This window comes from Triticum urartu, chromosome 2, assembly GCF_003073215.2.
Source record: "Triticum urartu cultivar G1812 chromosome 2, Tu2.1, whole genome shotgun sequence".
Classification (NCBI taxonomy): domain Eukaryota; kingdom Viridiplantae; phylum Streptophyta; class Magnoliopsida; order Poales; family Poaceae; genus Triticum; species Triticum urartu.
This window is the reverse complement of record NC_053023.1, coordinates 172,513,931-172,586,019: the sequence shown is the minus strand read 5'-3', so window position 1 is coordinate 172,586,019 and position 72,089 is coordinate 172,513,931. Positions and strand designations below refer to the sequence as shown.

The 72,089-nt window shown below is 43.9% G+C and overlaps 2 protein-coding genes across 3 annotated transcripts; both read right to left on the bottom strand.

The window, feature by feature from the left end:
- Window positions 1-32,760: 32,760 nt before the first annotated feature.
- On the bottom strand, window positions 32,761-34,033 carry LOC125541356. 2 transcript variants are annotated; one of them, XM_048704791.1, is made up of 3 exons: window positions 33,891-34,033; window positions 33,184-33,514; window positions 32,761-33,096 (listed from the first exon to the last, which is right to left on the bottom strand). In XM_048704791.1, exons 1-3 carry the CDS (start codon window positions 34,024-34,026, stop codon window positions 33,069-33,071), a joined length of 495 nt encoding a protein of 164 aa, XP_048560748.1. In that variant the 5' UTR covers window positions 34,027-34,033; the 3' UTR covers window positions 32,761-33,068. The 2 variants fall into 2 exon arrangements, with proteins under 2 accessions (XP_048560748.1, XP_048560749.1); XM_048704792.1 differs by having other exon boundaries at window positions 33,184-33,490; window positions 33,891-33,981.
- Window positions 34,034-38,214: 4,181 nt separating this feature from the next.
- LOC125536579 (probable arabinosyltransferase ARAD1) lies at window positions 38,215-43,778 on the bottom strand. Its single transcript, XM_048699818.1, has 3 exons — window positions 42,702-43,778; window positions 40,997-41,362; window positions 38,215-38,792 (listed from the first exon to the last, which is right to left on the bottom strand). Exons 1-3 carry the CDS (start codon window positions 43,641-43,643, stop codon window positions 38,604-38,606), a joined length of 1,497 nt encoding a protein of 498 aa, XP_048555775.1. The 5' UTR covers window positions 43,644-43,778; the 3' UTR covers window positions 38,215-38,603.
- Window positions 43,779-72,089: the final 28,311 nt, after the last annotated feature.

The following is a 72,089-nucleotide window of genomic DNA, read 5'->3' as shown; positions in this document are numbered from 1 at the left end:
GCTCCGCGAGTGAAACGAACACACAAAAGAGAAGTTTATTTTGAAAATTAGAGATGACACATACAAATTTGCTTAGAAGGGAAAAATAATACTGCATATAGGTAGGTATAGTGGACTCATGTGGCAAAACTGGTTTAAAGGTTTTTGGATGCACAAGTAGTGATCATATTTAGTGCAAAATGAAGGCTAGCAAAAGATTGGGAAGTGACCAACCAATAAACTAATAATCTCATAAGCGAGCATTAAGCATAATTAACAGCGAATAATGCACCACAAGTAGGATATAATTTCATTGCATAATTATTGACTTTCGTGCTTGCATACGGAATCACAAACCTTAACACCAATATTCTTACTAAAGCATAATTACTCATCAACATAACTCACATATCACATCATCATATCTCAAAACTACTACTAAGAATCAAGTTTATTTTGTCCAATGATCTTCATGAAAGTTTTTATTATATCCTTCTTGGATATCTATCACTTTGGGACTAATTTTCATATGTTGCTTTTGATAAGCTCAAACAAATATAAGTGAAGATCATGAGCATAATTTTTTTTCTCAAATTAGTGAAGTAAGAGAGAATTTCTTTAAAATTTACTAACTCCCAAATAAATCTAAGTGAAGAAAGAGAGCATTTCTTGAAAAATACTAAAGCACACCGTGCTCAAAAAGATATAAGTGAAGCACTGGAGCAAGTCCATAGCTCACAAAAATTTAAGTGAAGCATAGAGAGCAATTCTAACAAGTCATGACATAATCTTGGCATTCTCAAATAGGTGTGTCCAGCAAGGAATCAAGACTTAAAACACAAAATAAAACAAGCAAAGACTCATATCATACAAGACGCTCCAAGCAAAACACATAGTATGCGACGAATAAAAATATAGCTTCGAGTAAAATACCGATGGTCATTATAAGAAAGAGGGGATGCCACTCGGGGCATCCCCAAGCTTAGTTTCTTGCTCTATTTTGGATAATAGCTTGGGATGTCAGGGCATCCCCAATCTTAGGCTCTTCTTACTCCTTATTCCTTCATCCATCGTAAGCTAACCCAAAAGTTGAAAACTTCAATCACACAAAACTCAACAAAAGTTTTCGTGAGATCCGTTAGTATAAGAAAACAAATCACTACTATAAGTGTTGTAGTAAACCAATTCATATTTTGTTCTTGCGGTATATCTACTGTGTTCCAACTTTTCTATGGCAAAAACTCATCAAAGAAAACCATAGAGCCATCAAAATAAGCACACAACGCAAAGAAAACAGAATCTGTCAAAAACAAAACAGTCTGTAGCAATCTGGGTATTTCAAATACTTCTATAACTCCAAAAACTCTAAAAAAATAGGACGGCCTGAGAAATTTGTATATTGATCTACTGCAAAAGGAATGGGTATTTTATCACTCCCTGGTTAAAAAATAGAATTATTTTCACGAGCGTAAAAGTTTCTGTTTTTTCAGCAAGATCAAATAACTATCACCCAAGATGATCCTAAAGGCTTTACTTGGCACAAACACTTATTAAAACATAAAAACACAATCATAATAGTAGCATAATTGTGCAAACACTCAAAAACAGGAAGAAAAATGCAAAAATAAATTTTTTTCGTTGGGTTGCCTCCCAACAAGCGCTATAGTTTTATGCACTTAGTTAGGCATAAAGCAAGGATCTAAGTTTTTTCATCTTTCTTCTTAATTCCCTTAGAGGTATTTTCATCATGGGGTTTTGTAAAAACAACATAAAACATATTATCCATAGATACCTTAGCATTATTAAGTTGCCCATTGTCATAACCACGTTGATTTCCGGCAACAATCCAAGAACAATGTTGATTAACATTATTAAAAATGTGTTGAATTACATCTAGAATTGGGACTTCCTTTTTAAGATTCTCATCAAAGATTTTATTATCCCCAAGCAAATGTCTTAACGCATAATCACTATTGTAAAGAATTTCATCTATCACGGGCTTTTCACGATTCATACCATAAAAATCAAAGATTTCCCTAGCTTCCCGTATATTATGTAGTCAAATTCATTCATAAGAACGAGAGTGGCTAACTTTTTAGATTTTGGATTCTTTATAACAGGAATCTCAAAAAACAATCTTTGCAAAGTAGGATGAGTACAAATAAATTTACTTTCGAGTTTCAGAACTAGTGCTGAAATAGCATCCGCATAAGATCTAGTAGTTCTAAGTATAGGACCATCATCAAGACTTAGATTTCCCACACAATTAAAAATTCTTCGATATGTTCCTTTCCCATAACATTCCCTTGCCCCAAGATAAAAGTTTTAGCATCCAGATTGCCCGTACGTCCAATCTTAGGAGTTAGGCCATCATCTGTTGGTGCCATACCAAAATCACTCATGGTTGCAAGCAAAGGATAGATCTGACGAGAAAACGGCGAACGGAAAAGAGGGGCGAATAAAACGGAAAATTTTTGTGAAGTGGGGGAGAGGAAAACGAGAGGCAAATGGAAAATAATGTAAACTGCGAGGAGATGATATTTGTTATTAGGAACCTGGTATACGTTGAAGATCCTCCCCGGCAACGGCGCCAGAAATTCCTTTTGATGTCGCTTGAAGCTACGTCGGTATTTCCCCAAAGAGGAAGGGATGATGCAGCACAGCGGCGGTAGATATTTCCCTCAGATATGAAACCAGGGTTATCGAACCAGTCGGAGAACCAAGCGACACAACGTAAACGGCACATGCACACAAATAACAAATACTCGCAACCCGACGTGTAAAAGGGGTTGTCAATCCCTTTCGGGTAACGGTGCCAGAAATTGGCAAACGGAAGTGAGAGAGTTGTAAATTTTGATAGATCGAACGCCAAATAAAATAAATTTCAGCAAGGTATTTTTTGTATTTTTGGTTTAGTAGATCTGAAAATAAAAGGCAAATAAAATAGATCGCGAAGGCAAATAATATGAGAAAGAGACCCGGGGGCCGTAGGTTTCACTAGTGGCTTCCCTCGAGAAAAATAGCAAATGGTGGGTAAACAAATTACTGTTGGGCAATTGATAGAACTTCAAATACTCATGACGAAATCTAGGCAATGATCATTATATAGGCATCACGTCCAAGATTAGTAGACCGACTCATGTCTGCATCTACTACTATTACTCCACACATCGACCGCTATCCAGCATGCATCTAGTGTATTAAGTTCATGGAGAAACGGAGTAATGCGATAAGAACGATGACATGATGTAGACAAGACCTATCTATGTAGAGATAGACCCCATCGTTTTATCCTTAGTAGCAACGATACATACGTGTCGGTTCCTCTTCTATCACTGGGATCAAGCACCATAAGATCGAACCCACTACAAAGCACCTCTTCTCATTGCAAGATAAATAGATCAAGTTGGCCAAAAAAAACCCAAATATCGAAGAAGAAATACAAGGCTATAAGAAATCATGCATATAAGAGATCAAATAAACTCAAATAACTTTCATGGATACAAAAAGATAGATCTGATCATAAACTCAAAGTTCATCCGATCCTAACAAACACACCGCAAAAGGAGTTACATCATATGGATCTCCAAGAGACCATTGTGTTGAGAATCAAACGAGAGAGAGGAAGCCATCTAGCTACTAACTACGGACCCGAAGGTCTACAAAGAACTACTCATGCATCATCAGAGAGGCACCAATGGAAGTGGTGAACCCCTTCGTGATGGTGTCTAGATTGGATTTGGTGGTTCTGGACTCTATGGTGGCTAGAATTGATTTTCGTTGCCTCCCCTAGGGTTTTTGGAATATTGAGGTATTTATAGAGCAAAGAGGCGGTTCGGGGGCACCCGAGGTGGGCACAACCCACCAGGGCGCACCTGGGCCTCTTGGCACACCCTGGTGGGTCGTGCTCTCCTCGGAGCACCCCCAGGCGCAGCCTTGGACCATTAGGTGTCTTCTGGTCTTTCGTTGCATTTGGACTCCGTTTGGTATTGATTTTCTACGATGTAAAAAACATGCAAAAAACAGCAACTGGTACTTGGCACTATGTCAATAGGTTAGTACCAAAACATGATATAAAATAACTATAAAATGATTATAAAACATCCAAGATTGATAATATAATAGCATGGAACAATCAAAAATTATAGATATGTTGGAGACGTATCAACCGCTGGGGCAATCATCGTGTGACGACGATCTACTCCAACAACTATGTCATCTTCACCAACATCTTCATCACCTTCCGCCATCTATATTCAGCGGTCCACTCTCCCGCAACCCGTCGTTCACTCTACTTGAACATGGTGCTTTATGCTTCATATTATTATCCAATGATATGTTGCCATCCTATGATGCTTGAGTAGATTTTTGTTGTCCTACCCCGGTAATTGGTGAATTGCTATGATTGGTTTAATTTGCTTGTGGTTATGTTGTTGTCCTTTGGTGCCCATCATATGAGCGTGTGTGTGGATCACACCATAAGGTTAGTTGTATGTTCATAGGACTATGCATTGGAGGGTAAGGGTGACAGAAGCTTCTTCCTACCATAGAAATTGATGCATACGGGATTGAAGGGGGACCAATATATATCTTAATGCTATGGTTTTTACCTTATTGAAAGTTAGTAGTTGCGGATGCTTGCTAGTAGTTCCAATCATAAGTGTATAGAGTTCCAAGTAAGGGATGACATGCTAGCAGTGGCCTCTCCCACATAAAAACTGCTACCAGTCTAGTAACGTAGTCAATTGTTAAGGGAACCCTCCACAAAACCTACCACTACTAATCTACACTTGCTATATTAATTTAATTGTACTTTAGTTAGAACACCACCTAATTTTTATTTTTCACGTTCTTTATTATCTTGCAAACCTATCCTACCACACCAACAAAATACTTCTAGTTCTATTCCTGTTCTAGGTAAAGCAAACCCTAAGCATGCGTAGAGTTGTATCGGTGGTCAATAGAACTTGAGGGAATATTTGTTCTACCTTTAGCTCCTCGATGGGTTCGGCACTCTTATTTATCGAAAATGGTTACAAACGATCCCCTATACTTGTGGGTTATCATACATGTGGGCGAGGGGGCACATATTTAGGCATGCCCGGCCGTGAGCGGTTGTGCTCGTCGGCAGCTTACCCACTCCTGTCTCTTCCCCTTGCCTCTCCACTTTCTCTCTCTCTCTCTCTCTCTCTCTCTCTCTCCTCTACCCTCGCCTCCATGGCCGAACCGACCTCCCTGCCATAATCGTCGTCCTATGCTCACGCGGCTAACCTCGTCCCTTCTCCTATCCTCCATGTCCTGAGACCCCTTCGTGTTGCTCTCTTCCTTTCTACCAAAATAATCTGGCTGGGGGAGCACCACTCGCGACACCACAGTCCATCGTGTCTGCGGCAGGTCGCCGCTCGCCGTTGCCAGATTCGCTGCCATATGATGATCCCCGGTGCTCCCTGACAGTCACATAGATCCATATGGTTTCTCGGATCTCCCAGACACGTCTCTGATGAGCTTCTCTTCGTCCAGCCCCCTCCCCATGATGCCTCGCTCTCGCGGCTGCCGCGGAGGTCCGAGCTGACACTTCGGTGCCTCCTCGCTGTACCCGACCACCCCAGGCCAGTGCAGCTTCGCGCTAGCATCCTTTGAAGACTCCTCTCATGGCCCCATGACCACTTGGCCATCTTCTCGTACGTCGTCGGCGTACTTCGCGCGCAGGCGCCGACGTTCGACCATGTGGCTTCTGTGATTAACAAGCTGTTAGGCTAAATAAATGCCTAGTTAGGCTGACTAATGGTTAATTGTGCCATTGCTAATAAAAACTGTTAATTGTGCCACTCACATGTGGATCCCAAGGCTTAACAATTCTTTTAATTGTTTCAAGTTTTATTTTTGGTCAGGGTCCACGTGTAAGTGTGTGAAAGTTTTATTCCTTCTATTTTTAGGGTGGGGCCCCACATGTAAGTGATAGTAAATGTGAGAGTGAGAGAATTTTTTAATTTTTTTAGGGATAATGGGTCCCTCATGTTAGTGTCACATGCAGAGGGGGGTAAAACCCTCCAAAAAATTGCCATAGACGGTCAAAGCCCTTTGATCGGATGGAAACGGCAATAAATGGCATTTTTATAAGGGCATCTAACGGTAGAGGGGTAAATTTGAGCACACTTCAAAATTAGTGGTAAATTTGAATAGTGGGTTTGATTTAAGAACGCAAATGTAAAATTCCCTTGTTTTAATGCACCAAAGTGTCCAATGCAAGGTCCCAAATCTGAACCATTGGAGCCTATGACCCTCGTCTGAGCAAACCAAGATCATTTTGAAGATCCCAATTAGGTGGCACCCATGGCCCCCAAGCTCCCATCACAAAACTCCACAAGAACCAAACCGAAGTGTTGGAAAAATATGATTGATATCCTAGAGGGCAACAACCATCTCCATGGCCATTGCCCTTGAGGACCTGGTCACCTGCCGGTAGTTGCCCCCTGACCAGCTGCCAAAGGAAGATCTTGATGTGCGGGGAAGGCACACCTTCCATAGCTCCGTGATCTCCTACGGACCATAACCCGCAACAATCTATATCATACAGATTTTGTGGAGAACTTTCGGATGGCTCAAGAGCCCATGAGTTGTGCCCTGGCCATCACACAAGGTCACCCCCACCAACTCGGCAACCAAAGACTCCCTTTCTCTAACTCAGGTGGCCCAAAAGAGTGGCCGAATGAGAGGTTCCCGCCAAATTCCTATGACCTCCGCAACCGACATCCCGGGTTGGTTAGATATAGCAAACAAAGCCAGCAAATGGTCCCGAAGCGGCTGATTACCCAACCACCAGTCAAGCCAAAATAATGTGGCCATTCTAGAGCCAACCTTAATGGACACCCCAAAGGCGGAAGCACAACTTGAGGGCCTAGATAGCCTACCATAACTATTAATACTTGACCCAGAGGGAAGGTGACGAAGGAATGCCCATGGAGACATGTCACCTTGATAAGACCAAGCCAAAGCCTGGCCTCCTCAGGAAAAAATCCCCCAAATCTGTTTGGTCATAAAGAAAGGATTCATACATCTAGTTGAAATGATGCCTAGACCGTCTGGTCTTTCGGCATACATGTTCGCACATTTGACCATATGGTATATCTCCTCGTCTACCTCCCCTTGCCAAAAAAATCTCCATTAGAATTTAACAATGGTCGCATGAGATCCTTTTGGAAATAGATAGAATCCCATAACAAACATGGGGATGCTGGCTATGAAGGAATTGATGAACACCGACTTATCCGCCTTGGATGTGAGACAACCCTACCATGGATCATCTTGATGTTGAGCCTGGTCTATTACCGGGTTCAGATCCCGCATCGGAATCTTCCAAATGCTGTTGGGAAGACCAAAGTAGGATATCAGAAAGGTTCCCAGGCGATAATTGAGAAGGTTGGCGATGATGGCCTCCCCTGGTCATAGTAGCTCATCACTAACACCTCTTTGTAAAATTAATTGCTAGATGAGAGTTAGAGGTATCTTTTTACATTTCTTGCTCTTCATGCTAATCTAGGGCGCGTGTTTGGTAGCCCGCATAGAGGCCAACCAAGCTGGCACGCGACGAAAATGGCTGTTTGGTTGCCTGCGTTCACTATTTGGCCCGCATCGCACGAACACTAAAGCACCTCCCAGCCAGGCCTGCAGAGAACGCTCAAATCAGCAGTTTCCGGTGAGCCAGGCTGAGGTGAGCCACATCAAGCGCACTTGGTGGGCCCCCTTGTTGGAAATATGCCCAAAAGGTAATAATATTGTATTATTATATTTTTGTTTTCATAATTAAAATTTATATTCTATGCTATAATTGCTAGATCCTGAAATATGTGATTCAGTGGAAAACTCATATGCACGTGTGAAATGATAAATAGATTAGGTTCCCGGTCTTGTCTTTAAGACTAGCTCAAGTGTCGTTGGTGATCATTTTTTTGGATCTTAGGATATCGTTAAGCGTAACGATAGTCCTAAAACATCATTGAGAGTATGATGTTAGAAGAACGGTTATATTGAATCGACCCAAACTTGTTTGTTATACTTTGAGATAATATCGTCTGAAATCAATTGTTAAACACGAAGTGTTAACATGTGGTTTAGTTCGTTAGACCATGAGAGTATCATAGTCACTTCTTACCATACAGTGGACTTTGGGGTTGCTCTAACATCATCAGTAACACGGTGATCATAACGACAACTTACAGGTTGATAAGAAAGTCTGAGAAGGGACTAAATAGCTCAAGAATGAATTGCTCCTCCGACGATGCAGATATATTTTTAGGGCCCTCTCGGTGTGTTCTTAAGTAAAAGCAATAACTGAGAAGAAAAAAAGGAAAAATAGAAAAGGGACTATTGTTATAGCCAACCTTATAGCTAACCCTACTATATGGGTAATTAATAATGTCGGCTCTTGATGTCGATCGTAACAATTTTATATGGCCAGCTGCCGTAAAAACCCACTTTGGTGCACATGTTTCATTGTGCAATATACTTTGAATAGTGCCAAAATGGCATTTCGAAGTGTCAAAATATTCCCAAACAAATTTCTACATGTAATATGGGTGTTCACTACACACATGCAAATTTGCGCGATAAAATAAACAACCATGTGAGCTACATAAAAAAGACAAAAAAGTGATTTTGAAACAATAAAGAGTGCATGTACTATTCACTATTCAGAAATCACCATGTTGTCATTTTTGTATAGCTCACATATTTAGTCATTTCATCATCAAATTTTACATGCATAATACGAATCCATATGAACATATACAATTTTTCTTAAATAGACTGTGATTTTTAAGATGTTCAAAATAAAATGCTTCCATGCACCTCGGCTCCAAAAGCTCACTCTGTAGTTGTCGACTATTAGCCTTGATTAAAAAAAATAAGACCAACCAGGATGATCCATGTGGGCTGGATGCTAACTCATGCGTCAAGCCAACGGAGTGACGCCCCGTTCTCCTATTAGCCTTGATCTAATCATGCAGGACCGAGAAGCACAAAATCCCGACACATTGCTATCCATGGATCATGTACCCTTAATAATCTCGATAGTGATCTCCATTAACCGATACCACAAGACAAGAAATCATATGATTACACATCGTAGGTATATCTTCGCGCCTGGAAAACTTCCACGCTTCCTCCAAACGGAACACACGAACGGGAACGCCCTTTATATTACCTCGTTTTGCGCGTTGCTAAATACGGAGTATATTGCTTCGCACAGTTGCGAGCTGGCCCAATTAATACAGTCGACCAGGGTGCTTGTACCGCACGAATCACTGTCTACCCAAGAATTACGCACCATCGGCATCCAAATATTTGGCGTTGAGATGCCTGGAATCTGAGATTTAAAGCTGTCCCTTTTTCTCTTCAATAGTACATGTTCAGACGTTCGTGTAACGTTCGTATACACACAACACAAGATGTCTAAACCTTCTTCTTAATGAATGCAAATAGCAAGTTTTTTGCCTTGTTTTAAAAAGAAAACGTAGAGTGGGTAGTTGGCTCTTGTGCCCCCAGGTGTTGCCCCTAACCTTTTTTTAAACGAAAATTAATAATGCCCACAAACAGGCATAGCAGAGGTTTAAGGTAGGAACAGAATTGATCTGTATAGCAGTGCTCAGGTAGGAATTACACGGACAAGCTCAACAGAGGGCATAATTGATACTCCCTCCGTCCAATTATATAAAAGCGCTTTTGACACTACATTATTGTTAAAAACGTTCTTTATATTATAGGACGGGAAGAGTGACAAAAAACATGGCCGAGGCCAAACAGGAAGAGCACGCAGGCTCAACAGCAAAAAGTAGTTAGGGACTAGACCTCCATATGAGAAGAGACTGGACTTTCAGCTCCCGGGTGCAGGGGCACCCTCATGAACAGTAAATGCAAAACAATATGAAAAACAAATCAAAAAAATCTGAAACTTTGGGGGATCAAATATGATCAAACATTCAACGTTCATGCAAAGTTTTAGCATCAAAAAACATTCGCGGAGCCCTCATAAAAAAACAAAATCAGTGTTTAAAGTTATGTGTAGTTTTGAGCAGTAGTTTTGTTTTTTTTGGTGAGGGCTCCTCGAGTGTTATTTCTGGCTGAAAATTTGCAAGAACATCAAAAATTTTATCATATTTGATCCCCCAAAATTCCAGATTTTTTTGATTTTTTTTCATATCGTTTGAAGTTACTGTTCATGAGGGTGCCCCTGCACCCGGGAGCTGTCACACCTTTCCCATATGAGAATGACGTGCAATACTTTGGATGTTCATATCTTGTCCATTCTCGTCAGCATAACTTCAGCGTCGTGCCGTTTCGCCGACGAAGTCCATTGCTGCAAGTAAACATGGCATTTAAAAAGGCAATCAGCTGGGCGCGAGGGGAAGATCACTTTGACGATGATTTTGTCCCTAATCATCCAAAGTGCCCAAAGCAATACCCCTACGCAGCGCCACATGATCCGGGCATGGATGATGTTAAGCAGGTCAGCCGCAGTCGGGTTCCATTATTGTCCCGTAACCTCGCACACCACACTCCACGCGGAGTGAGCAAGATGGCAGCAGAAGAAAACATGGTCCACGTCTTCCTCCGCACCGCACACAAAATACAAACTATCATAGGACCCTTGCCACTTTGCCATGTTGAACGACGTGGGTAGACGGTTACAAAATATTTGCCACAAAAAGATTTTGATTTTTATAGACAAGCTAGCTTTCCATAGCCCCTAGCTATGTTCAAACCGGCACATGCGTTAGCCTAGCATACAGGGATTTTACTGTGAATTGACGCTAAGACTAGCCATAATGAAAATAACTTCAGCAGTAACTTCAAGTCCAACTCAGCAAATTTGTCTATGTGGCAATGAGTTAACGAAGAGAGAGGTAGTTCTAGTAACTTAGCTTACAGGGACGAATCCAAGGGGGGACGAGGGGGGCGAGACCCCCTAACAAATCCTTCCCCCGATGATAGCGATCAGTCAGATCCTAATTACGCGGACGTTTGTACTTGATTCGCTCCCCTATGTGTGTTACACAACGTGAAGCCAGCCCATGTATTTTTCTCTTTTTGAGAAATTGAAGCCAGCCCATGTATACCAGAATAAAACAACGAGCAAAGGAAAAAGCCCAACAAATATGAAGCCCAGCAGCAGCGCACGGTCAGCCCCTTTTATTTCTTGTCGACAAGATCTTATCGCTGCACTCAATTAACAAAACAAATTAGCTATCAATGTTTTTGTCACTTGGCGGTGGCAATTACGTTTCCCCTTGGGTTTTCTAGGGTTCCACCTTCTCCTCTGGTGTTCAAGCCAGAGTCCACGACAAACCTCGTCGGTGTCCGCTCGTCTCGATCGGACTAACGAGGACTACCACGTGAGGCTGTGCGGGGCGATCTGCATGGCCGATCTGAAGCTGAAGGAGGCGGGGGGGGGGGGGGGGGGGGGGGATGGAAGAGACGGGGCTAGGGTTAGGTGGCGATCAGGGGGGTGAGATGGGATCTGGAAGAGATGACAGGGCGATCGGGGGTGAGGCGGAAAGTGCAGTTAAGGGCGGGAGGATGGAGGACAGGAGCAGGCCGGGTGGTGTCTTGGAGGGAGGAGGCAGATCGGATCAGGACGAAGATGCTTTTGGCGAGGATTTGGGACCGCAACCTGAGTTGGAAGATCAATTCGCTGGTATGCGGCTCCATGGAGAGGAGGAACAAGACCTTGATTTCTCGGAGGAGGTTGATGATCTGGTGAAAGATGTACGTTGGCTGGCTCTTTTTCGAGTCCACACAACAAAGCCGTTCAGCCATGCGGCTCTCCTGTCTTGTCTCAGATGAGGAACGCGTGGATGGCGGCTCAAAGTGTCACTTTCAACATCAAAGGACCAAATCTTTTTTGGTTCAGTGCCATTGCTTAGGAGATTGGAAGAAGATCATGGAAGGCGGGCCATGGTTGTTCAGAAAGGCTCCAGTGGTGTTGCAGGAGTATGACGGCTTTTCGGATGTTACGAAGTACAGGTTGAATAAATATCCGGTATGGGCTCGAGTAAAAGGACTACCTGATGGACTCACTAGGCGGAAGGAGCTTGCAGAGAGAGTCGCAGCGAAGACTGGGGAGCCGCCGTTTAATGTCATTGTCAATGAGGGGAAGAAATCCTGCAAGTACTTTGCGGGCAAGGGTGTTTCTGGATGTTAACACACCCCTGGTGTGACGCCCCAAGACCGGAGCTTCAGATGCCTTCCAGGGTTTCCGGGTTTCCTCGTGTGATTTGTTTGGTTCATTGCATTCATCATTGCATCATGTGCATTGCATCATGTCATCATGCCATCACCTCATAAATCTTCTGCATCTCAACTAAATAAATTGTGTGGATCTTCGATCCATTTAAATCAAGGGAAGAGTGACTTCTCTTTATAACATATCCTCCTAATATTTAGGGAGTTATTATAAATATTCCATTAATTTGGAATCACCAAAACACACTTGCAAGTAATTCCCCAGGCCTTTGTTACCACACATCTTGACCTCAAACTTTGTCCATAAATTCATTCATCATATTTCGGAGCTCCACCAAAAATCCGAACATTTTGGACCTTCCCAACCCTCACTTCCTATTCAAATCATTTGAATTTAAATCAAATGAGTTTGAATTTAAATATCTCAATCTTGGCCTTTTCTATTTTTCTCGGAACTAGCACATTTTTGCGACCTCAAGAAAATTATCCTCATGCCCAGATTCCATCCCTAACTTCTCTTTCTTTTCTTTCTCTTTTTCTGTTTTGTTTTTAAATGGAAAAAAGAGAATTTAGAGAAAGGGAGAGAGAGGAGGGAAGTCAGCCCACCTGGGCCTCTGCATCCCCACCGGCCTGTTAGACCTCCTCCCAACTGGGCCTCCCGTGCCGGCCCATCTAATCCTAACCCTAGCCCAGAACACCCCCTCCCGACCCCCTGGTCTCTCCCCCTCGCTTTCCCCTTGCGCCGCCAGGGAGGACCGAGCCCGATCCCACTTCTCTCCTCGTTTCCCTCCTCCTCACATGCACGCACCAGGGAGAGGGATCCCGATCCCCATGGCCACGCCTCCTCGCGCCTTCCCTTGCCTCTGCCATGTCGGCCTGCACCGCCACCATCGTGCAACCCTCCACCGCCGCCACCATTCACGCACGCACAGCACCCGCAGCGGCGCTGCTTCCCTGGAGGCCGCGCCCCAGCAAACTCCTCCGTCGCCCCTCCGTCGCCTCCCCGCCATGGCGCCCGCGCCTCCAGCAGAGCTGCACTAACAGCGCCACCAGCGACCCCTTTTCCTCTGCCGTGGTGCGCCGTTCTGGCCAGTGAGCCCATTTCCTCGAGCTGCTTCGTCGCCCGCGACCTCCTCCTCCTGGCTCTGCTCCGGCCCGCCTAGTCCCATCGCCTCCAGTGCCTCAAGTCCCGCGCCCGAGCCCTCTGCTCGAGCAGGAGCTCCGCCCCCTCGTTCCGCGCCAAGGCCAATGTCGTCCACCTTCATCTTCTGCTGCTGCTTCACCGGTGAGCACAGGCCGCCGCCGCGTTGCCTTGCCTTCGCCTCCCGGTTTCGTCCGCGAGAACGTTTACCGTCACTTGGATTCGACAAGATGCCGAGTATTCCTACGTTTGCCATGTACATCTACACCAAGACCGGACCGTCAAGTACCGCGGGAACGTTTGTACCTCTACCATCGCCGTGGATCCGACAAGTACCCCTACAACAAGTGTACCTCTACTATCGTCTTCGGAATTGCTAAGGACGTCAAGTACCCCTTCGAGATGACGGGACCGGCAATGTTGAATGACCCCAAGTACCTCTTCGAAATGAACGAGTACCATTACCGTCGGACGCTCGAACGACTACCGACGAAACGTCAAGTTCCTCGATGAACCATGTACGACTACCATTTCTCGTGGATTCACCTAAGTACCACGTAATGGACGACCCTCCAAGTTACCGTTGCCGTGTACGGCTACGGTCGCCTTGGAGATGTTGGGTTCATCAAGTTCCTCTTCGGAAAAGTACCACTACTTCCCTCAACGTCCCAAGAACGTCTACTTCCTCTACACCACATCGAACTTGAACCCCTCCGATAACGCACGCTTCGAAGGTATAACTGCCGAGACGATGACCCGTGGACCGAATGCATATGTTGTATGAAATGCTCGTGTTTGCTCCGTGTCGGAGTTGTTCGGTGCACGTTGCCCCTCTTTTGCCTTGCCACCGACATGTGGGAACCCCGTAATCGGGAGCACCCCACCATCCTTGCATGACACGCTCCCGTCACTTCCTTTTGCACTGGTATCCCCGTGGGCTACCGGATAACCGATATGTTGCCGTGGCATCATTTTCGGATTCGTCGCCGTGGCACCCCTTTCCTTTCCACCACGGTGACAAATGCTTCATATTGCTCTTGTCAACTTTTAATAAAATTGCATAAACTTTATCATGTCATCCGCATCATGTTAACAACATTAAGATGGTTTAAATTGTTGTTTGCGTTAATTTACTAATGCATATGGGGATTTACCGGATTTGTTGTTTGCTATATCCGGCCCCATTTAAATTGTTTAGATAGATAATCCATTTATGTTTCACCTCTTGACATGCTTAACAATATTTAATATTGTTGGGTACATAAACGAGATCGAACTAAATAACTTGAATGTGGTGTTTCGTCAATATGCAACGGAGTTGCATATTGAGCTCCACTTAATTTGTAGGGTTGTTTGTGCACTTTGCCATGTCATGCATATTTAAACCGGACATGCATCATAATTGTTTGCGCATCATGCCATGTTATGTGTTGGTTGTTCACTATGTTGTTTGCTTCTTTCCGGTGTTGCTTCTTCGGGTTAGTTTCGATAACGTCGCATTTGTGAGGATTCGTTCATCTTCGTCCGTTTGTTTTCTTCATAGACTCGTTCTTCTTCCTTGCGGGATTTCAGGCAAGATGACCATACCCTCGAAATCACTTCTATCTTTGCTTGCTAGTTGCTCGCTCTTTTGCTATGCCTAAGCTGCGATACCTACCACTTGCTTATCATGCCTCCTATATTGTTGAACCAAGCCTCTAACCCACCTTGTCCTAGCAAACCGTTCTTTGGCTATGTTACCGCTTTGCTCAGCCCCTCTTATAGCATTGTTAGTTGCAGGTGAAGATTGAAGTTTGTTCCTTGTTGAAACATGGAGATGTTGTTCCTTGCTGGAACATGTTTATTTGGTTGGGATATCACAATATCTCTTATTTAATTAATGCATCTATATACTTGGTAAATGGTGGAAGGCCCGGCCTTATGCCTGGTGTTTTGTTCCACTCTTGCCGCCCTAGTTTCCGTCATATCGGTGTTATGTTCCCGGATTTTGCGTTCCTTACGCGGTTGGGTTATAATGGGAACCCCTTGATAGTTCGCCTTGAATAAAACTCCTCCAGCAAGGCCCAACCTTGGTTTTACCATTTGCACTAACAACCTATAACCTTCCCTTGGGTTTTCGCGAGCCCAAGGGTCATCTTTATTTTAACCCCCCCCCCCGGGCCAGTGCTCCTCTGAGTGTTGGTCCGAAACGGGCAGCCTGCGGGGCCACCTCGGGGCAAATCGAGGGTTGGTTTTACTCGTAGCTTGACCTATCCGGTGTGCCCTGAGAACGAGATATGTGCAGCTCCTATCGGGATTTGTCGGCGCATCGGGCGGCTTTGCTGGTCTTGTTTTACCATTGTCGAAATGTCTTGTAACCGGGATTCCGAGCCTGATCGGGTCTTCCCGCTAGAAGGAATATCCTTCGTTGACCGTGAGATCTTGTGATGGGCTAAGTTGGGACACCCCTGCAGGGATTTGAACTTTCGAAAGCCGTGCCCACGGTTATGGGCAGATGGGAATTTGTTAACGTCCGGTTGTAGAAAACCTGAAGTTGATCTTAATTAAAATACATCAACCGCGTGTGTAACCGTGATGGTCTCTTTCCGGCGGAGTCCGGGAAGTGAACACGGTGTTGGAGTTATGCTTGGCGTAGGTTGTTCTAGGATCACTTCTTGATCATAGTTGTTCGACCGTGCTTTTGCCTTCTCTTCTCGCTCTCAATTGCGTATGTTAGCCACCATAAATGCTAGTCGCTTGCTGCAGCTCCACCTCATATCTTTACCCTACCTATAAGCTTAAATAGTCTTAATCGCAAGGGTGTGAGATTGCTGAGTCCCCATGACTCACAGATACTTCCAAAACCAGTTTGCAGGTGCCGATGTTGCCGAGCAGGTGACGCAACCAAGCTCAAGAAGAGCTCGATGAAGATCTCGTCCTTTGTGTTGTTTCTTTCTAGTTGATCAGCAGTGGAGCCCAGCTGGGGTCGATCGGGGATCTGTGTAGCTTTTGGGGTAGTCTTCTTTTATTTTGATTCCGTAGTCGGACCTTGATTGTATCTGATTGATGTAATGCTTTATTCATGTATTGTGTGAAGTGGCGATTGTAAGCCAACTATGTATCTCTTTCCCTTATGTAATACATGGGTTGTGTGAAGATTACCTCACTTGCGACATTGCTTTCAATGCGGTTATGCCTCTAAGTCGTGCTTCGACACGCGGGAGATATAGCCGCATCGAGGGCGTAACAAGTTGGTAATCAGAGCCTTCCCCGACCTTAGGAGCCCCCCTGCTTGATCGAATAGCTGGCGTTGTTGAGTCTAGAAAAATGTTTTGAGTCATTTAGGAATTATATATATCGGAGAGTTAGGAATTCTTTTTACTCCTCAGTCCCTTCGTCGCTCTGGTGAGGCATCCTGGCGTAGAGTTTTGACTCTTCTCTTCTCAAATTCCACTAAAAAAATTTAGGATCACGCGGGTATCTTAGAATCGTTCCGATGGTTTTGTGACGAGAACATTGTTCTTGGTGCCTCCTGACATTTAGGGGTTGTGGCAGTGTCCCGGGGAGTTGAGCTCCAAGGTGTTGTCGTCACAATTTTATCGTTGCAGTTCTGGAATACCTGAATTAGTTTCGCCGACATCAAAAATCTCTTTTATGCAGTTGTTGGTGAGATAACCTCGACGCCACCCAGTACTGTGGCGGGAGTTCGGGAGTATTGCCATAACTCGTATAACGGATGCTTTTCGAAGGTTGAGGTAGATGATTTCCGAAGGTTTCTTGGTTATGTGTTGAAGGATGGATACAGCTGGATGTAGAATTTGCTAGTTTGGGTGAGATATTATGCTTCCCCTGTATCCCCAACACTTGATTTCATAACCGAAAAGGTTCAGGAGTTTCATAGGTGGGAATTCAAGTGGATCCTAGGATTTCTTTCCAACAGATGTATGATACGAAATTGGGGTTTGACGTCTAGTGGTCCGCCTATTCACGGTCGGTCTTACAGTGGTCTCGTTGTGTCTTAAAGAGTCCTTGGCTATGCCGACTCGGGGACGCTTTGTATGTCATGTGCACTGCCTTGTACATGATGGTGCTGTACGATCGAGCCCATGTAGGCCCCACCACGAAAACTTCAGACGAAATCTCTATCATATGTTTGTTCTGGCTTATTCTGCGAGCCAATCCTTTGTTCGTTTTGAGTTGTGGTATTCGAGTTGCTTCGAAGTCAAATGTTGATTCCATACCTTTTCCTAAGCGGTGTTCTCATACTCCGATGTGAATACAAATGCTTCATGATAATCGAGAGTGTCATGTCAATCCTTTTCAACCGGCGTGTTTCTCTTCAAGTGGATCCGATCATTTCAACAACCGCAAGATCAAGTATCAGTTCTTCTCAACGGTGTTTGTTTCATCCGTCTCCAAGTTGCCTTTGTTTTCCCTCCCTCCCCCCCTTTTTCTTCAATGACTCAGATGTCTTATTCAAGTATCTTTTTATTGACGGGAAGTCTCTCCATTCTTTTCTATCTATGTTCTTACCCTGTGGTTCTCATGAAGATGCTCTACAAGTTCAACATTCTCCGTTCTCTTTTTTTCTCCGGCGGGTTCAATTCAAGTTTTCGGCGTTGATCATGTTCTTTTTTTCCTCTCTTCAAATGCTTTCTTATGCCGGTGCACTTCTTAATTATTCACCTCTCGCTATCTATTTGTTCCGGAGTACTGAAGATGTCTCAGAAGATTACCGTTTCCATTCTTAGTTCGCTCAAGTTCTTTTGAGGATGTTATCTCATTCTAGCCATTTAATTCAACCGATGCATTCTCTCTTTTAAATTGTTCTACGATGTATCTTTTGAGTGGGCCCTAACCCACAGGTTTTTTTCCAGGATCTTACCTGACTCTTCTTATTTTCCTGGAGCTATCCTAAATTATTTTTGAAGTTTGACGTAAGAATGAGTTATCATCAGTCGAATGCCTTCTCCAAGATCGTTTTCAAATTCTTTTCATTGTTGGCTCTACCTCTTCGCTTTTCATTCTCCTGGAGTATCTCAACAATTCTTGGTGGTGTTTCTCCTCGTCATTCTCGGATTTTGAAGACCGAAGAAGAGTTTTTCCTCCATATCTTATCTATTCTCTCAAAGATTCATGGTTTTAGAGTGATGCCATCCTCTCATAATTGTTTTGATCGTGAGAATTCTTTTCACCCATCCGGAGCAATTCAAGATTCTTTTCAGCTTGTTTCTCCGGAGCCCATCATCTCAGAATTTATTCATTCTCATCTTTCAGCTATGGTTCTCCAAATCTTATCGGTGCTTCGTTTAAGTGATCTCTAATCAGTTCGTGATCCCTTCGTTCTCATGTATCTAGATTCTCTCGAGCATCTTCGTTCATTTGCAAATTCTTCCCGGTGATTCGTTATCTTTTATTCGTTCTTTTTCAATTCTTATGGTGGTTCGTTCAAGATTCTTCTTACCTTGTTATCATATCAATTCATTTGTTGTTTTCAATTCTACCGGTGGTTCATTGAAGATTTTCCCAAGTTTGTGCTATATCTATCTTAATCCTTTCTACGAGAATAAGTAGTGTGCAAAATCCGTTGCTTGTCATCAATCTAAATTGGTGAAGGATACGCATAACGTAATCCTTATTATTGTTTCATCCAAGGGATTAATTCTTTATTCCGGAGTGGTTCATCATACCACATTCTTGGTTTGAGATGCTTTGTCTTTCCTTCCGGAGTTCCAAGTTTCCACTTTATCTCGTTGCAAAGCTTCATCTAATCATTGCAAGGCCTTTCTTTTCGATTGATCATTCCTTTTGTTTACTGGAGTTCTTCATGAAGGTTCTACATGATGGTTCATCAAGGATTAATTCCTTCTCGAAGTGTTCATCAAGATTCTTTTCTGAGGAGCTCAAGTTTTCTTCATCTTGCTATCCGAAGTGCAATTCTTTCAACCGTATCATTGGAGCTGGTATTATGTCGTTCTTGATAATTTGAGTTCATGTTTCATGATTCACATGTTGTTAAGAATGAGGTATTTCAAATCCACCAACCTCTTCGTTGGAGTTATCTGGTGTCATGTTTCACCTAAAGATTTCCCTAAGGATTGTTGCTATTTATGGTGCTTATAAATGACCCAAGTTCTTCTTCTATCCTTCCGGTGAATAAGCTTTCTCGTCTCCTTGTTCATATCAATCCAATTCTTCTTCCCGTGAGTGGAGGTTGTCACCTCATAATTTGAGATGTATGCCATAAGACCATATCAAGATTATTCTTTTCGTTGTTGGTGTTCCAACAACTCCGTTCGACCCTTCTCCTAAGGATACCTTCTCAAACTCTTTTGTGACAGAAGTTGGCATTTGCTTCTCCATTCTTTTATTTCAATTATCTATATTCTATTCTTTCATTCCGGAGGCATTGTGATGTTGCTCTTTTCAACCCATCATCTCGTTTTTCAAAGATCATGTTCTTTTCGTGCTTATCCATTTAACCGGAGTGTTGTGTCCTCTGCTCAAGTTCTTTCATTTTATCAAGCCTTGCATATCTTTCCAACCGGAGTGTTGTTTGAATTTGTTCTTCCTTGTTCTTTTTTCCTAACGGAGTGCTTTCAACTTCGCTCTTTCTCGTTGCATTCTTTCTTTCAATTTGTTCAACCTCTCAAGGCTCGTGGTTTCACTCGGTTGTCAAAGAAGCAACTTAGTTTTACCTCTTCTCTTCCTCTTCTTTTTCCTCAGGTGCCATCCTAGATCTCGGGACGAGATCCTCTCGTAGTGGTGGAGTGTTGTGACGCCCCAAGACCGGAGCTTCAGATGCCTTCCAGGGTTTCCGGGTTTCGTCGTGTGATTTGTTTGGTTCATTCCATTCATCATTGCATCATGTCATCATGCCATCATCTCATAAATCTTCTGCATTTCAACTAAATAAATTGTGTGGATCTTCGATCCATTTAAATCGAGGGAAGAGTGACTTCTCTTTATAACATATCCTCCTAATATTTAGGGAGTTATTATAAATATTCCATTAATTTGGAATCACCAAAACACACTTGCAAGTAATTCCCCAGGCCTTTGTTACCACACATCTTGACCTCAAACTTTGTCCATAAATTCATTCATCATATTTCGGAGCTCCACAAAAAATCCGAACATTTTGGACCTTCCCAACCCTCACTTCCTATTCAAATCATTTGAATTTAAATCAAATGAGTTTGAATTTAAATATCTCAATCTTGGCCTTTTCTATTTTTCTCGGAACTAGCACATTTTTGCGACCTCAAGAAAATTATCCTCATGCCCAGATTCCATCCCTAATTTCTCTTTCTTTTCTTTCTCTTTTTCTGTTTTGTTTCTAAATGGAAATAAGAGAATTTAGAGAAAGGGAGAGAGAGGAGGGAAGTCAGCCCACCTGGGCCTCTCCATCCCCACCGGCCTGTTAGACCTCCTCCCAACTGGGCCTCCCGCGTCGGCCCATCTAATCCTAACCCTAGCCCAGAACACCCCCTCCCGACCCCCTGGTCTCTCCCCTCGTTTTCCCCTTGCGCCGCCAGGGAGGACCGAGCCCGATCCCACTTCTCTCCTCGTTTCCCTCCTCCTCACACGCACGCACCAGGGAGAGGGATCCCGATCCCCATGGCCACGCCTCCTCGCGCCTTCCCTTGCCTCTGCCATGTCGGCCTGCACCGCCACCATCATGCAACCCTCCACCGCCGCCACCATTCACGCACGCACAGCACCCGCAGCGGCGCTGCTTCCCTGGAGGCCGCGCCCCAGCAAACTCCTTCGTCGCCCCTCCGTCGCCTCCCCGCCATGGCGCCTGCGCCTCCAGCAGAGCTGCACTAACAGCGCCACCGGCGACCCCTTTTCCTCTGCCGTGGTGCGCCGTTCTGGCCACTGAGCCCATTTCCTCGAGCTGCTTCGTCGCCCGCGACATCCTCCTCCTAGCTCTGCTCTGGCCCGCCTAGTCCCATCGCCTCCAGTGCCTCAAGTCCCGCGCCCGAGCCCTCTGCTTGAGCAGGAGCTCCGCCCCCCCCCTCGTTCCGCGCCAAGGCCGATGCCGTCCACCTTCGTCTTCTGCTGCTGCTTCACCGGTGAGCACAGGCTGCCGCCGCGTTGCCTTGCCTTCGCCTCCCGGTTTCGTCCGCGAGAACGTTTACCGTCACTTGGGTTCGACAAGATGCCGAGTATTCCTATGTTTGCCATGTACATCTACACCAAGACCGGACCATCAAGTACCGCGGGAACGTTTGTACCTCTACCGTCGCCGTGGATCCGACAAGTACCCCTACAACAAGTGTGCCTCTACCGTTGTCTTCGGAATCGCTAAGGACATCAAGTACCCCTTCGAGATGACGGGACCGGCAATGTCGAATGACCCCAAGTACCTCTTCAAAACGACCGAGTACCATTACCGTCGGACGCTCGAGCGACTACAGACGAAACGTCAAGTTCCTCGATGAACCATGTACGACTACTATTTCTCATGGATTCACCTAAGTACCACGTAATGGACGACCCTCCAAGTTACCGTTGCCGTGTACAGCTACGGTCGCCTTGGAGATGTTGGGTTCATCAAGTTCCTCTTCGGAAAAGTACCACTACTTCCCTCAACGTCCCGAGAACGTCTACTTCCTCTACACCGCATCAAACTTGAACCCCTCCGATAACGCACGCTTCGAAGGTATAACCGCCGAGATGATGACCCGTGGACCGAATGCATATGTTGTATGAAATGCTCGTGTTTGCTCCGTGTCGGAGTTGTTCGGTGCATGTTGCCCCTCTTTTGCCTTGCCACCGACATGTGGGAACCCCGTAATCGGGAGCACCCCACCATCCTTGCATGACACGCTCCCATCACTTCCTTTTGCACTGGTATCCCCGTGGACTACCGGATAACCGATATGTTGCCGTGGCATCATTTTCGGATTCGTCGCCGTGGCACCACTTTCCTTTCCACCACGGTGACAAATGCTTCATATTGCTCTTGTCAACTTTTAATAAAATTGCATAAACTAGATCATGTCATCCGCATCATGTTAACAACATTAAGATGGTTTAAATTATTGTTTGCGTTAATTTACTAATGCATATGGGGATTTACCGGATTTGTTGTTTGCTATATCCGGCCCCATTTAAATTGTTTAGATAGATAATCCCTTTAGGTTTCACTTCTTGACATGCTTAAAAACATTTAATATTGTTGGGTACATAAACGAGATCGAACTAAATAACTTGAATGTGGTGTTTCGTCAATATGCAATGGAGTTGCATATTGAGCTCCACTTAATTTGTATGGTTGTTTGTGCACTTTGCCATGTCATGCATATTTAAACCGGACATGCATCATAATTGTTTGCGCATCATGCCATGTTATGTGTTGGTTGTTCACTATGTTGTTTGCTTCTTTTCGGTGTTGCTTCTTCGGGTTAGTTTTGATAACGTCGCGTTTGTGAGGATTCGTTCGACTTCGTCCGTTTGTCTTCTTCATGGACTCGTTCTTCTTCCTGCGGGATTTCAGGCAAGATGACCATACCCTCGAAATCACTTCTATCTTTTCTTGCTAGTTGCTCGCTCTTTTTCTATGCCTAAGTTGCGATACCTACCACTTGCTTATCATGCCTCCTATATTGTTGAACCAAGCCTCTAATCCACCTTGTCCTAGCAAACCGTTGTTTGGATATGTTACCGCTTTGCTCAGCCCCTCTTATAGCATTGTTAGTTGCAAGTGAAGATTGAAGTTTGTTCCTTGTTGAAACATGGAGATGTTGTTCCTTGCTGGAACATGTTTATTTGGTTGGGATATCACAATATCTCTTATTTAATTAATGCATCTATATACTTGGTAAAGGGTGGAAGTCTCGGCCTTATGCCTGGTGTTTTGTTCCACTCTTGCCGCCCTAGTTTCCGTCATATCGGTGTTATGTTCCCGGATTTTGCGTTCCTTACGCGGTTGGGTTATAATGGGAACCCCTTGACAGTTCGCCTTGAATAAAACTCCTCCAGCAAGGCCCAACCTTAGTTTTACCATTTGCACTAACAACCTATAACCTTCCCTTGGGTTTTCACGAGCCCGAGGGTCATCTTTATTTTAACCCCCCCCCCGGGGCTAGTGCTCCTCTGAGTGTTGGTCCGAAACGGGCAGCCTGCGGGGCCACCTCGGGGCAACTCGAGGGTTGGTTTTACTCGTAGCTTGACCTATCCAGTGTGCCCTGAGAACGAGATATGTGCAGCTCCTATCGGGATTTGTCGGCGCATCGAGCGGCTTTGCTGGTCTTGTTTTACCATTGTCGAAATGTCTTGTAACCGGGATTCCGAGCCTGATCAGGTCTTCCCGCTAGAAGGAATATCCTTCGTTGACCGTGAGAGCTTGTGATGGGCTAAGTTGGGACACCCTGCAGGGATTTGAACTTTCGAAAGCCGTGCCCGCGGTTATGGGCAGATGGGAATTTGTTAACGTCCGGTTGTAGAAAACCTGAAGTTGTTCTTAATTAAAATACATCAACCGCGTGTGTAACCGTGATGGTCTCTTTCCGGCGGAGTCCGGGAAGTGAACACGGTGTTGGAGTTATGCTTGAAGTAGGTTGTTCTAGGATCACTTCTTGATCATAGTTGTTCGACCGTGCTTTTGCCTTCTCTTCTCGCTCTCATTTGCGTATGTTAGCCACCATAAATGCTAGTCGCTTGCTGCAGCTCCACCTCATATCTTTACCCTGCCTATAAGCTTAAATAGTCTTGATCGCGAGGGTGTGAGATTGCTGAGTCCCCGTGACTCACAGATACTTCCAAAACCAGTTTGCAGGTGCCGATGTTGCCAAGCAGGTGACGCAACCAAGCTCAGGAGGAGCTCGATGAAGATCTCGTCCTTTGTGTTGTTTCTTTCTAGTTGATCAGCAGTGGAGCCCAGTTGGGGTCGATCGGGGATCTGTGTAGCTTTTGGGGTAGTCTTCTTTTATTTTGGTTTCGTAGTCGGACCTTGATTGTATCTGATTGATGTAATGCTTTATTCATGTATTGTGTGAAGTGGCGATTGTAAGCCAACTATGTATCTCTTTCCCTTATGTAATACATGGGTTGTGTGAAGATTACCTCACTTGCGACATTGCTTTCAATGCGGTTATGCCTCTAAGTCGTGCTTCGACACGTGGGAGATATAGCCGCATCGAGGGCGTAACACCTGGTCTGTTTTGTTCCCATTACGCTGAAAGAACACAAGAAATCCAGCGTCTATTATGAGAAACTACCCGACTTCTGCTACGCTTGTGGTCGGGTGGGTCACTTGGCAGAAGAGTGTGGTGATGGGGTTCATGACCCGAGGACTTTTGAGTGGGGTGATTGGTTGCTGTGGGATTCTGAGAACCCAGTAGATCGGCCTTGGAACGGTCGGGCTGGTGATGAGGGGGGAGGGCGTGGTAGGATGGGAGGAAGAGGTGATAAAGGAGGCAGAGGTTGGAGAGGTGCAGGAGTAGAAGGAGGTAGTGGAGGACCGAAAGAAGCAGGCCAGGAGGAGGGGGTGCCCAATAAAGCGGGTATGGAGATGAGGCAGCAGAATATGAATGAGGGAGAGGAGAAGGGAGCGCGCAAGCGCCTTGTGGCAGCGGATGGCACGCTTGTGATCAGGGGACAGCCGGTGCCCAATCTTGCTGGTAGGGTTGCGGGGAAAGTGCTCTTGATTGAGGGGTCTTCTTCAGAAGCAAACAAAGAGGGAGTGGTATCTACATCGGAGAAGACTCAAGTGATCAAAAGGAGGAAGCAGGATGGGGGGAGGAGATGGACGACATGGACGTAACAGTGGCGGCCTCCCGCGAGGAGGACCGTCGAGCTCAATGAAGACCTTATGCTGGAACTGTCGCGGGATTGGCGATCCCATGATGGTTCGTGAGCTCCACGATCTAGTGGAGGTGTCTGCGCCGAGGGTGCTATGTATTGTGGAGACGCAAATTGCAAAGTACCGGGTGGAAGGTTTGGCGGGTAGACTAGGTTTTGATAGTAGTTTTGGAGTAGGTAGTAGTGGGAGAAGTGGAGGTTTATGCATGTACTGGAAGAATAATGTTAATGTTGAAATAAAAACTTTCTCGCAGTACCACATCGACTCAGTGGTGACGGAGCCAGGAAAGGACCCTTGGCGGCTCTCATGCTTCTATGCGGCTGCCAATAGGAGCTTAAGATATAAAACATGGGACACTATGAAATTCCTGTGTGGTGAGAACTCACTGCCCTGGGTTTGCATTGGCGACTTCAATGAGATCTTGAGGCCGGAGGAGCAATTTGGACAAAACGAGCGAGACGCTGCTTAGATTGGTGGGTTTAGGGAGGCGGTGGATGTGTGCGAGCTGGCAGACTTGGGATACAAGGGGCTAGACTAGACCTTTGAAAAACGGATTGTGGGCGGTGATTACTGCCGTGTTCGGCTGGACCGTGCTTTGGCGAGCCCGACATGGTCATCTATGTTTCCGTTTGCCACGTTGAAGCACTTGACGGCGGCAAAATCAGATCATAGCCCTATCCTGTTGAGCAACGAACTGGATACAAGCGAGGTGCGGCTGGCTATGCAAAAACCGTTCAGGTATGAGTGTATGTGGGAGAGGGAGCCGAGTTTTAAAACACATATTGAGCAATTGTGGATGGAACAGCAGCCAGCTACTACGACTACAATGTTGTCGGCCAAGCTGAGTACAGTAGCTACACGCTTGAAAACCTGGGGACGGAGGACCTTTGGGTCTGTCCGCCAAGAGTTAAGGGAGCTCCGGATGAAACTAGCAGCCCTAAGAGCTGCCCCGGATTGTGTTGGTCCGAGTCTTGAGGAGAAGGAGGTCCAAGACAGGATGGTGGAGTTGTCTTACAGAGAAGAAATCATGATGAGACAGCGTTCACGAATCAAATGGCTTTCGGAAGGAGACAAAAATACACAATATTTTTAGAAGAAAGCAAGTGCAAGGAGGGCAAAGAACAGAATAGTTCAGCTTCAACGACTAGATGGCTCTATGAGTTCGGATTTGGACGAGATGGCAGGGATGGCAACGGAATTCTATAAGAACCTATACACATCAGAGGGTACCATTGGGATAGAGGAGGTGCTATCTCACATTCCTGTGAGGGTTAACGGGGACATGAACACTAAGCTTAATGCGCCTTATACGAATGTGGAGATAAAGGAGGCACTTTTTCAGATGTTCCCGACCAAGGCTCCTGGTCCTGATGGTTTTCCAGCACATTTTTTCCAAAGGCACTGAGAGCTTTGTGGAGATGAGGTTACGGGCATGATCAAGAGGGTGCTGAGAGGAGAGGACTCACCGGAGGATATTAACAATACGTTCATCATTTTAATTCCCAAGATTGCAAGTACGAAAATTCTAGGACAGTTTCGGCCTATAAGTCTTTGTAACGTTATCTATAAGATCATGTCAAAGGTCTTAGCCAATAGGCTGAAAGTAATCCTCCCCGAGGTGATCTCCGAAGAGCAATCTGCTTTCGTTCCTGGCTGGCTTATAACTGATAATTTTATAACGGCGTGTGAGTGTCTCCATTACATGAAATCAAGAAAGATCAAGTCTAACAGGTTTTGTGCTTTGAAGCTCGACATGATGAAGGCGTATGATCGGCTGGAATGGCCTTATCTTAAAGCTGTCATGCTCAAATTGGGGATCAGTCCCGTGTTCACGGAAGCGGTGATGAGGTATGTTTCATCAGTTTCATTTTCTGTATTGTTTAACGGTGGAAGATTAGATGATTTCAGGCCATCCTGAGGTGTGCGACAGGGGGATCCAATATCCCCATATCTTTTTCTCTTGGCAGCAGAAGGGCTCTCTTGTTTACTCAAAGCACAGGGAGTGGGCGTGAGGGGCATCTCTGTAGCGGCATACGCACCTGCAGTGAACCATTTGTTGTTCGCCGATGATAGCTTCTTATTTTTTGAAGCAACGACTGAGTGTGCAGCTCAAGTGAACGAGTTACTAAAACTATATTGTGATGCTTCAGGACAACGCATAAATATGGACAAATCTTCTATTTATTTCAGCAAGGGAGTTGCTGAGGCAATCCGGCTGGAAGTTAAAAACATACTGGATGTGCATAATGAGGCGTTGTCTAAGAAATATTTGGGTTTACCAAGTGATGTTGGTAGAGCCAAGGAAAGATGTTTTAAATATCTCAAGGACAGGATTTGGAAGCATGTTCAAGGATGGATGGAGAAGTGCTTGTCTGTGGGAGGGAAAGAAGTCCTTATTAAATATGTCGCTCAAGCAATACCTACGTATTCCATGGCGTGTTTCAAGTTGTCGCGGGGCCTATGTGAGCATATAAATAGCCTTATGAGGAAGTTCTGGTGGGGCAGCAAGCAAGGGCAGAGGAAGCCGGCTTGGGTATCTTGGGAAACTATGTGCAAACCAAAATTTATGGGAGGAATGGGTTTTCGCGACATTGAATTGTTTAATCTTGCATTACTAGCACGTCAGGTGTGGAGGATCCTGCAAGAACCAAATTCTCTAAGTGCTAGAGTGCTGAAGGCGAGATACTTCCCGGATGGAACCATTCTTGATGCGACCTTGGGAGCTCATCCATCCCAGGTCTGGCGATCATTGATAGAGGGACGAGATGTACTGGCTTTGGGCCTAATAAAGAGGATTGGATCGGGAGAGAACACGAGTATATGGCACGAGAACTGGCTGCCAAGGGATTACAAAATTAAACCTTTGTGTTCGATCGCCCCTGATCCGCCACAAGTTGTCTCGGAGCTTATTGATCCGACTTCACGGACTTGGAACAGAACATCCCTCATGCAGTTTTTTGTGAAGCCGGATGTAGATGTGATCATGAATATCCCTCTTAGCTTTCGAGTGCAGCAAGACTTTTAGGCTTGGCACTATGATAAGAGAGGGTTTTTTTCTATACGGTCTGCGTACAAGATGATCTCAGGTATCAAACATCAGCGAGAGGAGTGGCTTGAACACCGTGCGAGCAACTCCAACAAGGAGGCGGAGAAGAAAGCATGGTCGCAGATATGGAAAGTTAAAATCCCATCGAAAGTTAAAGTTTTTGTCTGGAGGTTGGCTCATATGTCATTGCCAACGAGGACAGTACGCCATAGGCGGAAGATGGCGACCTCACCGGCATGTTCTATATGTAACGAAGAAGTGGACTCATGGCAGCATTCTCTGTTTGATTGTCGTATGGCCAGGTGTGTTTGGGCCTTGAGTGATGAAGATATCCTTGAGCACATGCTTTCCAACAGGATTGATGATGCGAGGCTATGGATATTTTGGCTTTTTGAGTCCACAAATCAACATGATCTTGCCAAGATCCTTGTCATGATGTGGGCTATATGGTGGGCTCGGCGGGGAGCGATTCACGACAATGAGTTTCAAAGTCCACTATCAACTTTCAGTTTTGTTAATCGATATCTTCAAGAACTTGGAGTGGCAAATGCTGAAAGAATGACGACCCCGAGTCCTGCTATCCAGCAGCAGCCAGCGAGATGGCAGCCACCTGATGATGATGCGTGTGTCAAGATAAATGTGGACGGCGCTATTTCTCGCCGAGGAACCACAGGGGCGGCAACAGCAGTGTGTAGGGACAGTTCTGGAAATTATTTGGGAGCGTCGGCAATTGTCTTTTACGGACTAGTTGATGCTCCGAGTCTTGAAGCCCATGCATGCAATGAAGCCCTTGTTCTGGCTAGGGATCTGAATACTACACATGCGATAATAGCCACCGATTGCATGCAAGTCGTCACAAATATCAAGAGAGGTGCTAGTGCGCTTTTCTGCTTAGTGAGATCAAAGAGAGGGTGAATGATTTTGTAAAGATTAGTTTCTATTTTGAGAGAAGGGAGTCGAACTTTGAGGCGCATGCTTTGGCTAAGGCAGCGTCATCGCTCCCGGCGGGTCACCACATGTGGCTAGGGATCCTCCCAGATATCATTTGTATTCCTTCCGTGTTGAACTTTGAATGAAATCCCTAGTTCCACCTCAAAAAAAAAGATCTTATCACTGCATCACGCAGATTGCGGTTTCTTGCGATCTTTCTACCCATTGTCTGCTCCGCCGTCCGCCGCCACGATAGTTTCTCCGGCGTCCAAGCCAAGTTCAGAAGTGGACTGCTTTCCCCCACCCCACGGCTTCATAGGTGCACAGTTAATCCTGCTTACTCTTTTACTTCATCTCCTTAATTTTATTTTGTTCAAATCTGTGCGGTTGTGCCATTAAAAAACTGCAATCATTAAATGTTAATCATCGGCATCAGCCAACACAAAGGGATCGGGGAAATCACCACCACCATGAGTGACCACAAAGCTGATGACATATGACATCCTATTTACCTATATGGTAAGTCCACTCTCCCAATTAGCCTCAATTTGAAATCTCATATTTTTATTGTCTAATATGAAGTATTGATGATTGATTGACTGGAAAAACAAATTGGGAATCAACTGGTTGTACTGTACATCAAAGATTTCTGTACAACTAATTTTTCCTCTAAAAAATTAATATTGTAGTGCTATTTTTGTAGTGTTTACAGCAGTGAAAACATGAGTTCCGGCTTATGCTTTCTGCATGCTTTAAACTACTTTTGGCTTGGCAAATGCTCATTAATCTATAAAAGCTCAAGTGTAAAACTCGACCCCCTCCCCCCCCTCTAAATTTCTGGCTCCATCCCTGCTTAACTAGTTACTGTAACATCGCATGTCCCAATGCAGTATGAGTCTATAACTTTATAAATGGAGCTTTGCATGACACCACACCTATGTTACTACCCACTATGAAGGTAGTAATATAGTCTAGGAATATGTGTATGTTACTCTCCATTGTGGCTAGTCTAAGACTAGTCACAGTGGGTAGTAACTTAGAGTAGTAACATGCATATGTTACTAGTCTATGTTACTACCTCCACAATGGGTAGTAACATATGTGTTGTATCATGCATCACTTCATTTATTAGGTTGTAAACTCATCTTTTTTTGATATGTGTAATGTTACAGTAACTAGTTATGTTACTACATGTCTCTCTTTCTTCATTAATTACATGTCACATCATCTATTTTGTCTAGATAAATGTGATGTTACCATCTATGTTACTCCCATTGTGGGTAGTCTAAGACTTGAGCTCCTAGGAAACTGTGTCCTAGTCTTCAAACAGTGTATAGTTGCTAAGGCTAGCACACAACTCTGTCCAGCAAATCCCTTCTGCCGGCGATAGAGCGTTTACAGCAAATGGCCGGAGGCGAGGAGTGTATCGCCGCTGCCACCAAGATATCAGTGTCGGTGGCCAACGCGAACAGAGATTGATAGTGCATCCACGGGGGGTCACTGCTCGTTCACGTATCCAACCAGAAACAGGTTGATCTACCATTCTTAACGTGAAATTGGACACCTAAAGTAAACTCAGGCTTGACGACCTGGATCTCATTCCAGAAGGCCGAGCCACGACACATTGCCTCAAAGAACATGCCGTTAGGGAAGTACTTTCCTTTCGACAGGTCTACCCACAGACCAGACACGTTTTGGGAAAGCTTCCAAATCCACTTAGTGAGAAGGGCCATATTCATCAACTTAAGAGTTCGTCGAGCCCAGGCCTCCTTGCTTTTTCCGACGGCATACAACATCCCATTTCAGCAAATGGTACTTGTGTTTGATCCGTGCTTCTTCCCAGAAGAACTTGGATTGGGTCGTGTATAGCTTGGCATGGACACCGTCGGCAAAAAGAAATAATACCCATAGTAAACAAGGGGAGAGAGGACATGCTCGAATTAGTGACAATTAGTCTTGCCCCAGAAGGCATGAAACGACCTCGCCACGGACAAACACTACCCTCCAACTTGGAGTACAACTGCTCACATTCATTCTAAACTATTTCTTTTTATCTAGATTTCTAAGTTTTAAATTATTCCAATTGAAACAAAAAAAATCATTCATTTGTCCAAAAGAATGTACGTTCGTTCATTCAAACCTATTTTTCATCTAGATTTTAAATTGAAAATTATTTGAATTTTTTAAAAAAATATTTGATTTGTCCGAAAGAATGTAATATATTTCTATCTAGATTTTTTAATTTTCATTTATTCGAATTCAAACCAAAAATTCGTTGATTTGTCCGAAAGAATTTACATACATTCATTCAAACCTATTTATTTTTATCTAGATTTATAAATTGAAAATTATTTGAATTCAAACCCATTTTTTGGTTGATGTCTGAAAGACTTTATGCACATTCATTCTGTACTGGTTATTTTTATCTAGATTTTATAATTTAAATTATTTGAATTCAAACAAAAAATTCCGTGATTTGTCCGGAAGAATTTATGTACATTAACTCAAAACTATTTATTTTTATCTAGATTCTAAATTTAAATTTATTCAAATGCAAACGAAATTTTTGTTGATTTGTCTGAAGAATTTACGAATTTTTGACCATTTTGTGGGTGAGCGAGATTTTTAACATCATCTTTAACACGCAGGTCATGGACATTTTTTTAACAGGGATGTCACGCGCTCATTCTAGAGGATATTTGAATTGAATTGTGTCGTGTCGATTTCTAACTCACTCTCGGGTTGGAGCAAATGAATTTCGTGGCTGCAGGAACAAAACCAAGATGTCTTCGTTGGACGCCAATCGGAGTTGTTGCCAAAGTAAATACTCCCTTCGTTCCGAATTACTCGTCACAGAAATGGATGTATTTAGAACTAAAATACATCTAGATACATCCATACCTGCGACAAGTAATTCGGAACGGAGGGAGTAGTTCGGTTTGTCTGCATGCTGGAACATGCATGTGATGTGGTGGTAAGATCATGCGTGTTACTGCTCGAGCATCAGAGTTAGAATCCGCAAGTCACTCGTTTTTCTTTCTCAATTTCTCCCTTCCCAGCGCGTGCTTACAAGTGGGACCCAACACAGGCTTTTACGTAATTAAATAAAAAATGAGGGGTGTTTCTGCCAAAAAAATAACATGTGCCATCACACGGGCCTGTTCTACTCACTGCCAGTGGGCCATAGCCACGCTGGTATGCCACACAAGCATGGGATACATCTGCATACGGAATTTATGACCATATTTGCATGCCCGGTAAAGTTAAATGGCTTAAAACATGGTTTTTACAAGTTTGTGCATAAAATGACCATCCGATGCAAGTTTTATGACCGTCAGTGTATTTATCTCTTTCTGAAGTGTCTCTTTTTCTCTCTTCATTTCTGAATCATGAGTAACCCGAAATGGCTAACTTTGTTGCATTCGAATCTTATTGCAGTTTTGTTATGGAAGCAGGATTATCATGTCGTTCGGAATCAAAACCAACTGCAGTTTATTTTCACTCTGTGTGTCTCAGCTTTGGTATCACTCCAGGGCTAGAAGCAGAATTGTAGCCCAAACCTGCTGCAGCAAACTGTAGACTGTCCTAAACCCAGTGAAACAGAGTCCCAACTAAACAGAGTCACTCAGTTGGTTCAGATAATCAAAGTTCTCAGTCACATGCATCCAAACGTTCAAAGCTTCAGCTAAACAAATTTAAGCCCTTCTGAATGGAAGATTCTAGGGATCCCAATTAAAACAGCAGATGCAAACAGACAGTCTAAAACCCAGATGAAGAAAACAGACAGACGACAACAACAACAAAAGATAAGACAGAGATGTCCCCAATACTAGCATAAAACACCATCTAGGAGCAGTAGTAACTCAAACGGCGCATCTCCGAGCTCCAAAATGATCCATCTTCGATCCTTCAGCAGGCACATCAACAAGCGCGCAGCGAACCTAAGCAGCATCGCCGACATCCGGGAGGCTGACGAAAACAACGAGCCAAGTTAATCACAGCCCAAACTTGAGAAGAAGTGAAGAATTAACAGACTAGCACACCAAAGAAACTCACTTGGACAAGGCTGAGTGCAGATTGACGGCAAGAAGCACGAAGGACGCGACGGTGGACTCCGCGTACGAGCGCCGGGCAGCCTGCGTCGGCGCCGTGACGGCCATCCACGCCAGGGCACAGCCGGAGGTGGTGTTCACGAGCACGCAGAACATCAGGAACATGTGGCTGCGGAAGAAGGCGCGGAGGCAGGCCCGGTCGTCGGCCGTCATGGAGACTGCCGCCGCCGTGAGCAGCAGCAGCAGCATGGCCAGCACGGGCACCGCCATCCTGACGATCTTGGCATTGTTCTGGTTCGCTCTCGCAGCTCCTGCGGCACCCAGCAGATGGCGGCCTTCAGAGTTCAGACAAGAAACAAGAAGATCAAATCTTTGGTAGCATGACATTAAAATAGCAGAACAAGAAGATCATAAGGTGGAACTTGGCGAGCTGCCACTGCTCCTCCAACAAGCAGCGAAAAGAAACCCCAAATTAAGCCTTTGTCATGGAAAATCGGAGGGAATGCGACTCGTTTCAACCTGACGAGAACGCAAAAGATCTCCAAAAGGAAACCGCATCGCTCTACCGTGAAGAAGACGGAGAAAAAGAAACAAAGCAAGAACATTCATGCGGAGATCTTAAGCCCAAATTTCCACCCGAATAGCTAGCAGAAAAACTAGCAGCAGGAAAAGCCAACAACGATCAACCAAGAGTGATAGATTCAAGCATACCATCCATCTCTCTAGCACTACGCTTTTCCCTGACCACGGGGAGTTTTGGAGGTGTTGGCGGGGCTCTGTAGGAAATGGCGATGGAGCTTTTGGAACAGAAATTGCCAGGGGGTTGGCGTCCAGTTATATGGGGCATACGGGGCCGGGGGAGGGAGGTACATTGGTCAAGATGATACATGGACAGATGACAAAATTTCCAGTCTGGAGGCAACAGCAGGCGCAGCTTTTTCAGATTTCAGTTTCTTCTTTTCAGAGCTCGATCGCCACCCTTTTCTTTTCTGTTTTCTTGCATTGAGTAACTCAAGGTGATGCCTCAAGGTGATGCCTCGCATGCCATGTAAAATCAAATATAACGTAAAATAGGTTTGGATAGGGAAGCAGGATCCTCTCCAAGAGGCAGGTGATTGAAGAGAAAAAGTATGGTCCGGTGACAAAAGCTGAAAAGGTTTAAGTGAAAGTAGAGATGCATGTGTACTAGAATCTTTATTTTCTATTTCTTAATGAAGCCTATTAAGGACATGTACAATGGAGGCATCACCTCAGCTCTTAAATTAATCAAAAAGTAATGAAGCCACCATTTAAAAAAAAATCTGTCCATCGAAGGCCACAGTATGTAGTGGACCCACTGTCCTTCACATGCATAGCATTGTTTTTCTGCTCTCTCTATCCCTCTCTTGCATGCATCAGCGCAGCATGCCTTTTCTTCCTTTCTTCACTTTTCACGTCTGAAGAAGTTGGCTCTTCTGCAGGATGTAGCTTTTAGTCTGCAAGCAGCACGTTGCGTCAATTTGGGACCATCCGAACCTAGGTGGCAGTTGGAGCACCCGTCCACCGTGTAGTGTTGTACAAGCCCTAATAGTAGCTTGCATTGAGGAGAAAAAATAAATGTAGATGTCTCAAATTACTTTTTGTCATGAGGCATATGTATCCATATGCCACCATTATACATGCCCTTACTGGAATACTTTCTTTTCGGGACAGTAAAAATCGACTGCTTTTGCTTTTTCAAAACGCACATGACGATCCACAGTTCCTCACAAGCGACGAATGGTGGTAGTCCAAATGGATTGAAGCAACATGATGCCATCGGTCCACTTTAACGCACCATGAAACTGGCACACTGATTTGAAATAGTTTGAACAGAATGATATGAAGGGCATCGTCAGTTTGGCAAGCAGTCAGCCATGGGCTGGTCCTCCTAGAAAAAGGTCTAGTTTGGAGGGTTGGCAATGGCAAGATGTTCGCATTTGTCGTTACGATGATCGCTCGCGAGCCTACAGGAGGTTTGATTTCGAGCAAAGGAAGGTGCAGATTCAAATGGGTCTTCTTCGCAAAATAAAAAAGATTCAAATGGGACTATAGTTAAACTTCAGCAATATTACTTACAGGTTGGCAAATGGGTCTTGGAGGGAGTATCGTTGGATTTACAGTGGAGTAACCTTCCAGTAAATTGAGATATGCGCTTTTTTTATCAGATAAGATAGTATAGAGGAATCTAGTTCTTGTAGTATTATTCATATCCGTCCTAGTAAAAAATGTGCTAGTCATTTCATGGCAAACTTTGGTAGAAGGCCGAGCCGTTGTCTGGCTTGGATCGGGTCTAGAGGAGGTCTTGGGGCGTTGTCAGACGTGGTTGTAATCCCTAGGTTCTGAGTAACACAAAAAATATTTCGCAACAAAGAAAACACCGCGGATTCCAAAGTATGGTATCAACATGAACTCAAATTAGTAAAAATTGCAAATGTTCATCATAGATAATAGGGCCATGATTATGAATAGTTCACTTAGAAGACCCGTGCTAATTGACAATGAACCCATGATAGCTTGCATTCCAAATTGAAACAACAAATGGAAAAGGCAATAGCTCTGAACAATGTAGAAAAACAGTAGAATCAGGCTATTTTTTTCTGGATATGTCTAACTATGATCCTTCCAAAATAGATGTGCCAATCTACATCCTCTGAGAATTGGGTGTAGAAGGTACTTCAGTGTACGACACAATTACCAATACTTTTTTTTTTGAAAGGAACACCAGCGCATTCCATTAATTCAAGAGAGCTGGAGAAACCCCAGCAACCAAGTCTTGTACATAATCAGGAAGCGGGTCAAGCCAAATTTGATAGCTTGCCTGCTCCAGACTCACACCATACGCAGCTAACACATGTGCTGATACATTACAGGCCCTTGGGCATACATCTATCTTACAACATTGAAAAGAGTATTGAATAATACGTTTCATTTCTTTAAATAGAGCGCCCAGTGTCGAGTCATCATAATCATTGCTTGTGATCGCCTGCTTTAATACAACTGAGTCTGTCTCCAAGACGACCTTGCAGCAGCCCATTCTGGTTGCTTCCTGAATTGCACGTAGCATTGCAGTAGCTTGTGCATGGAGAGGATCAGCAATGAACTGAAGATTACCTGCTCCCGCCACCAGCGTCTCACCCTGTTCATTCTTGATGGTAAAACCCCATCCTCCCAAGTGAGTTGACTGTCTAAAAGCCCCATCAGAATTTATCTTCAGGAAATCAGTAGGGGGGGGGGGGGACCAAATCTGCTGCTTTATTTGCTTTGACGCGCTCTGCTTCGTTTCAAGTTCTCCTGACAATCAATACATGAAGCTGATAAGAGTGATATATCTCCTCTAGGCTTCGCATCTTGTTTCCCTGATTTGCTTTGTTTCTCTCACCCCACCAGGTCCATAGCAAAACACATGTCCTTATGCAAGTATCTTCATCCTGTTTGAGTATTTCCTGCATCACAGAATTAGCATTTGGACAGTTAACTAGTAATTCACGTGTCTTCCAGTTGAGCTGCTCTCCATAGAGCCTTAACTGATTTGCACTTTAGAAAGCAATGGCCCCCATCTTCATCCATTCTAAGACATACCGGGCATCTTGTATCTAGTTCTATGCCTCTTCTCTTGATCTTCATTCTGAGCGGGAGGCTATTGTTTGCTAGTCGCCATAAAAAGTGTAAAATTTTCCCTGCCAGTGGTAGGGCCCATAGGTTCTTCCACATGCCTAATGTGCTCCTCTCAGGGCAGTAAGAAGTAGAAGGGATGCTTTTATCTGATTCCCTTGCTTGACTCTCAAGCACTACTTGATATGCTGATTTTACTGAGAACTTCCCTTTTTTGTCAAAATGCCACGCCACATAGTCCTCTTGCCCTTCATGTATTGGGATTTGAAGAATTGCCCGGGCATCTTCTTCATTAAAGGTTTGTCGTACAAGTTCCTCATCCCAAGTGTAGGAGGATGGGTCAATCAACTCTGCGACTTTTGTTATGATTTGATTTCCCCTCCTTGAACTGACCAGCCTTAATTTTCCCTTTGGGAGCCAATGATCAGTCCAAATATTTATACTTTCTCCATCTCCTACTCTCCACACCACCCCGCTCTTTAGCACCTGTACCCCTTTTAAGATGCTCCTCCAACAGTAGGATATTCCATTTCTTGCCTCGTCATCCAGCAAGTTTCGATCTCGAAAGTATTTTGCCGCTAGGACTTGTGCACATAGTGATGTGGGATTCTTTAGAATTCTCCAAGCTTGCCTCGCCAGCATGGCAAGGTTAAAACAGTATAGATCTCTAAATCCCAATCCACCATCCTTTTTAGGCTTTGTCATTTTTTCCCAGCTAACCCAATGAATTTTATTTTCTTTATCCATATGGCTCCACCAATACCGAGCTATCATTGCATTGATGTCGTCACACAATGATTTTGTGAGGTCGAAGCATGCCATTGCATAGACTGGTATTGCTTGCGCAGCCGCCTTGATCAAAATCTCCTTTCCAGCTTTTGAGAGCATTTTTTCTTTCCAACCTTGCAATTTGCTCCATATCTTTTCTTTCAGGTAGTGGAAAGCCTTGGTCTTGGATTTGCCAATGTATACCGGTAGTCCCAAGTATTTACCTGAAAAGCCCTCTTTAGTGATACACAATTTGTTCATCACCTCGCTTTTGTCTTCCAGCTTCGTGTTCTTGCTGAAAAGGATTGCAGATTTCTCTTTATTTATGGCTTGACCTGAGCAAGCTTCATACGTACTGAGGATCCTGTTCATTTCATGTACACTATTGGTGTTTGCTTCAATGAGGAGTAGAGAGTCATCTGCAAATGGTAAGTGGCTTATACTTGGGGCAGTATTACATATTTTAATACCTTTAAGTCTACCATTTATTTCAGCATCATGGAGCATAGCAGAGAAGCCCTCGGCACATAATAGAAAGAGATAAGGAGAGAGGGGATCACCTTGGCGAAGCCCTCGCTCTGGAATGATAGTATTTGTTGTATCACCATTCACTACTTGATTCTTCAGAGTAGGGTTCAGAAAAAACAAACTACATTGCTCCGATTTCAGGTACGATAATCAATATCTCACAAGATTGCTTCCCTTAGATAATTCCTATTACAACTATGTCTCCCTAAGAAACGCTGTAATCAATGTTGTGAATAAGACATTCTGATTCGACATGACATCCTGACAAGCTAACAGCATAAAACAAACAGATACAGAACACAAAACAAAACAGAGTTCTTCAATGTTGACTCCAGTGTATCTACTCAAGAACTGAAGGGCGTTAGCAGGATATATACAATCAGGAACTGAAAAGGGGTCCTTGCTGTCCATATATATGTATAGCACTGCAACATCCAAAATTCAGGCAATGCAGGCACAAAAGTTTGATTCAGGCCACAGAAACAATCCTACTGCCTAGCCAGCAGTAGATATATCGCTCGGTGTTGAACAGATGCACGAGCAATCAGTTTCATTAGTGCCTCTTTCAACTAGGCGTTTGTTCCGGTTAATCAACAGCTTGATCAGTGGTGCTTTCATGGAAACTTGGCGCCATATTTGATTCACTGGTCCATTCGGATCTTCATACTCAAAGTAATGTTTTACCTGCAACAAATATCCAAGGTTCAGCAAATAAACTACTAGCTAACGGACAAATGTGTATGGACATGCATTACACTCCTCTGAAACTGAATTGTCATACAATTCCTTGAGTTTCTTGCAAATAAGAATGACATTCCACATGTCATTGCATACCGTACCAGATTGAACTCTTCCGACGACAGCAGTTGATCTTACGTAACATAGCAGTTCGGCAGTTTTGTCACCAAAACTATATGCTCCCATCAATTAAGAGCATAAAATATTCCATACACAATGACCAGAAAATATCTTGTGAATAAAGCGACTTAGTTTGCCAAGTAATTCCAAATAGCTGCCCATCCATGGAGTAGTTTCTACTAAATGACAGAAAGAAATAAATGGTGATCTTTCCTTGCAAAAATGCAACAAACAGCCAAGTGTCCCATGCTAGTAAATGTAAACAGTATAACCAGTTTCTCAACAATAAAATATCTAAATCAAACAACTGCAGTTACGTTATTCAGCTTCTAATACATTTAATATGGTAATTATAGTACTTCACACTGGTTTTCGGTTAAGTTGGCTTGTCCAGATGAAGAAGTGACTATTCTGACAGACCCGTTATCAAGTCCTCAAAGGTCTACCGATATGGAGGGTTCCTTGCATCTCATTCTCATCTTGGTCATCTGAAACTAACTGATCTTGCATGCCAGCATGCTGCTATCCATAGTTTTTATGGCGTCGAAATCTCATCGTTATGGTGACTATATAATGGTGTGGCGGCCTCCGAGCCAAGGGTGCCGGCCCTCGCAACAGAAGTTACATGTGGCATCCTGTTGGCGCCCAAATGGTGAGGTTGGCGTCCCCATGCTCAATTTCGGATGCCACAGGCAGGGAGACGTGGGAAGGAAATGCAGAGGCAGGAGGGAAATATCAGTAGGCATGGGAGATAGCCAGGAGATGGAGGGGAATCGAGCTGAGAGAGGCATCCTGTTGGCGCCCAAATGGTGAGGTTGGCATCCCCATGCTAAATTCTGGACGCCACAGGCAGAGAGGCGTGGGAAGGAAATGCAGAGGCAGGAAGGAAATATCAGGGAGGGAGGGAGGGAGGGAGGGAGCGCGAGCGCGCGCGCGAGAGAGAGAGAGAGAGAGAGAGAGAGAGAGAGAGAGAGAGAGAGAGAGAGAGAGAGAGAGAGAGAGAGAGAGAGAGTTCTCTCTGACCTTGGTGCGGCAACCAGCGAGCCTCTTCCAGTCATCCCCCATCCAGCCCCAATAAACTCCAGGTCGGATCCGCGCAGCTCCAGGTAGATGGTGAGCTTCAGCGCCACATCCCGCCGCTGCCATCCACAGATCGCCGCTGCCATCCACAGATCGACGAAGGTGTGGCACACCTCCTCTCCGGCCAGCTTCAGCACCACCTTCGGCGAGGCAAGTTACCCTCCCTCCAGGTAGATGGTGAGCTTCAGCGCCACATCCCGCCGCTGCCATCCACAGATCGACGAAGGTGTGGCACACCTCCTCTCCGGCCAGCTTCAGCACCACCTTCGGCGAGGCAAGTTACCCTCCCCCCCCCCCCCCCCCCCCCCCCCCCCCCCCACCCCCTCCCCCCCCCCCCCCCCTCCCTTCTCCCTGCTTCTCCCTCACCATCTGTCTTCTTGCCCAATGCTGTGATGTGCTCTGTTTCTTTGTCTGCAAAGCTCCTCTGTTCTGTTCTGTACATGTTATGCACTAGTGCGGTGCATATCTCAAACTTGCAGTCCACATGTAGGCTAGTATATTTGTTGGCAGTGGCTAGTCAAGTGTGTCTCCTCTATTTAGTGACTTAATTTGTTGTCAACATGTCATACAAAGTTATGTTTTTTCTATGAAGTGGTGATCTAATTTGCTATCACACAAAGTTAGGTTGTCTATGAAGTCGCCTCACCATACGCCATAATAAGTGCTATAAAGTAATGAAGGGGGTCGGTCGCCACAAAATTCATTACACCATAAAAACTATGTTGCTATCTCACTATGCTATTCTGGGTGTATATACAGAATGTACTCTGTATAAAAGATCACTGCGTAGGGATACTACAACAGTAAGAAAATCTATATAATTCCTGGATTAAACACATTTTGTTTCAGATATATGTATAAAATTGATTCCTATTAACTGAAAGTACGTACAGCATAAGATGTACTAAGATGCATATGGCAGCATGAACTAAGAAAGATGGAGCACTGACCCTTTGTATTTCTCTCTGGTACTCCAGAATTCGCTCTGAACTGACTCTCCGAAGCATCGAAGTTAAGAACCCAGGCTGTACGGCCTTGCTTGTGTCAACGAAAATTGAGATATTACTGTAGTCTATAACATCTTCGAATGGTAACTCGATGTGATCACTAACTATAACAGGAACACATAAGCTGACAAGTGCATCAAACAATCTGCAGGCCGAGGGAGTATCTCCAGCAGGATGCAGGCAAAATTTGGATGAGTGCATTCCTTGTGTGGCCATACGCCGACTCACCCTTGATTGGGCTCCATGTTTTATGATTACATCGCCCTCATTTTCAAGAACTTGAAAAAGTGTATCACGGACCTTCCCGCCCTACATTATTAAGAATGATCAACTGTAACGTAAGTAATGCTATTGCATAAACTAAGATAATTAACGAAAGAAAGATGGCGTTGACTATAAACTCCATGGCTAAAAAGCAACAAAGAGGATGCACTGCTAGTAACAAAATCTGACAAAAGGAAGAAGGATGAGTGCACACAATCCCATACCTTAAGTAGGATCTGGGAAGTATATAACTTAAAAGGAAGATAAATGTGAAAAAATATATAACTTAATCAAGACTTGAGGAGCAACATTTTGAGATTACAATAGGGACCCGCAAAAGTGTTAAAAGCATTAACAGAGGGATGCTTAAAAAATTATGCTGTTAATTGCATGATTTTTGAAACTGTACTTTCTAGAGATCTTCTGAAAACCAGAAGATTATATTATGGTCGCTTATGGCATAGCGTGGAATCTCAAGAATGGATTCTGCTGCCTATCTCCACTGTATTGTTTCCTATGCTCAGATGGTGCATTTGTTACCTTCAGTCTTGTCCTATCCAAATTATGTATTATGCAAAATTAAGTATCGGACATTAGATGTAACCGTTGCAACTGGAAACAAGTAAAACTGAATGCAGCTTAAAATCTCGCTGGATGTGGACAGTAGACAAACAGTAGATGAATGAAAGAGAAGGGGATAGATAAGGTAGAGGAAGGGTTTGCAAAAATTGTGGAAGCATTTGTCTCGGCAATAAATTATTAAGTAGGTAGATTAAGAAGTATACAAGTTTGTGATTTTGAAAAGATTGTGCTTTGAAGAATAGTACAAGACTACTACTGAATAATACATCAATTCTCAGCAACTTCTGTATCCAATAAGCCCTTAAATGCGTAACAAATTGGCCAATATCAATGTTCACTTCAGTAGATTGTAGTGTTGCCCTTCAATACAAAAGGTGTCCTGGACTCCTGGTTAAATTACCCGATGATATCGGTTCCTAGACTGCCTCGTATAATCCTTCCCCAGACCCTACCTTGCGTGGGAGCTTCTAGCACTGGGTCTGTCCTTTATCGATTCCTGGACTGTCATTCCTTATTTACACAAAAAGTAATCCCAGTGGTGTAAAATCTAAGGTAATCATATATGTCCTAACTTTCTTTTCACCTTAATCCATCTTTCTATGATACTCCCTCTGTCCCATAATATAAGAGCATTTTTGAAACGCTCTTGTATTATGGGACGGAGGGAGTAATTCTTATACAAGAATTTAACATTGAGTGCTCTGAAAGAGATCTAAACACAGCTTATCAAGTGTCATCATGAGTTTATGACACGTCAATCTCTAAAAAAAGTGTAATATTTGTTTCGGATTCAAGAGCTCACCTCCTTTCGGTACCGGTTGCCCATGAAAAACAGCAATGCAGGCCTGCTGTCGACATTGACATCGCCCTTGAAGGGGTTGATGCGGTGGGAGTAAGGCAGGATGACATCCTTGACGAGAGAGGCCTGATCACCACGCAAGCGGCCGAAGTCAGAGACTAGGAGCACGGCATTGCTGATCCGGTCCACCACCCGGTAGAGCGCATTGGGATCCTGGCAGATGAACACGTGGTCCCTTCCTCGGTGCCGCCGCCAGTACGACTGCCGCTCCAGCCACTCCACCAGCTCGTCCTGCATGGCCTCGTCGCTATACGAAGGCCCCACCGTGGCCGCCGCCTCAGAGGCATTGGCGGCGGCCGGGGGCCGGATGGGGTTGACGACGAGGCTGAGGGACGAGAAGAAGGGCACGTAGAAGAGGTCGGCCTCGGCCGGGTCATCCACGCGAGCCACGGGGCGATCACGTGGTCCGCGGCGACGGAGGTCCTTGAAGAGCCACCACTCCGCCGAGTGCTGGTGCCCCGGATAGCGCAGCTCCTCGTCTGCCAGCACCGCGGCCGCATCCGGCGAACCCGAGGGGCCCCGCGCGGACATGTAGCTGCGGACGACGCCGTAGGTGAACTTGGACGGCAGGTCGTACAGGTAGATCTTGACGGGGGAGGGAGGGGAGGAGGCGGAAGAGGAAGGAGAGGTGGAGACGAAGGAGTGGGAAAGGCGGGAGGCGGATGGGGCAGAGGGGGACAGGAGCAGGAAGAGTAGCGCGAGCGCGAGCGCGAGGAGGAGGAGGATGACAGGGGAGGGGCGGCGCGACGGCATGGCGCGGGCGGCGAGTGCGAAGAGGGATCTGGGGAAGACGAACCGAGGGGGCGGGGGCGACACCAGCGCCGACGCCGGCAAGATCAGAGGCGCCGGTCGCTGCTTACGGGGTGGCCTGCCGCGCTCCCACATGTGGCCTGCCGAAGACGGCGGTCGCGCGTCGCGGGCGGCGGAGGATCGGAGGGAGCGGGACGACGGCGATTGGAAGCAGTAGTGGGGCTACTGGCTGGCTCACACTTGTTTCTGCTAGCGCTACTTCCCACAGGTCGGTGACTCCACATGTTATACTATACCACTAGCTTCATGCGGAGTTTTTTTTTACGTGCGCTACTAGGCGCCGGCGCGCCGGCCGAAAATTTCAGCCGATCGGCTCCCAGCCGCACCAACTGTTGGATTTGGATCTCCCTCGCGTCGTCTTCTTCCTGTCTCCTCGTCTTCTTCCTTCCCCACGTCGGCGGCAGTCGGCCACGTACGACGCCGCGCTCACTAGACACCCCCGCGCGGCCTTGCTCGTCCTCGGCCACGTCCTCGCCGACCACCCAGCATTGTCACCGTCGGCCGCCATTATCGCCGCATCTCCTCCTCACCCCCTGCTATCTCTCCTACTTTCCACCGCATCTCCTCCTCACCCCTCCTCACCCCTGCTCTCGCTCCATGGTATTTCCCGAAGCGTCGTCGCCGCCCCCCCTCCGTCGAAGCTCGTTGCATGGGGTTGCGTGAGCGAGGGCTAAAGAGTCAACGCGGTTCATGGATGTAGCAGAAAAAACGCCGGGAGTAGCAAAAATCATGGATGTAGCAAAATCACTCGCCGGTAGTAGCACAAACCAACTACGGTTGCAGCAAAATCATCTCGCCGTCGTCGCCAGTCTCATCTCCACCATGATGGATGTAGCAAAAACCCTCATCAGTAGTAGCAAAATCTAAAGACGGTTGCAACAATTCATCTCGACATCGTCGCCGGTCTCAGCTCTGCCATGATGAATGTAGCAAAACCCTCACCAGTAGTAGCAAAATTTGAGGACTGTTGCAACAAAAAAAAGCCGCCGTCGTAGTAGGCCGCAGCTCCGTCATGATGGATGTAGCAAATTCGTCGCCAGTAGTAGCAAATTTCGACGACGGTTGCAGCTTCTGGCTTAGCTGGTTGCAGATTCCCAGGGCGTGGAGGTTTCACTTCGTCGGAGTGGAGCTAGATGGATGGGCGGAGTGGATTCCATCGCGGTGTTGCGGCAGCAACTGGTTGCAGCTTCCCAACTGGTTCCAGCAAAAAAACTGACCAGTTGTAGCACCGGGGTGTCGTCTTCCATCACTCTGTTGGGTTTCGTAGTAATTTCAAAAAATTTCCTACGCACACGCAAGATCATGGTGATGCATAGCAACGAGAGGGGAGAGTGTGATCTACGTACCCTTGTAGACCGACAACGGAAGCGTTTGGTTGATGTAGTCGTACGTCTCCACGGCCCGACCGATCAAGCACTGAAACTACGGCACCTCCGAGTTCTAGCACACGTTCAGCTCGATGACGATCCCCGGACTCCGATCCAGCAAAGTGTCGGGGAAGAGTTCCGTCAGCACGACGGCGTGGTGACGATCTTGATGCACTACCATCGCAGGGCTTCGCCTAAGCACCGCTACAATATTATCGAGGACTATGGTGGAAGGGGGCACCGCACACGGCTAAGAATATGATCACGTGGATCAACTTGTGTGTCTAGGGGTGCCCCCTGCCCCCGTATATAAAGGAGCAAGGGGAGGAGGCCGGCCAGCCCTATAGGCGCGCCAAGGAGGAGTCCTCCTCCTAGTAGGAGTAGGACTCCTACTAGGAGGGGGAAAGAAGTAGGGAGGGAGAGGAAAAGGGGGGGCGCCGCCCCCCTATCCTAGTCCAATTCGGACCAGGGGGAGGAGGCGCGCGACCCACCTTTGGCTGCCCCTCTCTCTCCACTAAGGCCCATATGGCCCATTACTTCTCCCGGGGGGTTCCGGTAACCCTTCGGCTCTCTGGTTTTCTCCGAAATCACCCGGAACACTTCCGGTGTCCGAATATAGTCGTCCAATATATCAATCTTTATGTCTCGACCATTTCGAGACTCCTCGTCATGTCCGTGATCACATCCGAGACTCCGAACTAACTTCGGTACATCAAAACTCATAATATAACTGTCATCGAAACCTTAAGCGTGCGGACCCTACGGGTTCGAGAACAATGTAGACATGACCGAGACACGTCTCCGGTCAATAACCAATAGCGGAACCTGGATGCTCATATTGGCTCCTACATATTCTACGAAGATCTTTATCGGTCAGACCGCATAACAACATACGTTGTTCCCTTTGTCATCGGTATGTTACTTGCCCGAGATTCGATCGTTGGTATCTCAATACCTAGTTCAATCTCGTTACCGGCAAGTCTCTTTACTCGTTCCGTAATACATCATCTCGCAACTAACTCATTAGTTGCAATGCTTGCAAGGCTTATGTGATGTGCATTACCGAGAGGGCCCAGAGATACCTCTCCGACAATCGGAGTGACAAATCCTAATCTCGAAATACGCCAACCCAACATGTACCTTTGGAGACACCTGTAGAGTACCTTTATAATCACCCATTTACGTTGTGACGTTTGGTAGCACACAAAGTGTTCCTCCGGCAAACGGGAGTTGCATAATCTCATAGTCATAGGAACATGTATAAGTCATGAAGAAAGCAATAGCAACATACTAAACGATCGGGTGCTAAGCTAATGGAATGGGTCATGTCAATCAGATCATTCACCTAATGATGTGATCCCGTTAATCAAATAACAACTCTTTGTCCATGGTTAGGAAACATAGCCATCTTTGATTAACGAGCTAGTCAAGTAGAGGCATACTAGTGACACTCTGTTTGTCTATGTATTCACACATGTATTATGTTTCCGGTTAATACAATTCTAGCATGAATAATAAACATTTATCATGATATAAGGAAATAAATAATAACTTTATTATTGCCTCTAGGGCATATTTCCTTCACACTCTACTCGTCCATGGCCTCACACATGGCCGTCGCTGCCCCAAGTTGCAGTACCGCCCCACCACAGTACTCCGTCATGTCCGTGGGAGAGGGAGTTGCAATGCGAGCGCCGCAGCTATTGGGAGTGGGAGTTGCACAAGCACCGCGTCGGGGAACTGCTCGCCGGAACATGTTGCCATGCATGGGCTGACCATGGTCAGGTTTCACAAGTAGAGGATTGGAAGGAGAAAGACGGGCAACACGAGCGGTTGTGCGACGTGGAGGAGGGGGTAAGACGAACGGGAGAAGAAAGAAGCAATGCGCGTGGGACCATCAGCTATGTGGCTCCGTGCGCGAGGTGCTCATGGTTAGCAAGCGAGAGGGACCGGCCAAAAGTTTGGTTGGTGTGTAGACGCGAAGGGTTTTCCCTTTTTATTGAGTTTTATCGGTTTTGCCATTAGAGCATCTACAACCGGGCTCCTCAACCCACCCCTCCTGTACGTCAGAACTGACGGCCCAATCACTCACTAATAAAAAAGCCACCTCATACCAGCCTCATACACCGGGACTAAACGCCACCCCTCATATCCAGCCAAATCTAAGACCGATACGGCGAGGCTTGGGCGTGCTGGGCGCCTCCGCCATGTCGGAATGACCACAGAGACCATGCGGAAACACTGGGAAACCCATCGGCCCAACGAGCATCTCCTTGATTTTTTATGGCCCCGCATGTCGCCGCTCCGACGCGCCGCCCAAGGGCCCTAATCCGGCTATTAAAGCTGGATGCCAACACCCAAACCCTATTCCCCCATCCCCATTTCCCTCCCCTCCCCTCTTCGCCGCCACATTCCAATCTGCTCATTGTCTGCCGCCAGCCATGCCCTGACGCCAGATCATGACGTACGCCGTGCTTATGCCGGAGTGGCAGCTAAAGCTCCTTGAGTAACATATCCGGGCTAGGTGTGAAGCTCGGATCACATCTGGCATGCCTCTAGATTCGTCGGAGCCGGTGGAGGAGGAGCGGATGATACGTCTCCAACGTATCTATGATTTTTTTTATTGTTTCAAACTATTATATTATCAATCTTGGATGCTTTATATGCATTGTAATGCTATTTTATACCATTTTCGGGAACTAACCTATTAACCTAGTGCATAGTGTCAGTTGTTGTTTTCTACTTGTTTTTGGTTTTCCAGAAAATCGTTCCATCTCCTGCATAAGGATTAGCTAACAGTTTCTCTATTATACATGAAGGAATTTCATAATAAATATTTTCAATAGATGCAGTAGGTTGAGGAGCAACTCTTTGTGCTTCCCGTTAAGGTGAAGACACCCCGAACAAACCCCTCAAAGGATGGTTTTCCATAGTAACAAGTAACAGTAAATGTCAGCACATAATATAAATTTTCCTTACCAAATTCCACTCACCAAAAGCGCTTCACTCCTCGGCAACGGCGCCAGAAAAGAGCCTTGATGACCCACAAGTATAGGGGATCAATCGTAGTCCTTTTGATAAGTAAGAGTGTCAAACTCACAAGGAGCAGAAGGAAATGACAAGCGGTTTTCAGCAAGGTATTTTCTGCAGACACTGAAATTATCGATAACAGATAGTTTGATAGCAAGGTAATTTTTCTTCTTCTTTTTCTTTTTAAAAGGACTATGTGCATCAGTGTTAACCCTTTGAGAGTCTTGTTCAATTCTTTTTGGGTGTCCCTCAGGATAAAGTGGTTCCTGAGTCATTCTACCTCCTCTAGTCATTACTCTAACAGCATGATCATTGATATTATTATTCATTTCATTAAGCAACTCTCTTTAAGATTTAGCAACTTGTTCTAACTGAGTTTGAACCATAGAAGCATGCTTTCCCATACCTCTAACATCATTTGAGATTCTAAATAACAAGTCACTCAAGCGAGCAATCATATCAGAATTGTATTTAAATTGGTTCGTAACATTTGCATTGAAGTGATCTTGCTTTCTATGTAATTTTCAAACTCATAAAGGCATTGGCTAGGGTGCATATTATGAGGATTATCATTATCATTGAATTTCATTAGAGAATTTACCTCTACCACACTAGGTGGTGGTGTATCAAGCCCATGTATTTCCTTAATAGGAGGTAAATTTTTGACATCCTCAGCTTTAATACCTTTTTCTCTCATAGATTTCTTTGCCTCTTGCATATCTTCAGGACTGAGATATAAGATACCCCTCTTCTTCGGAGTGGGTTTAGGTAGTGGTTCAGGAAGAGTCCAATCATCATAATTTTTCAATATGTTATTCAATAATTCTTCAGCTTTCCCAGTAGTTCGTTCCCTAAAAACACAACCAGCACAACTATCTAGGAAATCCCTAGAAGCATCGGTTAGTCCATTATAGAAGATATCAAGTATTTCATTTTTCTTAACAGGATGATTAGGCAAAGCATTAAGCAATTGGAGAAGCCTCCCCAAGCTTGTGGGAGACTCTCTTCTTCAATTTGCACAAAGTTAAATATTTCCTGTAAGGCAGCTTGTTTCTTATGAGCAGGGAAATCTTTTTCAGAGGAGTAATAAATCATATCCTGGGGACTATGCGCACAACCAGGAGCAAGAGTATTGTACCAAGCTTTAGCATCACCCTTTAATGAGAACGGAAATAATTTGAGAATATAATAATAGCGAAATTTCTCATCATGAGCAAAAAGGGTGGCTACATCATTCAACTTAGCAAGATGTGCCACAACAGTTTAATTTTCATAACCATGGAAAGGATCAGATTCAACCAAAGTAATTAACTCTGGGTTGACAGAGAATTCATAATCATCAACAAATATTGGTGAAGTAGCAAACGTACGATCATGTTTCATTTTAGCATTCAAAGTCTTTTCTTTATACTTGCATCATAATTTTTCTAGATCATCTCTATCCTTACAAGCAAGAATATCTCTAGTTGTCTCCTCATTCATAACATAAACCTTCCGGTACCTTTGGCAATTCATATCTAGGAAGGCTAGTTCTAATAGGTGTCTCAAGATTTTCAGTTTCAAGCTCTTCATCAGTTTCAACATTCTCAAAAGCTTTAGTTCTAGCAAGTTGTTCATCAAGAAATTCACCTAGTGGCACATTATCATCAAGCAAGGTGCTATCATCATCATAAATATCATTCATAGCAGAAGTGGCATCATCAATAACTTGCAACATATTAGGATTAGTAGCATGTGGTGGTGTTGCAAGTTTACTTATAACAGAAGGTGAATCAAGTGCGGAGCTAGATGGAAGTTCCTTACCTCCCCTCGTCTTAGAGGAAAAATCTTAGTCTTAGCATCCTTCAGATTCTTCATAGTGACAATTTGATAATAATCCCAAGTGACTCAACAAATATAGATATGCTCCCCAGCAACGACGCCAGAAAAAGGTCTTGATAACCCACAAGTATAGGGATCGCAACAGTTTTCGAGGGTAGATTATTCAACCCAAATTTATAGATTCAACACAAGGGGAGCCAAAGAATATTTGCAAGTATTAGAAGCTGATTTGTCAATTCAACCACACCTGGAGATTAATTATCTGCAGCAAAGTGATCAGTAGCAAAGTAGTATGATAGTTTTGATAATAGTAGTAGCAGCAAACGTAACGGTAACAGTGATAGCAGTAATTTTGTAGCAAGTGTAACATTGATGATAGCAGTAGTAACTTAGCAAGAACAATATAGGATAAATTCATAGGCATTGGATCAGTGACTTTTTGGATGATATTCATCATGAGACAGTTATAACCTAGGGCGATACGGCACTAGCTCCAGTTCATCAATATAATGTACGAATGTATTCCGTAAATAGTCATACATGCTTATGGAAAGAGCTTGCATGACATCTTTTGTCCTACCCTCCCGTGGCAGCGGGGTCCTATTGGAAACTAAGGGATATTAAGGCCTCCTTTTAGTAGAGAATTGGAACAAAGCATTAACACATAGTGAATACATGAACTCCTCAAACTACAGTCATCACTGGGAGTGGTCCCGACTATTGTCACTCCGGGGTTGCCGGATCATAACACGTAGTAGGTGACTATAACTTGCAAGATCGGATCTAGAACATGGATATAATGATGATAACATAGACGGTTTAGATCTGAAATCATGGCACCCGGGCCCAAAGTGACAAGCATTAAGCATGGCAAAGTCATAGCAACATCAGTCTTAGAACATAGTGGATACTAGGGATCAAGCCCTAACAAAATTAACTCAATTACATGATGAATCTCATCCAACTCCTCACCGACCAGCGAGCCTATGAAGGAATTACTCACTCCTGATGGGGAGCATCATGGAATTGGCGATGGAGAAGGGTTGGTGATGACGAAGAATGAAGATCCCCCTCTTCGGAGCCCCAAACGGACTCCAGATCTGGTCTCCCGATGAAGAACAGGAGGTGACGGCGATTCTGTCTCGTGGATTGTGACAATTCTTTCTCCTTGATTTTTTTTGAGGAAATAGAATTTTATAGCGTCAGTTTCAGGGTCTGCGGGGCCACCAGGTGGGGACAACCCACTTGGGCGCGCCAGGAGGGGGTGGCGCGCCCTGTTGGGTTGTGCCCACCCAGGTGTCCCCCTCCGGTGGTTCTTGACTCCAGTAATTCTCTTTTATTTTATAAAAAATCCTCACAAAGTTTCGTTCCAATCCAAGAACTTTTATTTCCGCACAAAAACAACACCATGGTAGTTCTGCTGAAAATAGCGTCAGTCCGGGTTAGTTTCATTCAAATCATGCAAATTAGAGTCCCAAACAAGAGGAAAAGCGTTAGGAAAAGTAGATACAACAGAGACGCATCATCATTGCACGAGAGTGTGGCAGGTAATAGGGATGCCCGGTCCTGAAATGAAAAAAATTATATATGTTGTTCATAATATATTCCTTGGAAAGTGTTGGTATGGAAGGCACCTGTGGATACGGCTAGCCATGTATTGTGAAAGAATGGTGGGAAAAAAATAAACTTTATTTTATGTTTGGGAATCGCCTATGATTTATGTAGCATGGAAGATATTGGGAATTCTCGGTCGTTTTCGTTGACAGGAAAATCATGCCTCTCAAAATAGTTTTTTATCTCACAATTCAAACTATGAGCTCTGGCACCTCTACAAATCTCTGCTTCCCTCTGCGAAGGGCCTTTCTATTTACTTTTATGCATTTTTTTATTTTGAGTCTCCATCTTCTCTTATAAAGTACCAACTAGGGAACACTATTGTCATACTTGTGCATTGGATGTAGCTAATATTTGAGTGCGTTTCATGAATGGATCAATGGCTGAGCATAATGGACTAGGGATAACTTTCTTTAGTGTTGATTTTTTGAAAGACATGGTTGCTTGTTGATATGCTTGAGTATTGAGGTCTTCATGTCAAATTATAGACTATTGCTTTGAATCATTTAAAGTCTGAATGTCCATGATACAAAGAAAAGATTATGTGATGAATATGTTGGGGAACGTAGTAATTTCAAAAAAAAATCCTACGCACACGCAAGATCATGGTGATGCATAGCAACGAGAGGGAAGAGTGTTGTCCACGTACCCTCGTAGACCATAAGCGGAAGCATTATGAAAACGCGGTTGATGTAGTCATACATCTTCACGATCGACCGATCCTAGCACCGAAGGTACGACACCTCCGTGATCTGCACACGTTCGGCTCAGTGACGTCCCACAAACTCACGATCCAGTAGAGTGTCGAGGGAGAGCTTCATTAGCACGATGGTGTGATGACGGTGATGATGATGCTACCAGAACAGGGCTTCGCCTAAGCACCGCTACGATATGACCGAGGTGGATTATGGTGGAGGGGGGCACCGCACACGGCTAAGAGATCAATGATCAACTTGTGTGTCTATGGGGTGCCCCCCTCCCCCTTATATAAAGGAGTGGAGGAGGGGGAGGGGGCCGGCCTCCTAGGCGCGCCCCAAGGGGAGTCCTACTCCCACCGGGAGTAGGATTCCCCCCGTTCCGTAGTTGGATTAGGAGAGAAGGGAGGGGAAGGAAGGAGGAAGGAAAGGGGGGGGCGGCCCCCCTCCCAATTCGGATTGGGCTTGGTGGGCACCCCCTCCTCTGCTCCCTTCTCCTCTCTCCCACTATGGCCCAATAAGGCCCATATACCTCCCAGGGGTTTCCGGTAACCTCCCGGTACATCGGTAAATGCCCGATCTCATCCGGAACCATTCCGATGTCCAAATATAGTCGTCCAGTATATCGATCTTTATGTCTCAACCATTTCGAGACTCCTCGTCATGTCCGTGATCATATCCGGGACTCCGAACTACCTTCGGTACATCAAAACACATAAACTCATAATACGATCGTCACCGAACGTTAAGCGTGCGGACCCTACGGGTTCGAGAACTATGTAGACATGACCGAGACACATCTCCGGTCAATGACCAATAGCGGAACTTGGATGCTCATATTGGTTCCTACATATTCTACGAAGATCTTTATCGGTCAAACTGCATAACGATATACGTTGTTCCCTTTGTCATCGGTATGTTACTTGCCCGAGATTTGATCGTCGGTATCTCAATACCTAGTTCAATCTCGTTACCGGCAAGTCTCTTTACTCGCTACGTAATGCTACATCCTTAACTAACTCATTAGCTACATTTCTTGCAAGGCTTATAGTGATGTACATTACCGAGAGGGCCCAGAGATACCTCTCCGACAATAGGAGTGACAAATCCTGATCTCGATCTATGCCAACTCAACAAACACCATCAGAGACACCTGTAGAGCACCTTTATAATCACCCAGTTATGTTGTGACGTTTGGTAGCACACAAAGTGTTCCTCCGGTATCCGGGAGTTGCATAATCTCATAGTCATAGGAACATGTATAAGTCATGAAGAAAGCAATAGCAATATACTAAACGATTAAGTGCTAAGCTAACGGAATGGGTCAAGTCAATCACATCATTCTCTAATGATGTGATCTCGTTAATCAAATGACAACTCATGTCTATGGCTAGGAAACTTAACCATCTTTGATTCAACGAGCTAGTCAAGTAGAGGCATACTAGTGACACTCTGTTTGTCTATGTATCCACACATGTACTAAGTTTCCGGTTAATACAATTATAGCATGAATAATAAACATTTATCATGAAATAAGGAAATAAATAATAACTTTATTACTGCCTCTAGGGCATATCTCCTTCAGTCTCCCACTTGCACTAGAGTCAATAATCTAGTTCACATCACCATGTGATTTAACACCAATAGTTCACATCACCATGTGATTAACACCCATAGTTCACATCACCATGTGATTAACACCCATAGTTCACATCGCCATGTGACCAACACTCAAAGGGTTTACTAGAGTCAGTAATTGCCATGTGATTAACACCCAAAGAGTACTAAGGTGTGATCATGTTTTGCTTGTGAGAGAAGTTTAGTCAACGGGTCTGCCATATTCAGATCCGTATGTATTTTGCAAATTTCTATCTCAACAATGCTCTGCACAGAGCTACTCTAGCTAATTTCTCCCATTTTAAATATGTATCCAGATTGAGACTTAGAGTCATCTGGATCAGTGTCAAAACTTGCATCGATGTAACCCTTTATGACGAACCTTTTGTCACCTCCATAATCGAGAAACATATCCTTATTCCACTAAGGATAATTTTGACCGCTGTCCAGTGATCTACTCCTAGATCACTATTGTACTCCCTTGGCAAACTCAGTGTAGGGGATACAATAGATCTGATACACAGCATGGCATACTTTATAGAACCTATGGCTGAGGCATAGGGAATGACTTTCATTCTCTTTCTATCTTCTGATGTGGTCGGGCTTTGAGTCTTACTCAATTTCACACCTTGTAACACAGGCAAGAACTCTTTCTTTGACTGTTCCATTTTGAACTACTTCAAAATCTTGTCAAGGTATGTACTCATTGAAAAAAAAAACTTATCAAGCATCTTGATCTATCTCTATAGATCTTGATGCTCAATATGTAAGCAGCTTCACCGAGGTCTTTCTTTGAAAAAATCCTTTCAAATACTCCTTTATGGTTTCCAGAAAATTCTACATTATTTCTTGATCAACAATATGTCATTTACATATACTTATCATAAATGTTGTAGTGCTCCCACTCACTTTCTTGTAAATACAGGCTTCACCGCAAGTCTGTATAAAACTATATGCTTTGATCAACTCATCAAAGCATATATTCCAACTCCGAGATGCTTGCACCAGTCCATAGATGGATCGCTAGAGCTTTCACATTTTTGTTAGCACCTTTAGGATCGACAAAACCTTCTGGTTGCATCATATACAACTCTTCTTTAAGAAATCCATTAAGGAATGTAGTTTTGACATCCATTTGCCAGATTTCATAAAATGTGGCAATTTGCTAACATGATTCGAACGGACTTAAGCATCGCTACGAGTGAGAAAATCTCATCGTAGTCAACACCTTGAACTTTGTCAAAAACCTTTTTCGACAAGTCTAGCTTTGTAGATAGTAACACTACTGTCAGCGTCCGTCTTCCTCTTGAAGATCCATTTATTTTCTATGGCTTGCCGATCATCGGGCAAGTCAACCAAAGTCCACACTTTGTTCTCATACATGGATCCCATCTCAGATTTCATGGCCTCAAGCCATTTCGCGGAATCTGGGCTCATCATCGCTTCCTCATAGTTCGTAGGTTTGTCATGGTCAAGTAACATGACCTCCAGAATAGGATTACCGTACCATTCTGGTGCGGATCTCACTCTGGTTGACCTACGAGGTTCGGTAGTAACTTGATTCGAAGTTACATGATCATCATTAGCTTCCTCACTAATTGGTGTAGGAGTCATAGGAACAGATTTCTGTGATGAACTACTTTCCAATAAGGGAGCAGGTGCAATTACCTCATCAAGTTCTACTTTCCTCCCACTCACTTCTTTTGAGAGAAACTCCTTCTCTAGAAAGGATCCATTCTTAGCAACGAATGTCTTGCCTTCGGATCTGTGATAGAAGGTGTACCCAACTATCTCCTTTGGGTATCCTATGAAGACACATTTCTCCGATTTGGGTTTGAGCTTATCAGGATGAAACTTTTTCACATAAGCATCGCAACCCTAAACTTTAAGAAACGACAACTTTGGTTTCTTGCCAAACCACAGTTCATATGGTGTCGTGTCAACGAATTTAGATGGTGCCCTGTTTAACATGAATGCAACTGTCTCTAATGCATAACCCCAAAATGATAGTGGTAAATCGGTAAGAGACATCATAGATTGCACCATATCTAATAAAGTATGGTTACGATGTTCGGACACACCATTACGCTGTGGTGTTCCAGGTGGCGTGAGTTGCGAAACTATTCCGCATTGTTTCAAATGAAGACCAAATCGTAACTCAAATATTCTCCTCCACGATCAGACCGTAGAAACTTTATTTTCTTGTTATGATGATTTTCCACTTAACTCTGAAACTATTTGAACTTTTCAAATGTTTCAGATTTATGTTTCATCAAGAAGATATACCCATATCTGCTCAACTCATATGTGAACGTCAGAAAATAACGATACCTGCCGTGAGCCTCAACACTCATCGGACAACATACATCAGTATGTATTATTTCCAACAAGTCTGTTGCTCGCTCCATTGTTCCGGAGAATAGAGTCTTAGTCATCTTTCCCATGAGGCATGGTTCGCAAGCATCAACTGATTCATAATCAAGTGATTCCAAAAGCCCATCAGCATGGATTTTCTTCATGCGCTTTACACCAATATGACCTAAACGACAGTGCCACAAATAAGTTGCACTATCATTATTAACTTTGCATCTTTTGGCTTCAATATTATGAATATGTGTATCACTACGATAGAGATTCTATAAACCATTCACCTTGGGTGTATGACCATTGAAGGTTTTATTCATGTAAACAGAACAACAATTATTCTCTGACTTAAATGAATAACTATATTGCAATAAATATGATCCAATCATATTATGCTCAACGCAAACACCAAATAACATTTATTTTAGGTTCAACACTAATCCCGAAGGTAAACGGAGTGTGCGATGGTGATCTTATCAACCTTTGGAATCATTTCCAGCACACATCGTCACCTCGCCCTCAACTAGTCTTTGTTCATTTTGTAACTCCTGTTTCGAGTTACTAGTCGTAGCAACTGAACCAGTATCGAATACCCAGGGGCTACTACGAATACTAGTAAAGTACACATCAATAACATGTATATCATATATACTTTTGTTCACTTTGCCATCCTTCTTATCTGCCAAGTATTTGGGGCAGTTCCGCTTCTAGTGACCATTTCCTTTGCAGTAGAGATCATCTTATAATGCTACCGCCGAACTAAGCAAAATAAGATGCATAAAGGATAAACATCACATGCAATAATATAAGTGATATGATATGACCATCATCATCTTGTGCCTTTGATCTCCATTTCCAAAGCACCGTCATGATCACCATCATCACCGGCTTGACACCTTGATCTCCATCGAAGCATAGTTGTCGTCTCGCCAACTATTGCTTCTACGACTATCGCTACCGCTTAGTGATAAAGTAAAGCAATTACATGGCGATTGCATTTCATACAATAAAGCGACAACCATATGGCTCCTGCCAGTTGCCGATAACTGTGTTACGAAACATGATCATCTCATACAATAAAATTTAGCATCATGTCTTGACCATATCACATCACAACATGCCCTGCAAAAACAAGTTAGACGTCCTCTACTTTGTTGTTGCAAGTTTTACGTGGCTGCTACAGGCTGAGCAAGAACCGTCCTTACCTACGCACCAAAAACCACAACGCGGTATAGTGATTGCTTTTTGATCTTCAGAAAGAACCATGTTCATTGAATTCGATTCAACTAAAGTTGGAGAAACTGACACCCACCAGCCCACCTATGTGCGAAGTACGTCGGTAGAACCAGTCTCGCGTAAGCATATGCGTAATGTCGGTCTGGGCCGCTTCATCCAACAATACCGCCGAATCAAGAATCAACTAGTGACGGCAAGCAATATGTATACACCCATGCCCATAACTCCTTTGTGTTCTACTCGTGCATATAACATCTACGCATACTCTTGGCTCTGATACCACTATTGGGGAACGTGGTAATTACAAAAAAATCCTACGCACACGCAAGATCATGGTGATGCATCGCAACGAGAGGGAAGAGTGTTGTCCATGTACCCTCGTAGACCGTAAGCAGAAGCGTTATGACAACGCGATTGATGTAGATGTATGTCTTCACGATCGACCGATCCTAGCACCGAAGGTACGTCACCTCCATGATCTGCACACGTTTGGCTCGGTGACATCCCACGAACTCACGATCCAGTAGAGTGTCGAGGGAGAGCTTCGTCAGCACTATGGCGTGATGACGGTGATGATGATGCTACTGGAACAGGTCTTCACCTAAGCACCGCTACGATATGACCGAGGTGGATTATGGTGGAGGGGGGCACCGCACATGGCTAAGAGATCAATGATCAACTTGTGTGTCTATGGGGTGCCCCCTCCCCCGTATATAAAGGAGTGGAGGAGGGGGAGGGGCCCGGCCTCCTAGGCGCACCCCAAGGGGAGTCCTGCTCCCACCGGGAGTAGGATTCCCCCTTCCCTGGTTGGATTAGGAGAGAAGGAAGGGGAAGGAAGGAGGAAGGAAAGGGGGGCCGGCCCCCATCCCAATTCGGATTGGGCTTGGGGGGGCTCCTTCGATCCCTTCTCCTCTCTCCCACTATGGCCCAATAAGGCCCATATACCTCCCGGGGGTTTCCGGTAACCTCCCGGTACATCGGTAAATGCCCGATCTCACCCGGAACCATTCTGATGTCCAAATATACTCGTCCAATATATTGATCTTTATGTCTCGACCATTTCGAGACTCCTCGTCATGTCCGTGATCATACCCGGGACTCCGAACCACCTTCGGTACATCAAAACACATAAACTCATACGATCGTCACCGAACGTTAAGCGTGCGGACCCTACGAGTTTGAGAACTATGTAGACATGACCGAGACACGTCTCCGGTCAATTACCAATAGCCGAACCTGGATGCTCATATTGGTTCCTACATATTCTATGAAGATCTTTATCGGTCAAACCGCATAACAATATACGTTGTTCCCTTTGTCATTGGTATGTTACTTGCCCGAGATTTGATCGTCGGTATCTCAATACCTAGTTCAATCTCGTTACCGGCAAGTCTCTTTACTCGTTCCGTAATGCTACATCCCGTAACTAACTCATTATCTACATTGCTTGCAAGGCTTATAATGATGTACATTACCGAGAGGGCCCAGAGATACCTCTCCGACAATCGTAGTGACAAATCCTAATCTCGATCTATGCCAACTCAACAAAAACCATTGGAGACACCTGTAGAGCACCTTTATAATCACCCAGTTATGTTGTGACGTTTGGTAGCACACAAAGTGTTCCTCCGGTATCCGGGAGTTGCATAATCTCATAGTCATAGGAACATGTATAAGTCATGAAGAAAGCAATAGCAATATACTAAACGATCAAGTGCTAAGCTAACGGAATGGGTCAAGTCAATCACATCATTCTCTAATGATGTGATCCCGTTAATCAAATGACAACTCATGTCTATGGCTAGGAAACTTAACCATCTTTCATTCAATGATCTAGTCAAGTAGAGGCATACTAGTGACACTCTGTTTGTCTATGTATCCACACCTGTACTAAGTTTCCGGTTAATACAATTCTAGCATGAATAATAAACATTTATCATGAAATAAGGAAATAAATAATAACTTTATTATTGCCTCTATGGCATATTTGCTTCAGAATATGTTAGGTAGCATTCCACATCAAAAATTATGTTTTTATCATTTACATACTCGAGGACAAGCAGGAACTAAGCTTTGGGATGCTCGATACGTCTCTAACATATCTATAATTTTTGATTGTTCTATGCTATTAAAGTATCAATCTTGGATGTTTTATATACATTTACAAGCAACTTTATATCATTTTTTGGGACTAACCTATTAATCTAGTGCCCAGTGCCAGTTGCTATTTTTTGCTTGTTTTTGGTTTCACAGAATATCAGTACCAAACGATGTCCAAATGCCATGAAACTTTTTGGAGTTTTTTTGGACGTAATGAACACTAGAAGCTTTGGGAGAAGACCAGATGTGGGCGCATGGGCCCACAACCCACCAGGGCATGCCCAGGGGGTAGGCGTGCCCCGATGGGTGGTAGGGCCCCTGAGGCTCCGTCTGACCTAATTCTGACTCTATAAATACCCATAAATCCCAAAACCCTTAGGGGAGTCCACGAAATACTTTTTCCGCCGCTGCAAGTTCCAGAACCACGAGATCCAATCTAGAGGCCTCTTTCGGCACTCTGTCGGAGGGGGAAACGATCACAGAGGGGTTCTTCATCAACCTTGTTGCCCCTCCGATGATGCGTGAGTAGTTTACCACAAACCTACGGGTCCATAGTTAGTAGCTAGATGGCTTCTTCTCTCTCGATGTTCTTCATACAATGTTCTCCTTGATGTTCTTGGAGTTCTATCCCATGTAGTTCTTTTTTGCGGTGTGTTTGTTGAGATCCGATGAATTGTGAGTTTATGATCAGATCTATCCATGAATATTATTTGGGTTTTCTTTGAACTCTTTTATGCATGATTAATATAGCCTCGTATTTCTTCTCCGGTTGATTGGTTTGGTTTGGCCAACTAGATTGATTTATCTTGCCATGGGAAGAGGTGCTTTATGATGGGTTCGATCTTGCGGTGCTCAATCCTAGTGACAGAAAGGGACATAAAACGTATGTATCATTGCCATTAAGGTAAAAAGATGGGGTTTGTTCATACGTGAGTTTATTTTGTCTAAATCATATCATCTTGCCTAATGCATTACTCCATTTTTCCATGAACTTAATACACTAGATGCATGACGGATAGTGGTCGATGTGTGGAGCAATAGTAGTAGATGCAGAATCATTTCAGTCTACTAATCTCAGACATGATGCCTATGTATGATCATTGTCTTGGATATTGTCATAATTATTTGCTTTCCTATCAATTGCTCAACAGTAATTTGTTTACCCACCGTATGCTATTTTCTCGAGAGAAGCCTCTAGTGAAAACTATGGCACCGGATCTATCTTTTATCATATAAAAATCCTAAAAATATCTTGCTGTGATTTTCTCTATTTATTTTATTTTATAATTTAGTTAGATCTATTTATCAAATCCTATACAATTTAATCTTGCTCGTAACCATTGAGGGATTGACGTGTTGGGGAACGTAGCATGCAATTTCAAAATTTTCCTATGCTCATGCAAGATCTATCTAGGAGATGCATAGCAACGAGAGGGGGAGAGTGTTGATACGCCTCCAACGTATCTACTTTTCCTAACGCTTTTCCTCTTGTTTTGGACTCTAATTTGCATGATTTGAATGAAACTAACCCCGGACTGACGTTGTTTTCAGCAGAACTACCATGGTGTTGTTTTTGTGCAGAAATAAAAGTTCTCGGAATGGAACAAAACTTTGCGAGGAATTTTTATACAATAAACAAGAATTTCTAGAGCCAAGACGTACCAGAGGGGCACCTGGGAGGGCACAACCCACCAGGGCGCGCGCCCCTCTCCTGGCAAGCCCAGGTGGGTTGTCCCCGTCTGTTGGCCCCGTAGACCCTAAAACCGATGCTATAAAATCCTATTTTTCTAGAAAAAAAATCAGGGAGAAAGAATCATCATGATCCACGAGACGGAGCCGCCGTCACCTCCTGTTCTTCATCGGGAGGCCAGATCTGGAGTCCGTTTGGGGCTCCGAGAGGGGGATCTTCGTTCTTCATCATCACCAACCCTTCTCCATCGCCAATTCCATGATGATCCCCACTGTGAGTGAGTAAATTTCTTCGTAGGCTCGCTGGTCGGTGAGGAGTTGGATGAGATTCATCATGTAATCGAGTTAGTTTTGTTAGGGCTTGATCCCTAGTATCCACTATGTTCTAAGATTGATGTTGCTATGACTTTGCCATGCTTAATGCTTGTCACTTTGGGCCTGGGTGCCATGATTTCAGATCTGAACCGTTTATGTTATCACCATTATATCCATGTTCTAGATCCGAACTTGCAAGTTATAGTCACCTACTACGTGTTATGTTCCAGCAACCCCGGAGTGACAATAGTTGGGACCACTCCTGGTGATGACCGTAGTTTGAGGAGTTCATGTATTCACTATGTGTTAATGCTTTGTTCCGGTTCTCTATTAAAAGGAGGCCTTAATATCCCTTAGTTTCCAATAGGACTCCGCTACCACGGGAGGGTAGGACAAAAGATGTCATGCAAGTTCTTTCCATAAGCACGTATGACTATTTACGGAATACATGCCTACATTATATTGATGAACTGGAGCTAGTGCCGTATCGCCCTAGGTTATAACTGTCTGATGAATATCATCCAACAAGTCACTGATCCAATGCCTATGAATTTATCCTATATTGTTCTTGCTAAGTTACTACTGCTATCATCACTGTTACACTTGCTACGAAATTACTGCTATCACTGTTACCGTTACCGTTGCTGCTGCTACTATTATCAAAACTATCATACTGCTTTGCTACTGATCACTTTGCTACAGATAATTAAGCTCCAGGTGTGGTTGAATTGACAACTCAGCTGCTAATACCTTCAAATATTCTTTGGCTCCCCTTGTGTCGAATCTTTAAATTTGGGTTGAATATTCTACCCTCGAAAACTGTTGCGATCCCCTATACTTGTGGGTTATCAAGACCTTTTTCTAGCGCCGTTGCCGTGGAGCATAGCTATATTTGTTGAGTCACTTGGGATTATTATCATATTATCACTATGAAGAATCTGAAGGATGCTAAGACTAAGACATTTCCCTCAAAGACGAGGGGAGGTAAGGAACTGCTATCCAATTCTGCTTTAGATTCACCTTCTATTATGAGTAAACTTGCAACACCACCACATGCTATTAATTCTGATATGTCGCAAGTTATTGATGATGCTAGTACCTTGCTTGATAATGATGATGTGCCACTTGGTTAATTTCTTGATAAAAAATTGCTAGAGTAATACAACATGATGTTGTTGAATCTGATGATGAGCTTGAAACTGAATCTCCTGAAACACCTGCTAGAACTAGCCTTCCTAGATATGAATTGCCTAAGGTACCGGAAGGTTATGTTATGTTATGAATGAGGAGACAACTAGAGATATTCTTGCTTGTAAGGATAGAGATGATCTAGAGAATTTATTATGCAAGTATAAAGAAAAATCTCCGAATGCTAGAATGAAATATGATCCTAAGTTTGCTACTTCACCTATCTTTATTGATGATAAGGATTATGAATTCTCTGTCGACCCATAGTTAATTACTTTGGTTGAATCGGATCCTTTCCATGGTTATGAAACTGAAACTATTGTGGCACATCCTAGTAAGTTGAATGACATAGCCACCCTTTTTACTCATGATGATAAAACTCGCTATTACTTTATTCTCAAATTATTTCCTTTCTCATTAAAGGGTGATGCTAAAGCTTGGTACAATACTCTTGCTCCTGGTTGTGTGTGTAATCCCCAGGATATGATTTATTACTTCTCTGAAAATATTTCCCAACTCATAAGAAACAAGCTAGCTTGTAGGAAATATTTAACTTTGTTCAAATTAAAGAAGAGAGTCTCCCACAAGCTTGGGGAGGATTTGCCTATTACTTAATGCTTTGCCTGATCATCCTCTTAAGAAAAATGAAATACTTGATATCTTCTATAATGGACTAACCGATGCGTCTAGGGATTTCCTAGATAGTTGTGCTGGTTGTGTTTTTAGGGAACGAACTACTGGGAAAGCTGAAGAATTATTGAATAACATATTGAAAAATTATGATGAGTGGACTCTTCATGAACCACCGGCTAAACCCACTCCAAAGAAGAGGGGTATATTATATCTCAGTCCTGAAGATATTCAAGAGGCAAAGAAATCTATGAAGAAAAAAGGTATTAAATCTGAGGATGTAAAAAATTTACCTCCTATTGAAGAAATACATGGGCTTAATACAACACCACCTCCTAAGGTGGTAGAGGTAAATTCTCTTATGAAATTCAATGATAATGACAATCCTCACAATATGCATCCTAGTCAATGCCTTTATGAGTTTGAAAAATATATTAGAAAACAAGATCACTTCAATGCAAATGTTATGAAACAATTGAAATATAATTCTGATATGATTGCTCGCTTGAGTGACTTGTTATTTAGAATATCAAATGATGTTAGAGGTGTTGGAAAGCATGCTTCTATGGTTCAAACTCAGTTATAACAAGTTGCTAAATCACAAAGAGAGTTGCGTGATGAAATGAATAATAATATGCATGACTTTGTTGTCGGAGTTGCAACTAGAGGAGGTAAAATGACTCAGGAACCACTTTATCCTGAGGGACACCCAAAAAGAATTAAACAAGATTCACAAAGAGCTAACACTAGTGCACCTAGTCCTTCTAAAAAGAAAAAGAAGAAGAAAAATGATAGGACTTTGCATGCTTCTAGTGAACCTGGAATAGAAAAATCTCCTGATAATGATAAGGAAACTTCTATCTCTGATGCTAAAACTCAGTCTGGTAATGAACATTCACCTAGTGATAATGAAAAAGATAATGCTGATGTGTATGAAGACTCTCAACCAAATAATAAAGAACCAGACAATGATGTTGAGATAGACCACCTGTTGATCTTGATAACCCACAACCTAAGAATAAAAGGTATGACAAAAGAGACTTAGTTGCTAGAAAACACAGTAAAGAAAGAGAACCATGGGTTCAAAAACCAATGTCTTTTCTACCCAAGTCAACTAAAAAGAGTGATGATGAAGAATTTGAACGCTTTGCTAAAATGCCGAGGCCAGTCTTTTTGCGTACTCGCTTGACTGATATCTTGAAAATGCCTCCTTATGCAAAGTATATGAAAGACATCATCACTAATAAAAGAAAAATACCGGAAGCTAAAATCTCCACTATGCTTGCTAATTATACTTTTAAAGATGGAGTACCTAAAAAACTTGGAGATCCGGGAATACCAACTATACCTTGCTCCATCAAAAGAATTATGTGAAAACTGCTTTGTGTGATTTAGGAGCTGGTGTTAGTGTTATGCCTTTCTCTTTATATAAAAGACTTGATTTGAATAAACTCACACCTATTGAAATATCTTTTCAAATGGCTGACAAATCAACTGCCATACCTACTGGTATCTGTGAGGATGTGCCCATTGTTGTTGCTAATGTTACTATTTTGACTGACTTTGTTATACTTGAGATGCCCGAGGACAACAACATGTCGATTATCCTTGGTAGACCCTTCTTGAATACTGCAGGGGCTGCTATTGATTGCAATAAAAGCAAGGTCACTTTTCATATCAATGGTAATGAGCATACGGTGCACTTTCCGAAGAAACAATTCCAAGTGAATGGTATTAATGTTGTTGAAAAATCTCCGACAATCACTATTGGAAGTTTTCAAATACCTCTATCTACTGCCAAAAATAAATATGAAATGCTTATTGTTGGGGACATTCATATCCCCATTGAGGTAACATAGTGATTTACGATAGTTCTTCGGTTTCATGCTAATCGAAAGTGGTTGTTAATAAGAGTTGATCAACCTTATTAATGGATCATTTTTGAGCGGTATGAAGTTGATGAATTTAGTAAGCACTACCTTCTGTCCCTACTTTTTGTTTTCTATTTTTATTAGTTAAATAAAATAAAATGCCATGTTTTATCTGTTTTCTGAATTTCCCGTGCAACAAAAAAATGACCCAAAAATAAAAGTTCTTGGAATGCCCTGAAAATTTAATAAGATTTTTTTCTGAATATTTCTGAATTTTTGGTGCAAATAACATCAGAGGGAGGTGCACCAGGTGGGCACAACCCACCTGGGCGCGCCAGTACCCCTAGACGCGCCCTAGTGGGCTGTGGTCCCCACGTGGGCCCCTCACTTATCTCTTCATACCACATCATCACTTACCTCCAGAAAAAAATCCCCATTGCTCTCTCTCTCTCGTGTTCTTGCTCTCAAACCTGCGGATTTCGATCTCTTTGCTGGAAGCTCCGTTTCCGAACTGTTTCGGGGGATTGTTGCTTGGTATGTGACTCCACCGTTTGTCCAATTAGTTTTTTTAGTGGTTCATATTTTGAATAATTAGCTACTCTTGGTGCTGCTGTAGATGAGCTTGCATGTTGAGTTCTTAGTGTTCTAAGTAGTTTGAATGCTTGCTATGGCCTCTGTGTATCCCTATGAGTAGTTGGTATCATTTTTGTGAAGTTATGCTGAGAACATTTTGTGGGCTAATAAATTTTAGATTTTTTGTTCATAGGAAAACCATGAATATCTTTAGGAAGTTTGGCTCTAGGAAGAACTCCAGGGGTGTTATTGGGGGGGGGGTCATCTGACAGTGATCTCCACCCTCGAAGGTTGGCGGAAGTACAACTGTGTGAATGGCTGCACACCCTGTTCCTGGAAGAGGCTGGAATCCTTCAGGAGTTCACACAATATGTTGCTAATGCCGGCCTCACTGACTTCATCGCAAATGAGTGTGAACAACATCAAACCCTCACAAATATCTTTGTTCAAAGTTTTACTTTCCTTCCTAGGAATAATTCTCCTGAAGTGTGTTTTGATTTATATGCTGAAAAGCATTAGATACCACTTACTGAGTTTTGTAACATATGCATGATCCCTTCTGATGGGAGCTTAGCCGAGCCTAGGCCGACTAAGTTTGAGGCCTTTTACCACACCTTGACAGTGGGAGATTAGAGAGGGGTGTCAGCTATCACTGCCGCTGGCTTGCATGTTCCCGTTGTTCATTACTTTGCTCTTTTCATTACAAAATGCTTGCTTGCTAGAGAGAAGGTGGGTGCACTCAGTTCACCAGACCTTGCTGTTTTACGTCGTGCACTGGAGGGCGACAACACTTATAGCTTGGGAGCTATTGTGGCTCGTCGCCTCCACATTAATAAATCCAAGGGTAAAATACATGGTGGGATTTTTGCTACTCGTTTGGCGGCTCACTTTAATGTTGAGATACGCCATCATGATTACTCTCTAACCAAAGTTTACCTAGACTGCATAGCCATGGATCACCACCATTTCACTGATAAAGATTCTCCTGACATTCCTATCCCATATAACCTGGTTTTTAGCATTGAAACTTGTGATATTATCCCGTTGCCTGTTCCTGCTTTGTTTGATTTTGTTGCCAGGGGTGGATATAGGATTATGCCTGCAGACATCATCGCCTACCAGAACGCTCAGGCTACTACAGAGGTAGAGGTGGAGCCTCAGCAGTGGGATCAGTGGATGCCCGCTCCTCAGTACCCCTACTACCATCGAGCTACTGATCGACTACCAAGTTAGGCCAAAAGCCTAAGCTTGGGGGAGTACGTGTTCTCACCGATATTACATTCATGTCCACTTATTCCATTTGTCGGTGTTCACACTTTTTCATTGTATCATCCATGTTTATATTTATTTTTCTTGCTTTCTTCTTGTGTGTTTGAAAAACTACAGAAAAACAAAAAAAAGTTGTAGTTAATTTACTTTCTATGCATGCTTAGTTGTAGTACTAAAAAGAAAACCCAAAAAGATGTTCTTGTTCTTCTTTTGCTTGTTGGGAGCTTTCCCATGTAAATAGTTTTTCTCGTTTTTGCTTTTCCCTTTTTATTTGCTTGTTCAAGAAAACCAAAAAACTCCAAAAATATTTCAGTGTGTTTCTCTGAATTTCTTTTCTTTTTATTTGAGTCATACCGAGGAGAAGTCCATGATGAAAATGTTGAGTGGCTCTCATATGAATAACTGTTGATCTAATAAAGAGCCCATTTTACCTTGTCTTCTCCCATTGAATAAAATATTTTGCAGATTCCAGCTTAGTCCATGTCACTCTCTTGCACTATTATTATTTTCATATCATTCAGTCGTGCAAGTTAAAGGCAATAATGACGACATTCGATGAACTGGCCGTGGCAGAGAGAAACTGGTAGAACTCGACTTCTTTTGTTTGTGTAAATATGTTTAACCTAGCATCCATGTTTCAGCCCATTATGATTAAACATGTTTGCAATGACAATTAGAGATTATAGTTTCTCATGCCATGCATAAGTAGCTGGGAGTGAATAATGATTTATCTTGGATATCAACATTGCGTTAAAATGATTGTGATGTAGTATGATGATATGGTATCCTCCTTTGAATGTTCGAGTGGCTTGACTTGGCACATGTTCATGCGTGTAGTTGAATCAAAACCAACATAGTCTCTATGATATTTATGTTCATAGTGTTCATATCCTACTCATGCTAGTGTCCAATGTTACTTATGCATAATGCATGTTCATGATCATTGTTGCTCTCTAGCTGGCTGCTTCTCAATCTAATTGCTAGCCTTCGCCTGTACTAAGTGGGAATTCTGTTTGTACATCAAAAACCTTTAACCCAAAGTTATTCCAGATGAGTCCACCATACCTACCTATATACGGTATTACCATGCCGTCCTAAATAAATTTGAATGTGCCACCTCTAAAAACTTCTAAAAAATATCCTTTTTGTGTGCCTGGATCGTTCATGGAACGATAGGAGGTGGTCAGTATCTTCCATGCTAAGCGGGTTATTCTCAAGTCGAGTGTTTATTCACTCGCCATCACACGATAAAAGGGCGGTAATAGGGATGCCTAGTCCCAAACTGCAAACACAAAAGAGTTAATCTCTCAAATAATCAAACAGAAACTCCCAATGAAGTCAAAACCTTTACTTTTATCGCTTGGGAACCGCCACTAGCGTGCTTAGCATGGAAGATATTGATAACTAATGGTCATGAAGTAAATGAGAAGGGTGCATGTCTCAAAATATCATTTACCTCTATTTTAAAACTTGAGCTCTGGCACCTCTGCAAATCACTGCTTCCCTCTGCGAAGGGACTATCTATTTACTTTTATGTTGTGTCATCACCTTCTAAAACAAGCGCTAGAACCTGAGAGCACAACTGTCATGACTTATGCATTGTGTGTAGCTAATGTTGGGTGCATCATGACTGGATCTTTTCTACCATGAATTACAATGTTTAGTCGCTGCTTGAACTTTGGAGGTGCTCCGCATTTATGTTTTGCGGTCTCAGAAAGGGCTAGTGAGATACCTCTATTGTCATACTATATCATGGTTGTTTTGACAACGTGTTGCCGTTTGAGATACCTTATTATTGCTCGCTAGCTGATAATGTCATTGATATGAGTTAATATAATCTTTAAGAGTTATTGTCGGCATGGTTAGTTATAATATTGGCTGAAAACCTGGGTGCTGTTTAAGCTTATTTATGCAAACAAGAGCAAAATAGTTCGTAAAAGATTTTATTTTTCACTTTCAGTTTATCAACTGAATTGCTTGAGGACAAGCAAAGGTTTAAGCTTGGGGGAGTTGATACGTCTCAAATGTATCTACTTTTCCTAACGCTTTTCCTCTTGTTTTGGACTCTAATTTGCATGATTTGAATGAAACTAACCCCGGACTGACGCAGTTTTTAGCAGAACTACCATGGTGTTGTTTTTGTGCAGAAATAAAACTTCTCAGAATGGAATGAAACTTTGCTAGGAATTTTTATACAATAAACAAGAATTTCTGGAGCCAAGATGTACCAGAGAGGGGCACCTAGGTGGGCATAACCCACCAGGGCGCACCCCCTCTCCCGGTGCGCCCAGGTGGGTTGTCCCCACCTGGTGGCCTCGCAGACCCTGAAACTGACACTATAAAATCCCATTTTTCCAGAAAAAATCAGGGAGAACAATTATCGCGATCCCTGAGACAGAGCCGCCATCACCTCCTGTTCTTCATCGGGAGGCCAGATCTGGAGTCCGTTTGGGGCTTCGGAGAGGGGGATCTTCGTTCTACATCATCACCAACCCTTCTCCATTGCCAATTCCCTGATGCTCCCCACCGGGAGTGAGTAATTCCTTCGCAGGATCGCTGGTCGGTGAAGAGTTGGATGAGATTCATCATGTAATCGAGTTAGTTTTGTTAGGGCTTGATCCCTAGTATCCACTATGTTCTAAGATTGATGTTGCTATGACTTTGCCATGCTTAATGCTTGTCACTTTGGGCCCGGGTGCCATGATTTCAGATCTGAACCGTTTATGTTATCACCATTATATCCATGTTCTAGATCCGATCTTGCAAGTTATAGTCACCTACTACGTGTTATGATCCGGCAACCCCGGAGTGACAATAGTCGGGACCACTCCCGGTGATGATCGTAGTTTGAGGAGTTCATGTATTCACTATGTGTTAATGCTTTGTTCCGGTTCTCTATTAAAAGGAGGCCTTAATATCCCTTAGTTTCTAGTGGGACCCCACTGCCACGGGAGGGTAGGATAAAAGATGTCATGCAAGTTCTTTCCATAAGCACGTATGCCTATTTACGAAATACATGCCTACATTATATTGATGAACTGGAGCTAGTGTTGTATCGCCCTAGGTTATAACTGTCTCATGATGAATATCATCCAAGAAGTCACCAATCCAATGCCTATGAATCTATCCTATATTATTCTTGCTAAGTTACTACTGCTATCATCACTGTTACACTTGCTACAAAATTACTGCTATCACTGTTACCGTTACCGTTGCTGCTGCTACTATTATCAAAACTATCATACTACTTTGCTACTGATCACTTTGCTGCAGATAATTAATCTCCAGGCGTGGTTGAATTGACAACTCAGCTGCCAATACCTTCAAATATTCTTTGGCTCCCCTTGTGCCGAATCTATAAATTTGGGTTGAATACTCTACCCTCGAAAAGTGTTGCGATCCCCTATACTTGTGGGTTATCAAGTGTGTCCACATACCCTCGTAGACCGAAAGCGTAAGCGTTTCACAAGGCGGTTGATGTAGTCGAACTTCTTCTCGTTCCGACCGATAAAGCACCGAACATATGGCACCTCCGAGTTTGGCACACGTTTAGCTCGATGACGTCCCTCAAACTCTTGGTCCAGCAAAGTGTCGAGGGAGAGTTTCGTCAGCACGATGGCGTTGTGTGTTCTAGCGGTGCACCCCCTCATATATATAGGTTGGTGGGGAGGAGAGGCAGCCAAGGGGGCGCCCCAATTAGTAGGAATCCTACTTGCGCGCCTCCCTATTCCGCCTCCCCATTCCTTATTCATCCAGAGGGGGAAGGAAGGAGTAAGGAGGAGAGAAGGAAGGGGAGGCCGAATCCCTCCCCTTCCTTTCCCTCTTTTCCTCTTTCCTTCTCCCCTATTTCGGCCTACATGGGGTGCACCAGCCCCCCAGGGGCTGGTCTGTCCCCTTCTTGGCCCATTAGGCCCATGTAGTTGCCGGGGCGATGCCCAGAACCCCTTCTGGTGACCCGATATGTACCCGGTACCCCCAGAGCACTTCCGGTGTTTGAATATCATCATCCTATATATGAATCTTTACCTCTCGACCATTTCAAGACTCCTCTTCATGTCCGTGATCTCATCCGGGACTCCGAACAACATTCGTTCACCAAATCACATAACTCATATAATACAAAATCCTCATCGAACGTTAAGCGTGCGGACCGTGCGGGTTCGAGAACTATGTAGACATGACCGAGACACCTCTCCGGTCAATAACCAACAGTGGAACCTGGATGCTCATATTGGTTCCCACATATTCTACGAAGATCTTTATCGCTCGTACCGTAATGACAACATACGTTATTCCCTTTGTCATCGGTATGTTACTTGCCCGAGATTCGATTGTCAGTATCTTCATACCTAGTTCAATATTGTTACCGGGAAGTCTCTTTACTCATTCCGTAATGCATCATCCCGCAACTAACTCATTAGTCACATTGCTTGCAAGGCTTATTATGATGTGCATTACCGAGAGGGCCTAGAGATACCTATCCGATACTCGGAGTGACAAATCCTATTCTCGATCTATGCCAACCCAACAAACACCTTCGGAGATACCTGTAGAGTATCTTTATAATAACCCAGTCACGTTGTGACGTTTGATAGCACACAAGGTATTCCTCTGGTATCCGGGAGTTGCATAATCTCATAGTCAAAGGAATATGTATATGACATGAAGAAAGCAATAGCAATAAAACTTAACGATCATTATGCTAAGCTACAAATGGGTCTTGTCCATCACATCATTCTCCTAATGATGTGATCCGATTCATCAAATGACAACACATGCCTATGGTTAGTAAACTTAACCATCTTTGATTAACGAGCTAGTCTAGTAGAGGCTTACTAGGGACACGGTGTTTTGTCTATGTATCCACACATGTATCAAGTTTCCGGTTAATACAATTCTATCATGAATAATAAACATTTATCATGATATAAGGAAATATAAAATAACAACTTTATTATTGCCTCTAGGGCATATTTCCTTCAGTCTCCCACTTTCACTAGAGTCAATAATCTAGTTCACATCGCCATGTGAATAACACCTATAGTTCACATCGTCATGCACTACAAAAAAAAGACACATCTGTGACATTTTGGGACGAACAATTTTTTTTCCTGTCATTCTTATGACACTTCTATGTTGATA

Bases quoted from the DNA above. Each gene is read 5' to 3' on its own strand.
- LOC125541356 (XM_048704791.1), bottom strand. From the start codon at position 34,026: ATGCCCCATATAACTGGACGCCAACCCCCTGGCAATTTCTGTTCCAAA. The intron at 33,515-33,890 runs GTATGCTTGAAT...TGAACTCTGAAG, and splicing joins TAGTGCTAGAGAGATGGATG to GCCGCCATCTGCTGGGTGCC. The intron at 33,097-33,183 runs GTGAGTTTCTTT...TGTTTTCGTCAG, and splicing joins CTGCACTCAGCCTTGTCCAA to CCTCCCGGATGTCGGCGATG.
- LOC125536579 (XM_048699818.1), bottom strand. From the start codon at position 43,643: ATGTGGGAGCGCGGCAGGCCACCCCGTAAGCAGCGACCGGCGCCTCTG. The intron at 41,363-42,701 runs GTGAGCTCTTGA...TTAATAATGTAG, and splicing joins GCAACCGGTACCGAAAGGAG to GGCGGGAAGGTCCGTGATAC. The intron at 38,793-40,996 runs GTCAGTGCTCCA...TATTTGTTGCAG, and splicing joins ACCAGAGAGAAATACAAAGG to GTAAAACATTACTTTGAGTA.